We start from the raw sequence: 72,089 nt of genomic DNA, 5'->3' as shown, positions 1-72,089 counted from the left end.
AAGGACACACAATTGTTGCACTTGGCTGTGGTGTGCAAATGGCAAATGAATCTTCTACAAAGATTTTAATAGCTAACAGAGGACTACTAAATAAAATGGAGTTGGGAAGATATTTTAATGCATCCCCTGTGTAATTCTGTCCACATTGTTCTAGGGCTTCAGTTGACACAGGAACTGGAAGGTTGCCTATTCTTCTACTGGATTCCCTCGTCTGAAACATAGTCCTCCCTGCTTCCTCCATTCCCAGCTAAGGGTAGCTCCCTGCATAGTTACTTCAGTTCAAGTATCGTCTTGATCCCCCTTTCCTTATTACTCCTATTCAATTTATCAATAATTCTTGATAATCTGTCTGCCTGGTGGGTCTGTGTCCATCCCCTTCTCTTTACTGCATTGCTCTTTACCTCATCTTCATTCTCTCAGCTTTCTGGACACCCTGGACTCATGCAACAGTGTCAATGCCTCTGAGCCCCAGTCTCTGAGTGTAATACTCTTTGTGAAGTGTAAATTATTCATACTACTCTTTCCTTCCATTCTACACTCATGTTTCTAGAGACGGAAAAAGAAGGTTGCTAGCATCTGGCCTCTCCTTTATGCTCATTTCTGGGCCTTAAAGGGCACAACTCAAAGACAACCTCCCATGTCATTGTGAGCCCAGGGGAATTGGATTTCCGCTGGATTCTGAAGCAATGCAGTTTCCCTGATAGCTTTTGCCAGAAAGCAGTAGAATGAGGGGGCTGTGTTTCGATTAGTGAGGTAGTGGTAGAAGGGCTGGGGTGTGTGTGTGTGAGTCCAGGTTCTCCAACCTTTCCCCTCACTTATCTCTACATGATTCCATCTGGAGACACCTAGCCAAGCAGAACAATATGAGGAAATTTGCATGGAATGTTATCCTTAAACTGTGCCAAATAATGGGCAAATCCAGGGGACTGGTTCACTTCACTCTGGTCTAGGATGTTGTGGTGGTGATGTTGGGGCAGGATAGAAACACTCCTCAATGGTTTCGCATATCTAGTTTAGAAGCAGAGCCCAGAATTACACTGTCTGTGCTGGAGTAAGGGGACAGGTTCAGGGCTGCCCAGTGGCAAGCTTGAGTTTGAAAGGCACTACTGGGGTGTGTTTGTTCACGCAGGAATCATATGGTTTCCTTTAAAAGGCTCCATGAGAATGTCTTATCTATGTGTGCGATATGAAAATACAATTTTCAGAAGGTTAAAAAAGATTACTTGAAAAAACAAGCAAAAAATCAAAAGATTCCTGTGTCAAAGAGTTTATTCAATTCACTAATTAAAGAACTAGTAACTGTTTGGAAGCCTGACCACAGAGTATTTGAGAAATAAGGGATACGTACGTATGTATGTATGTATGTATGTATGTATGTACGTACGTACGATCTATTTATCTTTCATCTACTTATCTACCTATAATTATCTATCAACTGTTTATCTATGCATCATCTATCTTTTAAATATCTGTCTCTGTCATCTATCTTCTACCTATATCAATCAATTTATCATCTGTTGTTATCTATCATCTATCAACTACCCATCTGTCATCTATCTATCTATCTATCTATCTATCTATCTATCTATCTATCTATCTATCATCTATCTTCCATCCATCTGCCATCTATCTATCTATCTATCTATCTATCTATCTATCTATCTATCTATCTGTCCCGCGCCCGCTCTGTATTCCTCGCCAGCAAGAAATACACGCAGGACACTCGGATCCTTCTGCAGACAAGCTTTAATGCATTAGACTGAACAGAGACTGAGCAGAGAGTGAGCAGAGACATTGAACCAAGAAAACCATCCCTATATAAAAGGCTGACCAGCCGCCTGGGACGTATTACCCTATGAATGGCTTCAGCTCCTCAGGCAAAAATGAGCCACGGGATAGGCAGAGATCAAAGGAATGGAGATTACCCAGCGCCTGTGAAGTAATTCACACCTTGGTGTCTTCAGGCAGCATTATAATGCAGGAACCGGCTTCCTACATATCACCCTTTTTTTATTAATTAATGAAAAGGCTTTATATTATTACAAGCAAATAGGTCACCCATATGTTGAGGGATAGAGGCAGGGGTTGACCTTCCCAAAATCAAACATTAAGACTGTGTACGGGAGTCACCATCAGGCTGTCAGCTTGACCCGAAGTACTCCCGACCTGTCCTCTGCCGTTTTTCTGGGAAAGGGAAATTCTCAAGGCAGGTAACCCTTATGCAGGTCAACGTACCTCCCAGAGAAGCCTGTATAATAGGCAACTCTGTGCGATGCCTATGCTCAGCATCCCTCTTTGGGGCTGCACAAACCAGACACTCTACCCTGTGCAGTGAGCCTAGGCTCCGGGTGTGCAAGAGCTGTCTGGCCGGCGGCCTATTGCTAGTAGCCAAAAATATAAGCGCTTGGATGATCTCTTGGTTTGAGCCCTGGAGCTTACATGCCAGCCAAAGAAGTAACAGCATTTCGCAGGCGGCTGCATCAAACAATTATACCCACCCCTTTTCTCATAGACCAGCCAAAAATAACAGCAATCTGTAAACGGCTGCATCGAACAAACACCTCCACCCCTTTTCCGCCAAGGGCAGGAGTTAATCTGGATAACAATAGCGGCTCTCAACTCCCGGGGGTAGAGGGTGGAGTTTCGACTTTTGAAGGTCTGTAGAGGCTCTTTAGGTTGAATCTTTCTGGGATCCATAGGGGATTCTCTTCATCCTGTGAGAAAACACAATATCGCTCCCCTGGATCTTATGAGAATAGGATCCGGGCCTTTCCAAAAATCAGTTAAGATATCTTTCCATTTTACCATTTCCTTTTGGCCTTTTAGTTTTTGAGGTGAGACGCTTGGCCTCGGTATGGCCCCCAGCGTTAATGTAAATGAGGCTTTAAAGCCCCAGGCATTCCAGGCCTTTAAGAAGTGTTGAATAGCAGGCATGGCCTTTTCCCCTATCAAAGACTGGGAAAGCCATCTGTAATTTTCTTCGCTCCTCTGATGGTAAGAAGGAGTCGGTTCCAAATAGTGGGGGTGCTGATGGAAGCACACCCGCTGGCATTTTTGGCCGTGCTGCTTCTTTCTCTAGCTCTGCTTCCTTGTTAGAGTCTAAAATCTCAGAGTCTGAGCTGCTCAGCTCCAAGGCTTCCAGTTTCGTTGCAGGGCAGAGGCTAGGTTCCTCATCTCTCCTAAATTTACCGGGGTGTGACCGGTTATTCCCCATTCTTTCTCTCTCCTTTTCTGTCTCTCTCTCATCCAGCTGAGCTGTTCCTTTTAAAACTTTATCTCTTGAGCTTTTAGAGTTATCAGAGCTATTAAGATTTAAAGCTTTATACACTCCCTTGTCAGTAGACATTCCAGGAGGTCTTTTTTTCTTATTTGTTGTTGTATACACTCCCTTGTCATTAGACACCCCGGGAGGTCCTTTTTTCTTATACGTTGTAGTTTCTCTTCTTACATACACTCCCATGTCACTAGACATCCCGGGAGGTCCTTTTTTCTTATATTGTATTGTTAGGCGCGCCCCATCTCTCATCACATTCGGTTTTTGATATGTAATTCTGGACTTCTTTAAGATTGTTTTAACAGTGAGAAAAGTCAAAATAGCTCCTAGTAAAAGCATAGAAGCCTCTATATTAACCTCCCAAAATAGCAACATTCCCAAGCCAAAGTCCAGAAAAATCATACCTCTCCGAATTTCTCTCATTACATTCGGTTTCTGATATGTAATTTTGGACTTCTTTAAGATCGTCCCAAGCCAAAGTCCAGAAAAATCATACCTCTCCGAATTTACCATCCTGCAGTTCTGAATCCGCCTTGTAGCCAAGGGGTCTCCGTGGTGCTGGAGATGTTAAGCGTCCCGGGTTTCGGCACCATATGTCCCGCGCCCGCTCTGTATTCCTCGCCAGCAAGAAATACACGCAGGACACTCGGATCCTTCTGCAGACAAGCTTTAATGCATTAGACTGAACAGAGACTGAGCAGAGAGTGAGCAGAGACATTGAACCAAGAAAACCATCCCTATATAAAAGGCTGACCAGCCGCCTGGGACGTATTACCCTATGAATGGCTTCAGCTCCTCAGGCAAAAATGAGCCACGGGATAGGCAGAGATCAAAGGAATGGAGATTACCCAGCGCCTGTGAAGTAATTCACACCTTGGTGTCTTCAGGCAGCATTATAATGCAGGAACCGGCTTCCTACATCTATCTATCTATCTATCTATCTATCTATCTATCTATCTATCTATCTATCTATCTATCTATCTATCTGGGGTAAGCCAGATAGAAACTCACAGACAGTCTGTAAGTTCTTTAGACTGAGGTTACCTGCATCTCAGGTGAATAATGTTTGGAGTTTATTTTTGCCCCTTGAGAGTTATCGTAGAACAGCCTAGGAACTTGAAAGCCAGGCCCAGCAGCATAGGGGAAGAGCATCCAGTAACCTCATTCACCCCCAAACACACATACAATGGCCCCATCTTTTCAGTCTGGACCCTTCCAGATGCATATCTACAAGGAGCCTTCTCCTCAGCCCATACCTAGGAGAAGTCATGTCCTCACTTCATTTCATCTTTTCACTTAGCACCTGGGGCAGGGTTAGTGACATTAGGAGGATGGCTAAAACAACAGTTGGCACTTTGCTTTCTGCCTGTAAGGAGAGAGTGGACATTTGGAAGGCCCTTGGCAGTTCCTCCAAGCTTTCTACCCCAGGTGCTCTACTTAGCATCTTCATGGGCTATTACAAAGTCCCAGCATGTTCTTTAGTTCAGTCTAAGCCACACCCCTTAGACTGACTCCCATGATATAAATCCTTTGCTCAGACACATGCCTGTGGCCTGTGCTGTTTTTGTAATGCTAAAAACAGCCTTTGAAACTTGACCTGCATGTGACAGATAGCAGAGGCAGGGTGGCTTTTGATACATTTGCAAAGGGCCTAGTTGTGAACCAGGCGACCTCTGACTGTGAATATCCTCATAGCCACAGGAAGATTTTGCTCTTTGGTGACTTCATTCATTTATAGTCCAGCCCATAATACTTTTGGCAAATGTGAAGAAACAGTTGATGCTGCTCCTGACACATCCCATGTGAGAGGAAGGGCCATCTGCAGGAACTACAGACCTTTCTGAGACTGTGTGTGATTCTTCAGTCTGGATAGCCACTTGGGCCTTAGATTCCTTTCTGTTGTCTGTAGCCTCCATGCTGCTCTGGTTCTCAGGACTTTGCATGGGTTCTGTGCTCTTGTGCTGTGCCTGCACTATTGTTGGTCCCTCCATGGGCCAGCCTACAGTCCGTTTGCTTGAGCCCAGGCACCACACTGCAGCTGCAGGTAGCAGTCTGTGTAGCCTGTCCCACCAGCAGCTCCCAAATAACCATACAGAGACTGAATGTTAATTTTAAATGTTTGGTTGATAGTTCAGGCTTGTTACTAGCTAACTCTTATATTTTAAATTAACCCATATTTCCTATCTACCCTCTGCCACGTGGTGATATCTTCTTTCAACACAACACATTTATCTTGCTTCTCTCTGTGTCTGCTCGTGATTTCTTGGACTCCACCCTTCTTCCCAGTGGCCTCTGTGTCTGGCTGAATCACCTATACCTCCTGCCTAGCTACTGGCCAGTCAGCTCTTTATTAAAACAATCAGAAGGAGCCTTGGCAAAGACACAGCTTCACTCTGTACAGAAAAATTATTCCATAACAGGATTCTCTGTTGTTGGGATTTGGTCTCAGGTCACCTCAGCTTGTCATTGAACCTCAGAGAGCAAGCACAGATTAAATATTAAAAAGAGGAAGAAATGCACAACCATGAGAGGATATATGTCTACACAGGTCTTCAGTGAATGGCAAAACTCTGTGACTTTATGTATAAACTCAACTGGAAGCAATGTCAGAAATCTAAATCCAAGGCTTTTCACAACAATGAGACTTGGGTCAAAGGACTATCCTGTTTGTCCCATGAGATGTCCTTTGTTTGCTTTGATCTGGATCCTGTGAGAGGGTCTTTCTGAGTAGACTCATTTAGTGTGGTGATTTTGGCAACAGATCAAGCCTCCTAGCTTGAGCCTCTGACCAGCCATTTCCCCTACTGGCCAATCAAGACTTCCTGTCTGGCCATCCTGTATCATTCCCATAAATTCCCATCTTTTAGAAACTAATTACAGAGTGACATTTCTTGAGGATGTTTTATGTGCAGAACTTTCCCAATTCATCACCTCATTTAATCTTTTCACCTATGCTTGGGAGTAGATGGGATTGATTCCAATTCACACTTGAGGAAAATAGACTCAGGAATGTAAATAAACTCATTCCAGGCTCTTACTGCACCTTAGGATACATGGGTCATGGGTCCATGTTTGTAGGAGACAAACCTAGTGTCCAGAGGCTATTTCTCCATTCACAACTCCATCACCATATCCTCTCTGGCATCTTTTCTTTGGCTACCTCAGCTGGAAGCTCATTCCTCTCTTTATTCACAGCTCTGAGTACTTTGTCTCAAGCCCTCTTCTACCACTCCATGTCTGTCTGTTTCCTAGCTATTCGCACGTATTTCTGCCAATAGGAAGGACCCTTGTCTAAAGCTCTCTGTTCCTGCTTCAAAAAGAACAATGCCTCCATTATAGAAAAGATTCCATGTTATTTATTTCTGTCGAACAAAGGGAATTTGCTTCCAGTCCTTGGGGGCTGAGCCTTCACCTCTTCTGTGTGTGTCTCACTCAGTGTGGTGCAATCAAGGTCAAGAAACTGATTGGCTGATCAGAGACTCCAGCTACCTCCTGAGAATGCCTTCCTGGATTTTATGCTTCTGACATGTACAAACCTTTCTTTCTTGGGGGCTGGGGAGTTGGTTATGATGATAGTTATTCCATGTATAAACACAGAGGGTGAGAATTTTCCCTTTCATAGGGTTGGAACTACCCAGTGGAAAGAAAACCAAGTGCTGTCAGCATCTATAAGTTCTCAGCAATGGCCCCAACTAAGCTCCCATGTATCTGAGTTCCATTGTTCCACATGGAAACTCCTATGACCCAAAAGGTCTTTCTATAGGCTCTTGCTGTGCCTTGTAAGTTCCCCCAGGGTGTGTATTTGTATGAGTCCCCCAGGGTATGTATATGTATATGTGAGTCCCTTGTGCATGTATATGTATGTGTGAGTCCCCAGGGTGTGTATACATATGTGTTAGTTCCCCAGGGTGTATATGTGCATGTGTGAGTTCCCCAGGGTATGTATATGCATGTGTGAGTTCCCCAGGATGTATATATGTATATGTATGTGTGAGTCCCCGAATGTATATACATATGTGTGAGTTTCCCAGGGTGTGTATATGTATATGTATATGTATATGTATATGTATATGTATATGTATATGTATATGCATATGTGAGTCCCCTGGGTGTGTATATGTATGTGTGATTTCTCCAGGGTGTGTATATGCATGTGTGAGTTCCCCAGGATGTATATATGTATATGTATGTGTGAGTTTCCCAGGGTGTATATACATATATGTATGTGTATATGTATATGTATATGTGAGTCCCCAGGATGTGTATACATATGTGTGAGTTCCCCAGGATGTGTATACATATGTGTGAGTTCCCCAGGGTGTGTATACATATGTGTGAGTTTCCCAGGGTGTGTATATGTATATGTATGTGTGAGTCCCCAGGGTGTATATATACATATGTGAGTCCATATATATATATATATATATATATATATATATATATTTTTTTTTTTTTTTTAAATAGAGAAGACAGCTATAATATCCAGGAAGAAACAGGTTAAAATCTTCCTAATGGGGCCCCCGAAGAGTGATCAGCAGAGTCCTTAAGGACATGCAGGGAGAAGAGAGGGAGTGGTGTGCTGGTTCTTGGTAACACAGACAGGGCTTTTCACCCCCAATGCCTGGCCTTCTCCTCCCAGGTCTCTTGGCCAAGTTGGGCCCTTTCTTCACCACATCAACCCAGAGGACCCCACCTGGCCCCTGATTTCAAGCATGCCAAGGTGTCTGTCTTTCTTTCCTCTCACTCTAGGCCTTTCTGACCCTTGTACCCCCCAGAAATGTGGAGTTCCTCAGGGCGGGCTCTTGGAGACCAGCTAATCTGCTAATGTGATAATGTGGATGAATGTGCTTTTCCCAACCCAGAATAACACAGTTGTTAGTTTCTTTTTTACTCAGATACAGACAAGCAGGGAGGTTGTAGAAACAGGGCCAAACCTAGCAGATAGCATCGGGCCCCGTGGTTTAAGCTTCTTGTTATTGTTTTTGTGTAGCAAGAAGCACAGAGTCAGCCAACAAAATAAAACAGACCCTGCTTTGAAAGTTCAGGTCCAATTCATAATTCATTGTAGGTCTGAGGGAATTTTTCCTCCTGGTTGGATTGTTACATAATGAGGCCTTGAACACTGTGTGACATGGTTTTGTTTGAGAGATGATTTGTGCAAATAAGAAAAAAAGTAAAAAATACTGCTTTTTCCCCAGCCCCCAGCTGTGTAGACAAGAGGCCCATTTCTCCGACTGACAGCATATAAGCAAGGGCAAGGCTCTCAGATCCCCCAATTCTCATGTATCCCCTCATCATCACACTGCTACAGTCTAGGTCTGTATGTAGGTCTTTATGGATGGTAAGCTCGCTCATGTACAGTGAGCTGTCTTAGCTGTGGTTTCTCTCTTGTCCCAGAGCTTCTCAGATGGGAGACATTCTGGAAGCTCTCTTGGCTCCTTTCCTAGTCACCTAAGCCTTTTCTGCTTCCTTCTCTCCTCACTCTCTTCTGAGATCCAGAAGGCCCCTGACTAAGAGGATTATCTCACTTCCTCAGTGACAGGGGAGGCAGAAGAGCCCAGCCTTGGGAGAAACCCATCTCTGGTCAGCCCTGCTTCCAGCAGCCTTGGTATTGACTGCCATTCTCTGTATGAAAACAGGGAAATTCCTTCTTTGCTTAATGGGGAGGCTTGACAAAAAAGATGAACACCTTGTAAGTCTCCGTTTTAGATCCGTGATGGACATCATTGATTATAATATTCCTCCTTGTCCCCAAGTTGGGCTGCATGGCAGCAGACATGATCAGACTTTTTGGAGTTTGCATGGAGAGCAAGACACCCCTGTCATTCTGCTTCAGAGACACCTGTTTCCCCACACAGGGATGGAATGATGGGTGGGGGGCAGATGTTTGTAGCAGCCCACAGCTAATGAGGCACAGAATTGGGGATACAGTAGAAACAAAATTCTGTTTTCTTAACAGTCAAGTGCTCTGAGCTTTAAGGGAAAGAAACCCGGCTTGTCTCTTTTGAACAAGGGTATGATGTGTCTGTTTTCTCTGTGGAGCAGGATAGAGTGTAAGAAACCAACTGCCCTTACGGTGGCCACTGGCATACTTCTTGTAGGTAAAGTCATGCACTGTGGTGACTCTGGCTGCCAGTGGGTCTTGGTGGAGGAGGTCTTGGAGCCAGAGGCAGGGGACTGGCAGATTTAACTGGGGGTATCCAGTTCCTCAACAGCCTTAGCAGCACAGAGTTGATACTCAGAAGAGTTCTGATTCTCCGTGTCTGCCGCTGGTATTTAGACACTGCTGGAATGTCCTGGCAGAACTGTCTGTCCAAATCCATTCAAAATTGATTTTTTTTTGTTTGTGTCTTTGATGGGGGAATTTTATCTGGGGTCCCGGTAGCTCCCCAAGTCAGCCAAACATTTTCATATCCCTTACTTAACCTGCTAACTCTCTTTCTGTGAGTCTGGACCTCTGTGCTTCTTCTTAAGCCAGTTCAAAAGATCCAGACCTGTAGAGATCCTGCACTGCAGCCTGGAGAGCCCAGATGCTGTGGTTTTATGTGACAGTCTCTCCCCAGGGTCAACACAGCCTAGTGTAGAAACACTGGATTCACAGCCAGCATCTCCAGTTCTAATACAGTGTCAGGAAATTGGTAAGAATGTCTGACCAGTACAGAGAGAAAGGGGTACCTGGGAAAGGGAAAGGGAAAGCGGAGATCAGAACAAACATACCTTTGTTTGTTGGATTTATTTTTATTTCTTGTGACAGAGTCTCTTCATAGCTCAGTCTGGTCTGAAATTGGTTATGTTCCCAGGTTGGTCTGACAATATTCCTGTGAGCACTCCATGTGCAGGTTCTCTTGCAGCATTTCCTGTGAGCCCACATCCTCCATTCCAAGTACTTTCCACTTTCCTGCAGGGCTGCTCCATGAGGGCAGGGTGCATGCCACTTACACATGCCACTTGTTCTGTTAGTTTTGGTGCTGGGGGTGAGGAGAAGACTGCATCCTAGAGGCAGGCAGCAGAGATAAGTGATAAGCTAACAAAAATGAAGACATGGACAATACAGTGGGTGGGTGCAACATGCAGGGGTTGTTCCAAGAAGTGAGATACACTGATCTCTGGGCTCCACAGGTTCGAGTTAGGGTGCTTAGGGTGCTCTCTCTCTCTCTCTCTCTCTCTCTCTCTCTCTCTCTCTCTCTCTCTGTACTGCGTACACATGCCACAGTATGCATATGGAGGTCAAAAGACAGCCGATCTTGGGTCTTCAGATTGGCTGCACATATCTCTATCCATTGGGCTTTCTTGCCAGATCGCCACCTTAATTTTTGAGACACCATCTCTCTCTTGGACCCAGATCACTGATTTGGAGGGACTAGTTGTCCACAAGCTTCAGTGAGCTTTTTTGTCACTGCCTTTCCAGCACTGAGATTGGATACACACTGCTACACCTGGCTTTTTAAGTGAGTCCTAGGGATTGGAACTCATGCTTTTGTGCTAAGTATTTTACTGACTGAGCCCTTTAATCAAGCAAACTCTCAAATGAAGCAAGTTCATTTCTCTTGCCTTGACACACCTGCCCTCATAAGGACCGAATAAAAATACATTATCCTGGTTTTCTTTAACAATGCAACAACGGAGACCCTCAGCAAGTCCTTCTGCCTCCAGCGTGGCTTTGAACTTCTTCAGATCTAATGCTGTATCACAGATTCTGCCCCTTCCTGTATATGGTGTGTGGACTACTGGGTGTCCCCTGAGGTCTGAGAAGGACCCAAGGTCACTTTCTTGGGATTCAGGAATGAGGAGTCTCCCCTGGGAAGTGCCTTGAGCTCCCTGCAGTGAAGCAGGTCTGATCTGTCTGCATGAACTGTGAGATCTACCTTTTTTTTTTTGGTATGATTTATATACCATAGAATGCATCTGTTTACAAGGTAAGTTTCAGTGATTTATTATTTTTTTAGTGTGTTTGAGGCATTTTATATCTGTCATCACTATGATTTTAGAACAGATTTATCACTCCCAAAGAAAAGCCATCTCTCCTCTGGTCTCTCTTCATCCCCTGTTTCTATTGTTGTGAAGAGACACCATGACCACAGAAACTCTTATAAAGAGAAACATTTAGTTGTGGTGGCTCCCTTACAGTTCAGAGGTTCAGTCCATTACCATTATGGTGGGGAACATGGCAACTCGTAGGCACACAGGGTGCTGGCTACATCTTGATCAGGAGGTGGTAAGAAATGGATTGTGACACTAAGTGAAGCTTAAGCAAAAGAGACCTCAAAACCTGCCCCACAGTGACACACTTTCTTCAACAAGGCCACACCTCCCAGTAGTGTCACTCCCTATGAGTTTATGGATGTAGGCAGATTTTTCTGTCCCGCCAGCCACTCCCCAAACAACTACACAGAGACTTAATATTAACTATAAATGCTCGGCTGACAGCTTAAGCTTGTTTTAACCAGTTCTTATAACTTAAATTCACCCATTTCTGTTTATCTATGTGCTGCCTGGGGGCTCATTTACTTCATGCACATACTTCCTATCTTTCTTGCTCTGCATTTCATGGTGTCTCCTGGCAATTCCTTAGGCTCCACCCTTCTGACCATCATCCTCCCACCCAATCTCTTCCTGCCCAACTCTAGGTCAGTCAGCTCTTTATTAACCAATGAGAGTTATACATTTTGACAGTATACAAAGATTGTTCCAGAGCATATGGGGGCCAATTACATTCAAACTACCACATCCCCCTCCTCCATCTGCAGCCAATGTCTCATTTTGTAGGTATTCCACTGAGTGGAATCACGCAGTAGAGGGTTTTTGATGATATGGGTCTGCTAACTTGGTCAATGCTTTGAGAGCTATCCATGTTATAACATGGTTTTGGAAAATATGAATATGTAATGTGGATATGTGCCTGTGAGAGCAGGTGCCCAGGGAGACTAGAAGAGAGTGTATCAGATCCCCTGGAGTAGTAATTACAGGCTCTTGCAAGCCTTTTGAGATAGGTGCTGGGGACTGAACTTGGGTCCTTTGTGAGAGCAGCATGCACTCTTAACCCTTGAGCTGCTTCTCTAGTCCAGGACTTCTTTTCTTCATGACACAAACTAGACATATCTGGGAAGAGGGAATGTCACTTGGGGAATTGCCTCCATCAGTTTGGCCTGTGGACATTTATGTGGGACATTTCTTGATAAACGGGAAGAACTTAGCCCACTATGGGTGGTGCCACCCCTGGGCAGGTGGTCCCGGATTATATCAGAAAGGTATCTGAACAAGCCATGAAGAGCAAGTTAGTAAGCAGTGTCTTCCACAGCCTCTGCTTCAGTTCTTGCTTCCAGGTTCCTGCCTTGACTTCCCTGGATGGTAGAGTGTCACTTGTAAGTCAAATAAACTCTTTCCTCTCCTGTTGCTTTTGGTCATTGTTTTACCACAGCCACAGAGAAGCAAACCAGACACTTGTTATGGCAGAATGATATATTTTTTGAATGATTGGTACATTTTATTTATTCTTTATTCGTGGAGGGACATTTGAGTTATTTCTGCATTTTGGGTTCTTAAGCACAATGCTGCTCTGATCACTTGCCAGCTTGTTTTTGAGAATGTGGTTTCATTTTTCTTGGTTGTACACAGAGGGCTGCAGCTGCCAGGTCATTCTGAGGAGTTGCCAATCTGTTTTCACAGCTGCTACAGCACTTTGCACACTACGAGCTGCAGGTGATGGCTCCAGTTTCTCCAAGGCCTTACTGCCTCTTGCTGTCATCTTTTGGATTAAAGCTATTGCAGAGGTTGTAACATATATTTTATGGTTTTGATTTGTGTTTCTCTAATAAGCGGTGACATTGAGTATCTTTTTGTGTGTTGATCGACAGACCACTTGTATGTCTTCTTGTGGTGCTGTGGATCAAAGCCAGGGCTTTCTAGGTTATTGCAACCTAGGTTTAAGATCATGGTGACTTAACCTGTCATCTTGGCTGGTTCAGAGCAGTGACAGAAGAGCCTACCTGGGATTCATATCCCAAGTAATACAACCAGTGCATGCAAAGGTACTTAGTGCCATTGTTGCTTAAGGAAATACAAGTAAAACATGTCATTCCAAGTCCCTTTCCCCTGACCTCCCCCTAGCCAGCACTCAGGAGGCAGGCAGATCTTTGTGAGTTCAAGGCCAACCTTGTCTACAAAGCAAGTTCCAGGATATCCAGGGCTACATAGTAAGACCCTGACTCAAATAAACAAAACCCAGAAAAGTGTTCTGTTTTCTTATCATTTATTTGCTAATATTTTCTCCCATTCTGTGAGCTATTTTTTTTTTTTTAGCCTCTTGAGAGTTGACTCTGCTTTGCTATTGGCATTTCTGGGCTTTAGCTTGTCATCTAGTCCCTGGTACTTCTGAAACTCAACATTAGAAAAGGGAGCCAGTGTTTATCAGGTAACATTCACATATCACCCTTGTTGATCTCCACGGTAGGCCAGTGGTATATATTATTGGTCCTATTTTCAGGTGTGAAACTGAAGCTCCAAATTATAAAGATGTCTTAGCCACTCTCCCCTCCATGGAATAAGACAGGAGATTTAAACCACATCTTATGATCTAAAATCTACATTCTGTTTCCTATAGCTGGTAGAACTCTTTCCGGCACAATGAGTTGACAGCAAATCTATCACATTTATAAAAACAAAATACTTTATAAAAGGGACAATTAAGGGCCTGGCCATTCACCTAACATCACCTCCATTGAAAGGCGTGGGAACTGTGTGGATCTGGGAGCCCAGCTTGGGAATGAGAAAAGTCCTGTGAGCACTCTGGGTAAGCCATTGTGTTACCGCTTCCTTTCTGTGGCTGTCAGGGCAGCCCCACACTGGTCATTATTCCTCTTGGCATTGCAGGATGGAAGCTGGCAGGATCAGGCCCTGAGGCATGCTGGGATATATATTAGTGAAGCAGATAAAGGAGCTTACAATTACCAGTGGGCCTGGGTTTCCTAGTGAGATTAGGAGGGTGGAGGCTATGGGGAGGGGAAGAGGGTCATACGTAATGTTCTGAGAGAATGGCTGCCTGGGGAAGGCCCTGGGGGCAAGTTTAACAATTTTTCTTTCTTGGAATCTGAAATAGAGGATGTATGATACAATGGAAAGGGAGGATGAAATTGTGTAGTTGCATGGAGAGGGATGCTGGGCACCAGGGCCCACTGCTTTTCATTCTCCCTCTTCTTTTGGGTGCAAAGAAACAGATATTCTAGACTTTCTGGAATCTCCCTGCTTGGTTGCACATGCCTGAGCCTTCAGAGAGGACACATCTTTCATTCCTTCTGGAGAAACTTTCCCTGGGTACAGCCACCTTTACAGTCAGGATGGTATGGATGGAGCAGTGATATGCTCCTGGTTAGAGGGATGCCTTTCAAGAGGGTGAAGGAGCTTTCTGATGCTCTCTGGACATGCCCAGGATGGTTATGTGCTAAACGCTAGGGCAAGTCTGAGGTAAAGGTCACCTTAGGCTTGGCGAGTCTGAGTCAGTTAAAAGTCTCTCATCCCTAATTCTGTCTACAGACAGTTGCTGTACACATGGTTTGGCTCAGGTAGACTTCAGACAGTGTACTCAGAGACATGCCCCCTCCATCCTACCACTGTGAAGGCATGAGAGGTTCTGTGAAGGGTAAGCAGATGGATTGTTTCAGTTCCCTGGCTGAAATCCAGAATGGAAGCAGGATGTTCTAGTCTTCAAGAAGGCCTCTGAATAGGTCCAAGTCAAACCAGAAGGGTCAGGGTTATCTCTAGGGGACCTAGGCTTTGCATGGAAAGAGCTTCCTTGAATGCATGTTCTGAACCCCATGGCATTAGTATTTGGATTTGTTGCATGTCTTGTTTACTAGGTGTATCAAGAATATAATGCTTTTGGTCTCTGTGAGACATGCCCCATCTCAGAGCTATGTCTGCAGTGCATACTGTTGTAGGGAGCTGGCTGACTTAGAGTTTTTTTGTAAACCCACCAAGCCATGCTCCTCAGCTGAGTTGCAGTTTCTCTGTGGAGCACCCATCTGGGTCTTAGGTCTAGGAGTCTCTTGGGTCTTCTGGACCCTGGATGGACACACTGTATGATTGCTCTTTCTGTTTGTTAGCTGGCAGTCATCAAGTTCTCTGCTCTGATCTGGGAGCCCCACATCTCTTATTACTATCCATGAAACAGGAACACGCTAGCTTATTAGCTTGTAAAGCTCCCACCCACGCCGCCTCATTTCACCACACGAGGATGCTCTTTTTGTGATGTGCTTGGTTAAGGAGGAAAAAAGTGGCCCCAAGGTAAGGATGCTTAGACCCTATTGAGCTGTATTATAAGGTGAATGTCACTGTCACCTAATAATACAGTTCTATCTAGCCTGGCACTATCATGGAGTAGGGAGATGATGTGACCTTCAATGGGATGGAATCCTCTAGACTATAGAGGCTTCCCAAGTGTTTTTTAGTTGGTAACTAAAACTTTTATTCTCAAATAATCTATAAAGAAGAACAATGTATGCAAAGACTATAGGGAGCTACTGTTTTAAGAGTCACTTTCAGATTAGAGAGACGATTTTTGTAGCTCAGATGTAAAGGCGCATTTGTAATTATGTTTTGTGGGCTTCCACTTGTCAGGCAACCCATGCATCCTTATTCTGGTTTAAATATAATGTATTAGACAGTTGTGCGGGGGACTGTCCTCAGGGAGCGTGGATAACCCATCGACAGACACTTCAGGAAGGCTTTACCTTAGTGAGTTTGCTCTATTTATCCCCACCTCAGGAGTTCACAGACTTGATCTGTCAGTGCAGAAGGGCCAATTCTAAGAATGCTTCATGTATTTACATATGATTGAAAAGGATAAAGAGAAGAAAGTTCGTGTGTGTGTGTGTGTGTGAGTGTGTGTGTGTGTGTGAGTGTGGTGTACATGGGTGTGCTTACCAACATGTGTAGACATTGAGTTTCTTCTTTCCCTTCTCATCATATGTTTTTGAGACAGTCTCTCATTGAACCTGGAGCTCACTGTTGGCTAGGCTGTCAGGCCAGCAGCCCTTGGGATCCATTCATCTCTACCCCCAGTTTGGGAGTTATAGACACATACCTCTGTGCCCAATTTTTTTTAACCTGGGTGCTGGGGGTCCACATGCTTGCACAGTGAGATCCTATACACTGAGCTATCTCATCTTTTCAGTCTTGAAAACTATTTTATGATATGCACACAGGTCTTCTGGGTTCTTAAAGATTCTGACATAGTGTGTCTGGCAAAGGTATTATTTCTAAATGCTCTTCTCAGAGTGGTGCTTGTGTGGCTTTGCAAACTTCTCTTGAACTTCTTCCTTCTTTTACCTTGAGATGGGGAATGATTTGGCCCAGACTGGCCTGGAACTCACCATGTAGCTGAGGATGACCTTGGACTTTGGATTCTCCTGCCTCTACCTCCTGAGTGCTAGGTTACATGCATACACTGCTACACTTGGTTTCTGTAGTACTGGGAATTAAACCCAGGCCTTTGTGCATGTTAGGCTACACCTCTCGCACCATTATGTGCATCTTATTCTACTGAGATTTATTTAAATATGATCTTCCCATCTTTCTCTGGATGGGGTATTACACTGCTGAGTATATTTCCACAAAATGTTCCCCTGTTCCCTCTCTTCCCCATGGTTATGTCTAACTTGCCTGTGGGCAAGTGTCCTCCTGGCTCAATCCCAGCCTCAACACCTATTGTGTACACCACTTCTGTAATATGAATAAACCCAGAGACAGATATTGGGGTTCTAGTGGGTGGTCAGATAAGAAAAGCAGCCAGCCACTAGCTCTTACCTCTACCTCAGACTGCAAGGGTGATCCTGGCTCCACAAGTCCTCAGAGTGCAATACTCTATCCACGAATCCTCAGAGACAGTCGCTTTCCCTATCTGAAACTAAATCTTTTTTTTTATTTAATCATTTTTTATTTGAATTCTGAAACTAAATCTTGACATGAGATCCTTTGCTTCTTCCTTTTATATCCCCCTATTGCTGGGATTAAAGGTGTGTGACCCGAATGATGAGATACTTTTGTGTGAGTTGTTTGTCTTTAGGACTGGATCAATGTTATGTAGTTTAGCATGGCCTTGAACTAACAGAGATCCATCTGACTGTCTCCTGAGTCCTGGGATTAAAGATGTGTGCCACCACTGCCTGACCTCTATGGCTTGTGGCTAATTTTGCATTCTGAACCCTCAGGCAAGCTTTATTGAATCCTAAATAATGTATCATCACAACTTCCACTGGTCAAGGTTGCAGAGCAAAATCCTGTGTTCATACTGTTTAGGGAGCCTCAGTGTTAGTCCTGTGCTGGGTGGAAGGAATCTTACTTTCCTCCTGAGTCATCTCTCAGCAATTCTTTTTAAATTCTGTAGGGTATCTCACCCATTCCTGGAAGTCATTGGATGCTTAGAGCTAAGTGAAATGACTAAACAGGTATGAACTCCCACCATCCAGCTCTGTTCCGTATTCCTGAGTTTCCACCAGAAGAACCCATTGGTCCTGTCTCAGACTGGCCTAATGCTCAGAGGCAGGTGTATCCCTGGGGCTCGCTGGACGGTCAGCCTAGCCTATTGGACAATTTCCAGGTTGGGGGAGACCCTGTCGCCAAATAAAAACTAGGTGGATGGTGCCTGACATGTGAGGTTGCTCTCTGTCCTGTACCCCCCAACCCTGAGTTCTTTAGCCAGATGTTTCTTGCAGATACTACCTCCTGGCCCTAGCCATGCCTGAAACTGGGAGAGGATGTTTTGAAGGCGTCATTGGAGTCTGCTGCTGGCTGCATGCAGTACAGGGGCAATGAGTTTCTGGCAGCAGGGGGCCCTATCTTGTGGAATGGATACTGCCTTCCCCCACATCAGGCCTACTCCCTGACAGCTTCCTCCCATTATACTGCCCCGCGTGGGGAGCTCACCCCCACCCAAAACACAACCCTCTCAGGAGTTCTGGGCGTTTCAGACCTTGGGAATCAGCTGGTTAGCTGTGTTTATTAGAGGGCCTTTGTTTTCTTCTTTGAAGACAGGAAGCTCATTAGCAACAAGCTAGAACAATCAACCTTTAACCCAGGCTTTAAAATGTCCCCTGAGGAGTGAGGGGGAGGGCTTGGTTGGGCATAGCCAAATCAGTTGCCAAGATGCCCAATCAGGACCTAGGCAGGCCACATTCCTGAGATTTTGAGGTTCCCCTGGGGTGTCTGCTTTCCGTCTGTGATCTATCTCACAGTTAGAAATATCAGGAAAAGCTGGGACAAAGTATAATGTGGTAATTAGTGACAATAGCCCTAGAGTCCAGTGATTGGTTCTATGTTATAGTCCAGTCACTTACTAAATGTGGCCTTGGGTAAGTTATTTAACCCTAGATTCCTTATCTTTAAAACAGGGATACATAGTAAAAATACCCTTCAAGACATGATGGTGAGGTGTAAGTGATCTCTATCTGTGTTATTTATAGAAGAATTCATTAATTCTCTGACTCACCCCCTTGCTGTGTGAGATGTGTGAATGAACAAGTCAATGACTTGATTTTGAGGAGGTAACTACTCAGTGAGACAGGCGAAATGTGTGTGTCATTATAAGATTTATAAATGTATGTGTCATTATAAGATTTATAAAATGTATGTGGCATTAAAAGATTTATAAATATATGTGTCATCATAAGATTTGTAAAATGCACACCCCAAGCTTTGGGAGCATGCTGAGGAGAAAGGGTGTGGGTCCAGTGCTAGTGGTGGTTCTGGTATGACAGTAGAGTGTATTAGGATTCAGTCACAGCATAAGGTCATAAGGTGGTAGTAATGGTGCTGCTGAGCATGTGATGGTGTGATGTCATAGTTGCAGTAACAGTCACTATAGTGAGGACATGGTGATGGTGTGATGTCATAGTTACAGTGACAGTCACTACAGTAAGGACATGGTGATGGTGTGGTGTCATAGTTGCAGTGACAGTCGCTATAGTGAGGACATGGTGGTGTGTGATGTCATAGTTGCAGTAACAGTCGCTATAGTAAGGACATAGTGATGGTGTGATGTCATAGTTACAGTGACAGTCACTACAGTAAGGACATGGTGATGGTGTGGTGTCATAGTTGCAGTGACAGTTGTTAGAGTGAGGACATGGTGGTGTGTGATGTCATAGTTGCAGTGACAGTCGCTATAGTGAGGACATGGTGCTGGTTTGATGTCATAGTTGCAGTAACAGTCGCTAGAGTAAGGACATGGTGCTGGTGTGATGTCATAGTTGCAGTGACAGTCGCTATAGTGAGGACATGGTGCTGGTTTGATGTCATAGTTGCAGTAACAGTCGCTATAGTAAGGACATAGTGATGGTGTGATGTGGTGGTGGTGGCTTGTGTAAAGATGGAAATAATGATGTCGCTGATAGTGGTTGGGATTTCAAACAAGGTGTCAGTCATTAGAATAGTGGTCAAGGTGGTGGTGACAGAAGTGTTAATGCTTTGGGTAGTAGAGCTAGGAGGGTGACAGTGGGTGGTGGAGTGACACCAATGACTTGAAATGAGGATAATGGTGGGTAGAGGTGATGTTGACTTGCCATGAGAACGGTGGTGACAATGGTGCTATTGTGATGACTATGTGGTGGGGGTGATGGTGCAGGGGCTCTGTGATGGTTACTGCTGATCATCAGCTTGACTGGACTTGGAATTGCCTAAGAGATACACCTTCCAGCGTGTCTCTTCAGGGTGTTTCCAGGGAAGTTCCACCTAGGTGGGGAGAACCACCCTACATGTGGAAAGCACCATTCCATTTGGTCCTAGACTGGATTAAAACGGAAAGTGACCTGAGCACCAACATTCAGCCCTCATTGCTTCTGATTGCAGAAACTGTGACCAGCCGCCTCATGCCCCCAGGGCTGTTCCTTGCCCACCACACAGTGGGCATTCTTCACTGTCAACCTGACTGCATTTAGAATGACCTGGGAGACTGGGGTCCACCAATGGTTGTGTCTGTGAAAGTGTCACAGAGAATAAATTGAGGGGGAAAGAGCCACCGAGAGAGAGAGAGAAAGAGAGAGAGAGAGAGAGAGAGAGAGAGAGAGAGAGAGAGAGTTAGCCTTCTGTCTTTTTTCAGCTCTTTTGAGGTGTGAGCAGACAGCTTCATGCTCCTTCAACCCACCCTGGCCTAAGCTGACTTATCTCCGTGTCTTCCCTGCCACAAATCGTGAGCCCAAATAACTTTTCTCCCTTTACTTGCTTCCTGTCAGATATTTGTTCATGGAAATGAGAAAAATAACCAGCGCACCACGCTACCCGCATCTCACTTTTCCTTCTTTGAAATGGCGTGTGCATAGCACTCACCCAGAATATGCTGCTTGTGCTGGGCCCATGACAACGCTGGTAGCTCCAAACACGCTGGCTCTAGGGAAACAGATGATGTCTTTAAACAGAGTGCCAAGAGACCCTCAGGAAGAGATTTTGTCTGTCAAAGTCAAGGACTGTACTGTGCAGAAGCAGAAAAGAGACTTTCTAAGTGGTGCTGATACAGTAATGAGAGGACTTGTCCTGGAGGCACAGAAATGACAACACAAAGCATAAAGGCCCAGGTAAGAGCTTGTTCTATCATTCATTCATTCATTCCTGAGACTTTAACTTGGAGCCTTTTTCATGCCACACACACTCTGACCACTGAGCTCTATTCCCAGTATTGTTTTGTTTGTTTGTTTTACCAGGTCTCATGTAGCTTTGGCTGGCCTTAAACATACTATGTCACCGAGGATGACCTTGAATTCCTGATCCTTTTGCTTCTACCTCTTAAGTACGGAGATTACAGGCCTGCACCACCATGCTTGGAGGGGAGCAGGGTCTCAGACAAAAGTTTTCATCAGAAAGAACAGACATTAATGAAACAGGAGCAGAAAGCTACTTTGGAAAACACAGTCAGCCCTCTGCAGAAATTGCAGCAGGTATTTTACTGGGGTGCTAATCCTAAGGGTGTCAGTACTGGGGTGCTAATCCTAAGGGTAACAGTTTCTTTCTCTTTTCTGGTGGGTCAATGGGATTTCCCCATGTCAATGGATAGATAGCTTATCCCTAGCAACATCCTGGGCATTATCTTATCTTGTGCCTGGTGGGGTTTCTCCTATGAGGAGGCAAGGAAATGAGGGACACAATTGACATACTGATAACAAATGGACTCTTGAAACTTCTGTGGGTTAAGGGCATGGCAGCCTATGGCAGCCTGTGACAGCCTGTGCCCTTTGTCCCCAGAAGTATCCCTATTGACTGTTTTAGCATCATGTAAGTAGATAGCAATTTTCAAATGTCCTGCTCACTGGGATGCGACATCCATTTGTTTATTGGTTTATTACATTTTATGCCTATGGTACTTTGAAGGAGCACTGTTAGGGAAGGTGGAGAAAGAGAGAAGGGGATACATGAACAGGGTAGCCAACATGATGGTTTTATTCAACTTATTATACTGTATTACCAGAGGGGAAGGGGCGTTCTTATCATAACTCTACAGGGAGTGGCGGGAAACAGAACTGAGAGCTGAAAACCTAGCTTGCCTGCTGCCATACTTTCTCTGTCTTTCTTCACACCTAGGAAAGCCTCCTTGTTATCTGGGAGCAGCTGGTTATCAGCTGATACTTTGGTAGGATTGACTGTGATAGTACCATGAAGTCAGCCGAGTTCCCAGCTAGGAGGGAAGCAGGCATGGGTCAGCTGCTTTCTCCATATGCTGCCGCCTGCTGGGCTTGGCCAGCAAACAAATCTTGGTAATGAATGTGGAGGTCCAAGCTGTAATCACAACACTTGGAAGACAAAGGGAAGAAGGAGTTTGAGCCTAGCCTTGGCTACACACTACCCTGGGCTTAATGAAACCCTGAAATGAGCAAGCAAGCAATCAGGCAGGCAGGCAGGCAGGTGGGTAGGTGGGTGGACTGGCAGGCAGGCAGGCAAGCAAACTCATTTCAAGAGCTTTGAGTCTGAAATGAGAATCCATGAGGATCAGAGCAGAGAACCCCCACTTTTGAACAGATACACAATTGAGTCTATCAGAGAGCAGAAGCCTCTCTTTCCCCATAGCATCCTGCTTGTCCCCCCACTCCTCCCAAGGCACTCCTGATCCTGGAAGAATGGTTGCATTTCCTAATGTAGGGACTGGTGTGTGCTAGAGTTGCTAAGATGCTTCCTAATCCACAGTTAAAGACCACTCCCAGGGCTGCAGGGATGTCTCATAAGGTCAAAGTTCAGCTTCCAGCCTATACGTTGTCATCTTAGCTCTCACAGTACACTTCCTTCAGGTCTAGTATCCTTCATCTGGTTTTGCTGGTATCTCTCTTAGAGAAGCAGGCTTTTAAAGAGGTTTTTACTTGCTAGCTTTATTTCTCATTGATTTCTAAAACATTTGTATGTGTGTCATGCTGTATATAGTACACAAAATAAAATATGACTAAGTAAGTTGTTTCTTAGTGTTTATTCATTGCATCAGTGTCTTAGTAAGGGTTTCTATTGCAGTGAAGAGACACCATGACAATGGCAACTCATATAGGAAAACATTTAACTGAGGTGGTGGCTTACAGTTCAGAGGTTCAGTCCATTATCATCATGACGGAGAGCATGGCGGCATGCAGGCAGATATGGTGCTGGCTACATCTTGATCAGAAGGCAACAAGAAGTGAATTGACACTGGGCAGTATCTTGAGCATAGGAAACCCCAAATCCTGCCCACACAGTGACACACTTCCTCCAACAAGACCATGTCTACTCAAACAAAGCCATACCTCCTAATAGTGCCACTCCCTATGACCTTATGGGGACCAATGACATTCAAACTACCACAATCAGGTTAAGATACTACGATGGTTAATGCTAATTGTCAACTTGACAGAATCTAGAGTTGCCTGGAAGCTAGGTCCCTGAGCATGCCTATGGGAGAATGTCTTGATTACTTTAATTGTAGGAAGATTCATCTTAATTTTGGGCAGACTATTCCCCCAGAAAAGCAAGATGAACATTGGCATACATTTCTCTCTCTGTGTTTCCTCATTGTGTATGCAATGTGATCAACTCATGGGGGATGTCCTTCTGTACATATGTTTCTCTTATTGATTGATGAGTAAAACATGGATTGGCCAGTAGCCAGGCAGGAAATATAGGCAGGGCTACCAGACAAGGAGAATTCTGAGGTGAAGAGGCAAAGAGGAGCCACCAGAGAGGTGCCATGTAGTTGCCGAGGAAAAAGGGGCCTCACCAGTAATCCCAAGACCATGTGGAAATACTTAGATTACTAGAAATTGGTTAATAATTAAGTGAGAGCTAGCCATTAAGAAGCCCAAGCCATCAGCCAAACATCTTATAATTAATACAAGTATCTCTATGTTTATTTGGGGCTAAATGGCTGAGGGACCAGGTGGGACAGAATCTCCGTCTATAATCAACTGCTTTAGACTCCTGCTACCTTGATTTCTCCCACGATGATGGATAGTATCCTTGGGCTGTGAGTCAGAGGAAACCCCTTCCCTCTTAAGTTGTTTTTAATCAAAGTAAAAATAAAAGAAACCAAAGATGATGATGCTACAGTGCTATATGAACCCTAAAATTTGGAAGTTTATGAGGCTAAATACACAATTCTCATATCCAGAGCCAAGATGATTGGTCAAGAGCTGTCTTGGGCAGGAGCTCTACCCCAGGCAGTGAGTCAGTGTTCTAGTTTCCTTTTATCTTTTGTGACAATTGTTTTATTATGTTCTCTTTAAGATGGCTACAGAAGAGGAGGAGGAAAATGGAGGGTCATCTATCATCTCAATTGGCTGGGGACTGTCATTCAGGTGTGTATCCTGGGGGAACAATGAAACAGGTTGGTGAATTTTAGGCTTGTGTCTGCCACTGTTATGACACTGAACCATAGACTGCCCCACTTGAGCCCACAACTCAACCCCAGACATAACTAGGAAAGCTACATGTGTGCTTGTCCCTGACTTCAGCCCAAATTTCTTTCTTTCTTTTTTTTTTTTTAGATCTCCAGTTTATTTTATTTATTTTTTTTCAGATTTTTAAAATTTTGAATTAGGAACAGGATTGTTATACATGACAATCCCAGTTCCCTTCTCCCTCCTGTCCTCCCCTACCACCACCCCCAAATAAGACCCTACCTATCACATATCTTTTCTGCACCCCCTGGATGGTGAGGCCTTCCATAGGGTGTCATCAGAGTCTATTGTATCCTTTGGGGTAGGGCCTAGGCCCACCACCTTGTGTCTTGGCTCAGGGAGTATTCCTCTGTGTGGAATGGGCTCCCAAAGTCCACACCTATGCTAGGGATAAGTACTGAACTACTGCAGGAGGTCCCATAGATTTCTGAGGTTTCCTCACTGAAACCCATGTTCCTGGGGTCTGGATCAATCCCATGCTGGTATTCCAGCTATGAGTCTGGGGAGCAAGAGTTCCCTGATGTTCAGGTCAGCTGTTTCTGTGGGTTTCACCAGCTTGGTCTGGACCCCTTTGCTCTTCAATCATCCTTCTCTGCATCTGGATTTCAGTTCAGTGATAAGTTGTGTGTGTCGGCTTCTACTACCACCAGCTGCTGGATGAGGGCTATCAGGTGGCATATAAGTCAGTCATCAATCTCATTATCAGGAGAGGGCATTTAAGGTAGCCTCTCCTCTGTTGCTTAGATTGTTAGCTGGTGTCATCTTTGTAGATCTCCAGACATTTCCCTAGTGCCTGATATCTCTGTAAACCTAAAATGTCTCCCTCTATTACGGCATCTCCATTCTTGTTATCTTCAATTCTTCCCCTGACTCAACCTTTCTGCTCACTCATGTCCTCTGCATCCCTCCTCTTCCCCCTTCTCATTCTTCTAGCTCCCTCCCCCCTCTTCCCGTGCTCCCAATTTGCTCAGGAGATCTTGACCCTTTTCCCTTCTCCAGGGGAGCATGTATGTCTCTCTTAGGGTCCTCCTTGTTTACTAGCTTCTCTGGCAGTGTGGATTGTAGGCTGGTAATCCTTCACTCTATGTCTAAAATCCACATATGAGTGAGTACATACCATGTTTGTCTTTTTGTGATTGGGTTACCAAATTTGTTATTGAAGGTAAGCACAAGCAATTGGAGCTGTAACTGATTGATAGCATCTGTGTTTGGCATGTGTGAAACCCTGGGTACAATCCTAAGTATCAATCAACCAACTAACCCACAACAAAAATGGAATCCTGAAATTATTTGTTTTTTTATAATCACACTTATAGCTATACTTTATTATATGCATATGTAACCCTAAGAGATGTATTATTTAGTTTTACTTATTTTTGAACTATATATAGTGGTATCATAGATAGGCTTCCATTTGATTTCTCTTTACTTAGTGTTGTGTCTAAGATTATACAGGGCTATGGAGAAAGCTCCAGTTTGGCTTAGACATCGTTTGTGCTACTAAGATGAGGAAGGGATTTCAGACATCTGACTTCACACATCCTATTTTCTGGGACACAATGCCCAGGTATGTGGTGGAAGTTTGCTCTGGGTATTTCTGGGAGCATGATTGTTTTAAATGGATTCACATGTTAATCAGTCAGCTTTGAGAAAGTACAGTATGTGTCTGGTTCTCATCTGCTCAGCTGAAGGTCCAAATGGAATAAAGGGTGATTCTGCCAGCAGATAGTCTTTGGACTTGGACTGGAGCATCTCCTGCCTGCTGTTCTTCAGCCTACTGGTTCACTCTGCATTCTGGACTTGCTAGATTCCATGGTCATGTAAGCCAGTTCCTTAAAATAAAGCTTTCTATTTTTATACACATTCCATTGATCCCATTTCTCCAGGGAGCCCTGAATAATACAGTTGTGTTTGGATGGTTTCCTGACTTTTTTCTTCTGTTGTGAACTGATGTATACTTTCTTGTCTGTGTTTTGGATGCTTGTATAATGAGGCTTTTCTCTAGGAGAGCTTTTCAAAGGTCTGATGGGTGAAGAAGAAAACTCTTTGTTTGATTTACATTTCTGTGAATACTACTGTGTGGTCATCTTTCTTCTCTATAGCTTTCTTCTTCTTAGGGAAATGCTTGTTCCAAGTTTGATAAAGATTTTCTTCTACGGTTTCCACCCTTTGGCTTGTCCATGTCAGATACTTTTAGTTATAGATTTTTATTTATTTCCTTCATGAGCTATTCAACTCTTAAGTTTGTTGACAAGTTTTGTTCACTGAACTTTTGATGCTGAGGGTTTTGTTTTGTTTTTAAACTGATTTATTTTCATGTATGTGTAGGTGTGGGTGTGTGTACCTACTGGTCCCTGTATGTGCAGCATGTTCATACAGTGCTCCAAAGGCCAGAAGAGGGACTGGAACCCCTGGAGCTGAAGTGCAGGCAATTGTGAGCTGCCAAGTGTGACCTGGAAACCCAACCTTGGTCTTCTGCAAGAGCAGTACTGCAGAGTCGTCTATACTGAAATTCTTAATTCTAAAGTTGAATCCATCTTTGTAACTTGTATTTCATTTGTGAAACAGTTGATCTTAGAGATAATCTTCCATATTGACTTTAAAAATCTTAGCCTTCTCCTTCACATTTAAATTCTTTAAAAATTATGTATTTACTTATTTATGTGTGTGAGACATATATATATATATATATATGTATTCTAGATAGAGAAAGATATATCTATATCTATCTATCTATCTATCTATCTATCTATATATATATATATATAGAGAGAGAGAGAGAGAGCACTGTGTGTACATGCACCTAGAGACTGCTGGTTGACATCAGGTATCTTCCTCAGTTTCTCTCCATCTTATTTTTTGAGGCAGCATCTTCCACCAAATCTGGAGCTCATTGATTGAGGTAGACCAGCTGTGCTGCAAGCCTCAAGGATCCTCTTGTCTATTACTGTTTTTCCGGTGCTTAGATTACAGGCACATGCCTGGCTTTTAAAAAAGGTGGATGGGACACTGGATATCTAGATCTAGGTTCTCATGATTGCATATGAAGCACTTACTAACTGAACCATCTTCCTAGACTCTAGGTTGAGTTGTGATGGCTAATCTCAGTTGTCAACCTGACAAAATCTAGAACCTCCTGGGAGATATACCTTTGGGCATAACCTCCTGTGAGGGATTATCTTGATTTGGTCAATTGAGGTTGACAGATCTGCCCCTGAAGGGGGCACTATTCCCTGGACTGGGATTCTAGACTGCATAAAAAAGAGAAGTGAGCTGAGTACAAGCTTTCATTGCTCTGCTTCCTGACTCATATGTGGTTATGACCAGCCATTTCCATTTCCTGCCACACTAACTTCCCTGTCATAATGGACAGGTACTAGTATGTGATGGACTGTATTTGGGACTGTAAGCAGTGATAAGCCCATCTCTCCTAGGCTACTTTAGTCAGGATGTTTATGGCAACCACAGAAAAGTGGCAAACATAGGTGTCACTACAGCTTGACTCACAAATTAACCAAGGGACTTCATTTAATTCTAACAGAATGAAGCCAGAGAGCAATTTTGTTACCAAGATAACTGAATAAAGGAGAGCTCCTTCCTCTTGCAGGCCTAGTTGTAGACTTAGAGGGAGGAGACGATTGTTTCAAAAATCCATTGACAAGTTAAATGGCCATCATAGCATGGATCTAACCCCAGCTCTTGTGAAACTAAGGTGAGAGGACTGTGGGTTGAAGGCCAGCCTGGGAAAAAGGGGAAGATAGTCTCAACAGATTTTAAAAAATTGTCTTAACACAACTCACTTTTATTGAGTACCTACTTATTTCAGGTACTGTACCAAGTGTGATGTTGCAAAGAGACCTGGGACTCTTCCAGGAACTGTAGGTCTTGGGGCAGAAGATGTCCTAGTGATTGTTATCAGTGAACCCCTTAAACCTTTCTTATGGCTGGCTGGCATCTGAGGGCTTCTGAGCTGCTAGGGCCCAAGTAGATACAACAGGTTGGTGTTTTTTTTTTTTTTTTTTTTTTTTTTTTTTTTTTTTTTTGTGTGTGTGTGTGTGACATAACTTGTTGTAAACAATTGGGCATTCATCCTAAGTTTTATTTGGAGTCCTGGGCACAAGCATGCTCCATCCCTGGCTCACCAATCACCTGAAGGCTGCTGTGAATGGGGTCCAAAGCAGAACTGAGAATTTACTGAAGACATTATGAGATTTTTGTTGGTTTTTTGTTGGTTTTGTTTGGGACTTTCATTGCAGTTCTTGGATGCAGACTTCCTAGATGATGATGTCATAACACAATCTTCAAAGCATTGGGGGTTAATTTAAAAACATTAGTTTCACTTGATAATTGCATATCTGTGAGGTACGTGGGATGTCCGCTATATGTTACATGGTTGGATGATTAAATCAAGATAATTCACAAATCCATCAGCTTATATGCTTATTATCATTTTTCTATAGTGAAAACATTCATGGTTCATGGTTGTTTGTGCAGGTCATGAAAGCCTACTTCTGTCTGACTGAATTTTGAATTCTGGCCAACATAGCTCATTCTGGCTCATTCATTCTGCTTTCTTAGCTTCTGATAACCACTTCTGTGAATTCAACTGTTTTCTTTTTTATTGTCTCCCCTTCCCCCCACCCCCGGACATCATCTCACTGTGTATTCCTGGCTGGCCTGGAACTCATTATGTAGCTTAGGTTAGCCTTGAACTTACAGAGCTCTACTTGCCTCTGTCTTTCGAGTACTGGGATTAAAGGTGTAAGCCACCATTGCCAGACTTCTACTTTTTTGTTGCTGCAAATGAGTGAAGCCATGTGCTCTTTGTCTCTCTGTGCCTGCTTATTTCATTTAGCACAATGCCCTCCAGGTCCACCCAGGTTGCGCAATAACAGAATTTTCTTTCTGTAAAGCCCAAAGTAGTGTTCTGTTGTATATACATCCTATACTTTGTTTTTTTTTTAAATCCATCCATTGATGGAGACAGTCTGGTTTCATATCTTGGCTCCTATAAATAATGCTTCAGTGGCACATACATGTCTCTTCTGCATGCTGATTTCAATTCTGTGAGCTCGAACACTCAAAGGTGGGTGACTAGATCCTCAGGTAATTCAAGATTTACTTTTTTGAACAATTTAAGGGTTAACTTATTAATCTCATTTTAGAGAAGCAACTTTGAGAGCATGATAAGTAATAAGCCAATTACAGCCAATAAGTAATAAGAAGTTACATTAAGTCCTTTCTAGAAACAGGTCCAAGTCAAATAGTTTGAATGCATTGTCTACAGTCTCACAAGTGGCATTGCCAGGGGTTCCCTTTGGATAGATGACAAAAGGATGAAGGATACCTGAAGAGATTAACACAAGTGAGCAGAGACAACAGGTGCCAGATGGAGTTTGAACCCCATGAGTCATGTTTTATGGGGTGTGTGTGTATGTGTGTATGGTATGTACATGGTTGTATATGTGTCAAATGTATATGACTTTGTGTGTGTGGTGTGTATGTACTTGTGTGATGTGTATGTAGTTGTGTATGTGGTGTGTATATGATTGTGTGGTGTGTGTGGTGTGTATGTGGTTGTGTGCATGTGGTGTGTATAAATGATTGCCTGTTTGGTGGGTATATGTTTGTAGGGTGTGTGTGTGTGTGTGTGTGTGTGTGTGTGTGTGTGTGTGTGTGTATTTGTGGAGGGAAGAGTCTCTTACTGAACCTGGAGCCCACTGATTAAGGAGTCTAGGCCGGCCAGCTAGCTCATTGATCTACCTGTTTGCCTCCCAGCACTGATATTACAAGTAGGCTCCATGCTTAGGTCCTGGGAATCTGAGACTATGTCCTTATTCTTGCCCGGCAGATGCCTTCCTGACTGATCCACCTCCTTAGCCCAGGCCTTTCTATACCCATTACCTAAGCAGCATGACTTAGCACAAAGAGACTTGGACTTAGAAATGCATGGTTTCCCTTTGTGTCCCAACTGCCTCTGGTCACCTTGCTGTGTAAACTGTTAGCACCCTCTGGGAGACCTTAGAAACACTGGGGCAGTTTGTGGACTATCCCTTCCTTTGAATCTGCCAGTGATTTGCCTGCTGATTGAAGCTTTGCTCTTTCTCAGCCTCGGTTTCCCCCACTGTTTGGACAGCATCATTTATCCCCTTCTTCTCTGGCCTACTGTAGAGATCAAAAGACAGGCTGTCAGTGGAAAGGAATCATAAATTTAAGAGTGTACCCCAAAGGCCAAAACCAAACAGTGAACAGAGCATCAAAACTTGAGAGACAATTTGACAAACAGATAATGTGTCTTATCCCGAGGCCCGGCTGTTCGGGAACTCATGGTGCTTTGTGCTGTGTCAAAGAACCAGACAGCAGAACTGCCTTTTACAAGCAGTTCCTGGAAATCTCCAGCTTTATCAAGGAATTTGGTTGCTCCAGTTCACTGCTCAGTGAAAATAGCTGGGCCTTAATGGGGCCCAGATGCTGATACAGTCTCCCACCTTCCCCCATTGCATAGATGTGTTTCATACCGAATTTCACCTAAGGAATTTTAGACTTTAAAGATAATAATCAAAACCACTGCTTGCTTCCCTTTGGGATTCTTGCTGATTGGAGAGATCAAAGATGTTCCTCTCACACAGTGAACACAGACAGAGAGTTCGGTTTCTTGCCTACTAAGGGATGAATGAAGGTAACAATGGCCACATGAGTTGCCCCAGGTAGATCAGCTCACAGCCTGTTCATTGATCAAGTTCTGACAGCCCTTCCTTGCCTCATGCTATCAGTGAAGGTGGCAGCCTGCTAATACTATTAGCTTCTGTTTCACATACAATTAAATGGACGTCTTTGCTGGGTAATTCTTGGCATACCTAAAAAATAGTTCTCTGTTTCTAGGTGAAGTTGAGATGTTTAAATTCCAAACAATGAGCCATTCCCAAGGGCCTCTCACACGGAGGTTCATAGGATGGGAATCTGGCCCAAAGGAAGAGCACCCGCCATGGTGGCCCCTCATTTTGTCTGGGGGAGGTGGCCTGACTTGACTCTCTGTGAAGAGCTGAGAAATAACACAACTCTTGACTTTTGAGTGAGCCAGGCACTCTCTTCCAGTCACTTGGGGAGACCAGGCTGTTTTCATTACAGACTCCTGGAATGCATGGGATCTGCTACAGGTCACCAGGGATTTCACAAACCCCCAAAGCAGGAATGGCAGAAATTTGACTTTTGGAGCCCCAGCCACTCTGCTATTTGCTCTGTGCTTGTTCTGCCTTCCTTAAAGAAATGTCTGACACAAGACTGAAAATTCTTTGAGAGGGCCAGGGAGGACATTGTCCCACAGATACACTCCCTGACTGCTTTGCCAAGGGTATCTTATTGGCAAAGGCATGCCTGTGGTGGGGAGGGGGTTGAGCTTGGCAACTTGGCTTTGCCATTTACTAGCAGACAGACTTGAAAAGTGGCTGGATTCCTTGGGAGTTCTATTTTCTGGCTCTAAAAAAAGGGCAAGTAACATCTATGAGGGTGCTGGTGGTGAACTCTCAGGCTGTGGCCAATCTGAATTTCTCTAGAAAGATGTTTGCTCCACATAGGAAGCCGACACTGTCAAATTTTATCTGGGATGCCCTGGTGCTGGAATTACAGGTGGTTGTAAGCTGCCTGATGTGGGTGCTGGGACCTGAATAAGGATTCTCTGTGCACTTGTAAGCAATGAGTCATTTCTCCAACTCTGCAGCTGCAGTTGAGATCTTTATGAGGGAAAATGTTAGTTAATCTATGTGAGGGGCAGGCTAGACCATGTCAGAAGGCTAGACCCACATCAGAGGCTGCTTTAGGTGGGTTGTTCAGATCTTCTATCTAAATCAGCTCAGCAGTATGTAGGGATGTGCATGCCAAGGGCTTTGGTGACAAGGAGGACCAGGAAGACTCAGCCCTGAAGTCAAGGTCCAGAAGATTAGGGGGGGAAAACAGTTAAATGGACAATTCCCAAACAGTGAAATGAAAGTCACAAGGAGGTCGACTGATGGGAACCTGTATGGTAAGAGAAGATGGGGGCTAAGTGACAAAGAGACAACAGGGGGTGCTGTGCAAAACCCTGCAAATGATACTCAGTGTGATTGGAAGGTGAGGAAAGACTTTGAGGGACAGCAGGGATGAGAAAAAGAGGATCTGCAGTTCATGACCCCCAGGAAGTTACAGCAGGTTTAGGGGTTTGGATAAAACTGGGTGTGAATGGGAGCAGCTGAGTAATATGGAGGTAAGGTACCAAAGTCTGATTGGAATTTCAAGTGAATGATAGCATTGGTGGGTTTAGAGTGTAAGCAGTTTCTTTTTGTGTCCCCAAGGGCTCTGAACCCCCAGCTCCACTCTGACTCCTTCCTGGCCCAAGAGCCTTCTGAGGGCAGGAAGAACCCCAACCCAATCCCCCAGTCCCAACAGAGTGTCTCTATGTAGTAGGAGCTCAATAAACAAATTTAAAAACAAGTTATAGACAGGTCCTTATTATGTAGTCCAGGTTGGCCTTGAACTTTCAGGTTTGGGAGCTTGAGTTATCTTATCCTGAAATAAACATGTTTTGAATGACAATGATAATGATGACAACAACAACTACTATTACTACTAAAAACAGAGCATTAAATAATTCAGAAAGGAGTAGGCTTGAGTCTGGACTCTTACCTACCATGAGTTCCCTGTCTTTACATTAATCCCGTGAAGTAGCTAACTTTATTACACCCATTTACAGAGGAGGAAACCAAGGCCTAGAGAAGTTAACTCCCTAGCCTGAGACTCTATAGCTAGAAGAGCTAAGCTTAAAATAGACCTCAGGGTCTCTTCCCCTGAGAAAAGAACTCACCAGGTAGCTAATTGCTTAAACAGCCGATCTCCATGAGAAAGTCCAACCCCAAATTCATTTGTTGAAGTCTTGATCCTCATATATGGAAGAAGGGTCTTTGTGTGAGTGGGCCATGAGGATGGAGCCTTCAGGAATGAGATTATTGCCCTTGTAAAAGGCACCTAAGGATGCTTCTGAGAGCTGTAGGTCATGACAGTGTGGTGAGCTATGTGGGGTATTCTCCATTGCCCTCTTAGAAACTAGAATACAAAAAGGTACTCTTTGGTAGTGAGAGAAGACAAGACAAGGCCCACCTTGGCAAGATGAAAAAAATCTGCTTTTTTGGAAAACACTTTAAAATTAAATGAACTTGTTTTTCCTAGACATACTCATGCCACACATGTAACTCTAGTTCCACAGCTCTATAGACTAGGACAAGTTTATTACTAAACTCTCCTCAATGGCCAGCCAACACACTCAGAGAACACAGTATAGTGTAACTAGAGATCTTCATTTCAACTGTAAGTCCTATGGCCCAAAACCTAGAGTCAGTGGAGAACTGGGAAGCAGCTCTTCTGTTTAGCCCATTCCCGAGCTTCCCGTGGTCACAGATCCCTTTCTATCACCTGCCCAGGTGGAATGTCTTCTGGTGGTGACAATGATAATGTCTTTTCCTGACACTCTCTTTTCTTTAGCTCCTCTCTCCTCTTTCAGATAGAGCATTTTCAGGACATTTATATCATTTGTACTGATGACATGCAACAGAGAGTTCCTGACTCTTCTGCTCTACCAAATGTCTCCTTTTATTTTATTTGTACTTAAAGTCATAGCTGATCTTCAATATTAGGGACTGGGTGATGATAATGGTGGTGACAGTAGTGAGGATAGCAATGGTAGTGATAGCAATGGTAGAGGTGATATTCAGGTTATATTGGTGATGGTGATGATGGTGGTAGTGGTGATTTTCAATGTTGAGGTGGTAAATGGTGACAGTAAGGGTGATGGCAATGGTAGTTTATAGTGGTGGTGGTAATAGGGGTGGTGGGTGTGATGGGTCTGAGAGTGGTGGGAAGGGGTAGTAGTGACTGTGATGGTGTTGATGGTGGTGGTAACAGTGATGGTGATGGTAGTTGTCATCATGTTGACAATTGTGATAGAGGCTGGTGGTGAAATGGTAGCAGTAGTCCTGGTGATGTGGTTACATCACTTTAAAATAGTAATCTCAGAAATTGTTAGTTGTTAGTAGTTGTGTTTTAAATCACAGCTGTGTCACCAGGTACTTGAAAAACCATTGGAACATGACTCCTTTGAGATGATCAGTTTTCTTGTTTAGCATCTTGAAGTCTGTGTTTCTTCATGTGTAATCTGGCCTCAGACACAGCAGAGTGACTGCACAGAATCACCAAATTCTGTCTGTGAAAAGTCATGGGAATAATAACTGCTAGTTGTTGGCCATCTACTCAGGGAGAGTTGGAATGTTCATATACATTATTATTAACTCTTAAAACAGTCTTGCAAGCATTATTTTGCATGATTTATTCTTTATCATAATTTGAAAAGAGCTGACAAAATTATAAGTATTCGTGACTTTATAAAATTGCATTGGATGTAAAAAGAAACAATGGTATAGACTGAAGTGGATCCAGCAAACAGGCTGAAAGGCCAGTGTAATGACCTCTTCATATTCCCAGGACAATGAATTGGGCACCTGACTTCCTATCAACTGTCTCTTCTTTCAGACAAGGTCTATGTAGTTCAAGCTAGCCTTGAAGTTGGCTATGTAGTAGAGGATGACCTTGAACTTCTGATTTTCCTTTCTCTACCTCTCTAGTGCTGGAGTTACAGGTATATGTCACCATTGCAGTGCTGGGGATTGAACCCAGGGCTCAGTGCATGCTAGGCACTGAGCTACATTCTCCAGCTACTGGCAGCCATTTTGAAATTTCCACTTAGTGCTTGGCCCTTCCTCACCACCTCATTCTGTCTTTTGCATTTACGGATAGGGGCCAAATGGGATGGGCTATAGCTTCCTTTTAAAAAGAGAATTTACTGGCCCACAAGCGTCTTGAGATTTGTAAGAGGTGACAGTGCTTAAACATTTGTCTCAAGGTTGTATGAGAGACATATGACCATCTCTTCTTGTCGCTTTGGGTTTCTACTGCCATGAACTGACTCTCTTTTCCTTCAGAATTCCCTTTTTATAGACTGGCTGATGGAGATGTCCCGAGCAATGTAAGACTACAAGGCCTGATCCTTTGAGAGGGAAAAAAGAGTCTAGGGGGGAACGGAAGGTTTTTCACATCTCCCCACCTGTGGGGATTCTGAGACTTTATTAACACACTAACTGTTCTCCAAAATGGTTGCCATCCTGATACTCACATAATGGGGAATTGCTCGCCTAGAGAATGTAAATGTAAATCTTAGTCTCCTGGCTCATTTGTGTGCATGCAGAAGGGTGCTGTACTGGTAGATATGGGTGGGGGTAGGGCAGTGAGAGAAGCCAGGGCTCTGTACCGTATCTCCTTGTTTAGAATTCTTTCTCTGAGATGTGATATGATCTCCAGGTTCTATTCATCTCTGTCATCCTGGGATAGGGAGTAATGCCTTCCTAAGCTTGTTTAATTGTGTGGCTCCTCTTCTGTACCCTGGTTTCGTTGATTGAGGATGCATTGGTGGAGAGGAGAGTTGCTGTACTGGGGTGATAACAGTGAACTGATCACAAGTAATGAGTGTCAGGTACCACCCTGGTCACTTCATGTATCCCCTCCTCTCCAACTCCTAACAGGTACTATGATTACATCTAAGTATGCACAAGGAAAAACAAGGTGGAGGAGGTGAAAAAAAACTTGTGATGTCTCAGCACATACTTGTGGCACAGGTAAGGATTAAAGCCAAGACCAAGACTCCAGGATTCATGAACTGAACAGTGGTTTATGCAGTGATCTCTCAAAACAATCCTAGCAGGTTGTCATATAGTTCAGCAGCCAGAGCCATGGCTTTGATGGAAGCTCTGCTAGAGACAGCAGAAGGACTGTGTCACCTCTTTGGGATTTGGAGTCTTGAACTGTCAGGTGACACTGTTGGTTCAGGAACTCCAGCTATTCTCTAAGACATCACCTAGGAACAAGTGGCAGTGATTCTAGAACAGTGTCTATGATCAGAGCTGGGAGACACTGCTATTTTTTCTTTATGGGTCCCATGCCTTAGAAGAGGCCATTGGCTTTGAGACTATAAAGACCCTACTTTGTTTGGAGGCTAAGGTTGAATGTGTTGCTGTGTGAGCTCTGGAGCCTGTGGGCTAGGGTCTGACCCTGGCTCCAGCCCTGTGTTCTTCAAATCCTTTTGTTTCTGAGTCTTATCCCTGGTCTGAGGCATGAGGATGATAAGAAATTCTGTCCAGTGTACCCCAGAGTTCCTCAGCTGCAGTGCTGAGTACATGAAATCTCTCCTACTAGAGAGGGTGCCATGCTTTACTGCTCTCTGCCTGGCAGGGACTCTGTTACCTAAAACAATACCCAGGACTCCAGGAAAAGCCCCAGAAGAGAGCACCTGAGGCCAGAATTAATCAGGAGAGGGTGTGGGCATGATTGTCTCTGAGGGGTGGTAAGGACACTTGAGAGAGAAGTGGTTTATAGAGAGAAAGATGGAGGGAGGGAGAGAGAGACAGAAATAGAGAGGAGTGTATTATTGGCACGTGCATGTGAACTGAAGACTTGAAGGTACAAGGTGTGGCAATTCCTGCTACGGCTTAATCTCACAGCTCAGGCCTCATCAACTGATGAGGTGTGGGGAGATGAGGGCCAGTGGGATTCCTGCTCCTCCCTTTAACCTGGGAAAGGTCCTACACTATCCGCTCCCCACCCTATCTCCATCTTTTTGGAATCTTGAAGCCTTTTGGGAAATAAGAGTTGTCTTGTCAATGTTGTTGGTGCGCTTTGGTCTGGAAGCCTAGAGGCCTCTGCTGGCCATGTGTTTTCAGCATGTATCTACCCAAGAATGCACCTGTCAACCTCAGCAGGGAGAACAAAAGCTTGAATCTGACAGGAGAAGGACAGCTAAGGAGCAGCCCTGGCCCATCTGCCAAGTGGCATTCCTGAGCGAGCAGAGATGCAGCCTGGAAGACACGCACACTACTTGAAAAAAGTCTTTCATCCAGGCAAGAGGGGATCAACACATCTGTATGGCATTGATCCCCCACTTTCTGCATGGGATTTGGCTCTGAGCTGGGGGTGGGTATCACACAAAGAAAGCATCTGAAACATCTGACATGGGCTGGGCTGTGGACAGGCAGCGTTGTGGGAGAGAGGAATGCAAGGTGAAATGTTTAATTTAGTTTGGCTTTTCTTTCATTTTTTTCAAACATTTATTTTTGATGATGTATTTATATATTTATTATTTGGGTGTTATAGGTGCACACATGTGCGTGTGTGTGTGTGTGTGTGTGTGTGTGTGTGTGTGTGTTCAAATAGGTGGAGGCCAAATGTTGATGTGGATGTCTTCCTCAGTTGTTACCCACCTTATTTTTTGAGACAGTCTCTCATTGAACCTGAAGTTCACAGTTTCAGCTAGACTGGCAGCCAGTGAACTCCATGAGTCCTCCTACTGCCACTCTCCAAACGCTAGGTTAGAGGCATAGGCCAATGTGCCTGTTTTTTCACAGGGTGCTGGGGATCCAAATTCAGACCCATACGCTTATGTGGCAAGGCCTCTACTGACTGAACCATCTCCCCCAGCCCCTGCTTCTTCTCTCTTTCCAGAATCATGTTTTTTTTTTTGTTTTGTTTTTTGTTTTTTGTTTTTTTAATCTTATGTTTTAACACTGGTCGGGGTGGATCATGTAACATTCCTACTTTGCACATACATAGCTTGCTTTGTCTTGAAAGGGAAAATACACCCTGTCACAGATAGCTCATGACCTCCTGTGTGAGAGACAACTTCAGGGTTCTGGCTCCTGGTACGATTATTTTGGTTACTGTTTAGTGTACTGAACATGGACTGAGGTCCCTTGACTCATAGCTGAAAATGTATCAAAATCTTAAGGCATGGTGCTTTCCATGGAACACAAAGGTTGTAGCTATGCAAGAGAGAAAATACTTTATGAAAGAAGAAACAAGACCTTTGCACATGGGCAGAGCCAAGTATATCCATGTCCTTAGAAGATGGTTTGGTCAATACTTTCTGGAATGAGTTGGGCTGTTTTAGCATAAGGCCACCACATAGCTCATGGATAGAGTCGGGAGGCCTGTGATGGTCTACCAAATGTCCTTACTAAAGGCCCAGTGTGACAGTTTAGTTCTTAGGTGAAGGCCAAAATCAGATGAGACAAAACATGAACTTCCTCACCCAAGACCTAAGGAGACATGACCATGGTGACTCAGTGACTTGACAATTGAGTTTAGGGGCCTTCATCAATCCCTTGAAGTATTTTCTCTAATAACAATGACTGAGATATAATTCATTCACTATGAAATTCAACCCTTTAAATGTACATTCCAATGGTTTTCAGTGTATGGTTACAGCCATGCATTCATTACCACTAATTACAGGTAAGTTTTCTTAATCCAAATAAAACCTCTGTGCCTGTTAACACCCACTCTCCACTTCTTTTAGAGGTGAAAAAGCCGCTAGTGTGTTTTATGTCTCCATCAATTGTATTATTGTAGACTTCTCCTATAGATGACAACATTTCATCTTTTGTTGCTTATCTCAGCATGGTGTTTTCAAGGTTTACCCATATTACATCATACTATAGCTAGTATCCTAGATTTTTCCTAAATGCTTGTGTGTTGCTTCCAGTGTCCTCTTGAGAGATGCTTAAATATTCAGAAGACTTATGGTAAGTCTTCTGGCCATTGAGGCTATGCCCTTAAAGCAGGTTTTAGGGCCTTAGTCCCTTGCCTTTCTTGTCTCATTCATCTCAGACCTATGTTTTATTTAGGAATGAGCATAAATCCCCCAATTTCACTTCAGCTACTCTTTCCAGATTTCCCATAAACTAGATATTGTCTCCTTGAGTATGCTGGCTGTCTCTTATTATGCCCCTCATATTAGGTCCTTCCTTAATGTTTGATGAGTGAATAGTCAAGTTTAAAGATTAAAAATTCAATTAAATGTTATAATTTTTCTGTAAGAACATGACTCAGAGGAAAGATGGAGATTATTTCGGATAGGATATTCATTGACTCTCTTTTCTATGGAAATTGTCTAGCACCCATGCCTGATCACGCCATTGCCCTCCTCATGAACTCATGAGAGTGAAGGGAACTTCACTCTCCTTTGCCATGACTATTCTGCTGGGGATTAAACTCAGGTCCTCATTTACTATCCACTAAACCTTCTCCCTAGGCCCATTTCTGCGCCCCCCTTTTAAGCTTAGTCTTTTAGACAGGGATCAGCTTTGAGTAAAAACAGATTGTTTTCTCCATTGAAGGCACAGGGAGGGTTGAGAGACACCAGCTTTGACAGGCTCACAGGAAAAAGAGAAAGACAGGTCAGCTGGTCAGCCTGAGAAACTAGTTATTTGGTTCCTTTTGCTGCTAGGGGACCTTTTAGGGAGGAGGCTCTGGTGCCTATTATGAAGTTCTGTGTGCTTTGCTGATGTCATCTCTTTTTTCTGATTGCCTTGGCACTTAAGGAAAGTTTAACTCTCTCACCAGAGCTTGAGCAAGCAAGTTGGGATGGAAGTGAATAGAGATCTGGGTTTTGTAGCTGGGTTGAGGTAGTGGCTATTGAAAGCTGGACTTGCAACTACACTAAATCCTTGTAGAAATCTCTGGGAAGGCTTTTGGGTAGTTTGGGATAGTTGTAGCTACACATCAGGGGCCCCTAGTGTGGCTAATCTGGGTACATCTCTCTGTAGCAAACCATGGAAAATGCTACTGGATCTCTTGTCCAGAGGTCTCTTGTACCCATTTCCCCCACTCATTCTTTCTCTTTTCCTTGCTCCCCTATTCTACTTTATTTAAAGTAATTTGGCTTCTCATTCCTGCCTACTCTCTATTAATATAATAAAGACCTAGTAATGGACTAGATGGCCAAATGGTCATTCATTTTTGGACATTGAGAGGCAGGATGCAGAGGTGGTAGACAATATATCTTTATAGTTTAACATTCCTTGTATTCATCACATATTCATTAGTGTAAGTAAGTATGTGCCCTTTAACTCTAATTTTTTAAATAGTGTAGGAGGAGAGGATGCCTCTATTTTTAGGTGCGCACCATTTGTGGAACACTGAGCCAGACATGTAGTTCTTACCCACTAGTACACAGATTGCCTTTGGTAAGCATGATCGTCAGTTGACAGGATTTAAAACCAACATGGAAACAGATCTTTGTGTATATCTACCAGGGAGCTGCTAGGATAGGTCAACTGAGGTGGGAAGTCCCACCCTAAAGGTGGGTGGCACTATCCTATAGTTCAGGTCCTAGACCAGATACAAATGAGAAAACAAGCTGTGTACCATCATCCACTCTGCTTCCTGACTGCAGGCTCAATGTCACCAGCTGCATTAGGAGACAGACAAGTAATACTGTGAGTTAGTTGACAGCTTTGGCAGAGAGGGGGTCAAAGACATGGATACTATAAAGACTGTCGAATGGCAAGCAGAGTACAAGACATTTTTCATGTACTGTCTACAGGATGTTTAGCACCTACTGTGCCTATAGTACTCTGTAAAAGGCCTTTTATTCTCACCCCTCTGTCACATTTGTCAATATCACAAATTGGGGAATATGGCAGCCATTCTAGCTATTAGGAACATCACTATGTAGATGGAAGTGTGGGGTTCTGAGAAACACCAACTGCTTAAGTTTCCATAGCTAACAGGGGTGAAATGGAACATTTCCCCTGGCCTTTCTCTGTCACAACCAAAACGTTCTATTTTAAGTATTTAAAGATGAGATATGTAGAGGCCAAGGATGAGGAAGTCTACTTTCACAAACAACATAAAAAACCCAACAAACTAACTCCTATGCCATAGAATAGGAGTCCGAAGAGGATGGGAGAGTAGAAGACACCACACTCCATTAGCTTATCAAGGGAGACATACTGACAGTTTTGGACTGGGTCATTCCTTCTCCTGAGAGAGCATTTTGTGCATTGCAGGACACGCTGTATTCTTGTTATCACCAAAGCCCCTTCTGTTTGTGACGCAAACAGTCAATGTTGTCAGATGTACCTGAGTGTCTCAGGGGAGTGGCACCACCTCTCCTTCTGCAGACTCGGGGTGCTTCTTTAAGACCTTCTAGGTCGCCTCTAGCTCCAGGGTTATAGTCAGTAATTCTCTGCAGACATGAATGAGTGAGGGGATGAATGAGAGAACAGCAGAAGTCAAGACAATTGCAGGAGAGTCCATCTGCATACTCTATCCCTGTGGCCTTGAACTACTTATGCCCCTGGGGTGCTCCAGATGATATTCAGATGGAACTGTGATGGATGACTCAGGCGTGAGATGAAAGGGCCCAAACTCAATCTCCTCTACAGTTTACCTCTAGCTAGACTTCTTCCTGGTGCTTTCAAGACTATTAGATGAAGACTGCACGCTCAATGGCAGTCTCAAATGGGAGCAGAGGAAGGGAGGGAGGGGCATCAGGCTCACTGTAGTAAAGTGGGATCCCATCGCTCTCCACGCTAATGCAAACCAGCTGCCGGCTGGCCCCAGCTTTCGAAAGGATAGAGCAGGCAGAATTCTTGGACACTGAGTTATTCTTAGAAGCATGTGCACAGTCCCCTGGCAGGGCTTCCTGTGAACTGGCTGTTGCCAGCCTCCTGTCAGGATGCTGTGCCAGCAGACCCAGAGTGATTGTTTTCACGTATGAGAAATAACTTTGGGGTTTTAATTTCAAATTACCTACAGAGATGGAGCCTGAATATGGTGAAGGGTGGGAAAGGCAGAGAAATCGGGATGAAGTAAGGAGGGAGGGCAAAGGAACAGTGCCTATTCAGTTCTTCATCTCCTCATGTGTATAGAGGTTCTTCTCCTGGGGTGGGTGTTTACTGCTAGGTTCTCATCATATCAGACTTCCACGGGACCTTAAAGGGCCCAGGTAACCACAGGTTGATCTCAGCGTGTGCATTCCCATGTGTTTCTAGCTTCCCTTTAGGGAGCACTTTTGTGCACTGGGCTCAGTGTTCACAGGGGCACTGTGTGGTGGATGTTACTGTGAGTCCTGGAAGAGGAATCTGCCAGGACTCCATACTATCAAATGGCACAGGCAAAATTTGAACTCAGGTGAGCTAAACCCTACCTTCCTATCTGTGTTGAGTACCACGTCAAGGCTGAGCCAGACGTGAGGCTATGAAGCTAAATAAAACAGCTGGATCCCAGCTCCTGAGCCTTGCTGTTGTGCTGCCTGAAGGAGAGGCAAGTGGATAACAAGGGATGGCAGTCAAGCAGGAGGTCAGAACTACTATAAACTCTGACATGATATGACAAGTACAGCTTTGATTGTGAGGAAATGCTTGGGTCTTACATGGGCACCTATGTGGAAGGCCATTGAAAAGGAGTACCTAGGCAGAGGCCAGTGCCTGCAGTGATGTGCTCAGTTTGAACTGAGGACACAGAGGATGAAATCACTGAAGGACAAGCAGGTGGCTCTGAGTAGAACAGGCCTCACAGGACAAAATGAAGTAGCTTGAACTTTGCTTGTGGGAACCAAAAAACTCCATGCATCCACTAGGCATTTGCTTGCTGGCCTTGAATTTATTGAGCACATATTCTGCCAAGTAGTTAAGGAGTCTTAAGCAAAAACAAATACCTAAATCTCCCTTCAAAAGAAACCCAAACCAAACAGCATTGCCCTCAACAAAAAAACCAAAACAAAACAGAAAAAAACAAAGCAAGAGCTTGTTTGTGTTGTAGTGGAACAAAGGGTACATGTGTGGAAAAATCATTAAAGGACTAGCCACAGTGGATGAGCTGATAGATGATACATGAATAACCAAGGGCTAACAGCTAGGAGATCAGGGGCACAGATAATCTCAGGAGTGACCTCTCCTCTTGGCAAACACGGAAATGTCTAATGATAATTTTCTCGGCAAATTCATAGATGAATACGCATTCATGCCAAGGGAAGTGCTTTTGTGCAGCTTTGCCTCTAAGACATCCAGGTCGTTGCTCCATCAATGGAGTGCATGTCTATTACTGGCCATTTGCATATGGTTACAGACCTATTTAGGTCAATGTCAGTTACTAGTTATTTAGTAAAATAACTTGAAATAAGACAAGGGGAATGAGAGAATGAGAGTGGGGGGGAGAGAAGGGAAAGAAGCAGATGGGGGCTGGGGTGAGGCACAGTTTTTGTGAGTGCCGGGTTGAAAACTTTGAAAAGACCAAAGAGAACTGAGGCAGAACTTGCTTTGGAATTAGGTATGGATGAGACAATGAAAGGACTTGGGAAAATCATAAAATTCTAACAAAATTCTGCACTCAGATAACTTTATGGGGCTTTTTAAGGTCTCAACTTCCAAGAAAGTCCTGCTGGAAACTGTAGATGAGGTATTTTAGGTGTGGTTTATATAAAACGATGACAAGCACCCATTCTCAGAGGAAACCCTTGGCTCCACATCAAACAAGTGTGGGGATGAACGGACATTAAATGCTTTAGGTCAAAATTAAACAGGTTTGAAGTGTGTGTGTGTGTGTGTGTGTGTGTGTGTGTGTGTGTGTGTATGTGTGTGTGTGTGATTTCCTAGCTTCCAGAAATGATTTTGCTGATGTAGAACATGTATCAGGGACTGTGTTTGATGGTAGAATGGGTTGTTTTTGGTGACATGAATATCTAGTGTCACCAGGAATCTGATCAAGAAACAGGACTGCCAGCACCTTCCTCCATGCCTCATCCTAACCACACTTTCCTGTCATGGGCAGCTGCTATTGCCCAATACTGTAGGTGATATTGGTTGCTTTTGCTCTTTATATGAGTTAATGCAATTACACACACACACACACACACACACACACACACACACACACACACACACACACACACTTCAGATTTGACTAGTCTCTTGACTTACTTTTTTGCTTGTTATCATGCTTGTAGAATCCATCCACACTTTTCTGAGCAGCAATAATTTGAATCTCATTGTTCAGTATTCTATGAGCTGTGTGGTAATACACAATACACACTCAACAGACAGTTTTTAAAAAAGTGACTAGTTGTTTGAGGCAGGGTTCTCTAGAGGAATAGAGCCCAAAGCATGAGTGTGTCTTACAAAGGGGAATATGTTAGATTGGCTTACACGATACAGCTGGGTAGTTCCACAGTGGCCAACTTCATGCTGGGGAGGCGGAGAACACAGTCTCCGTTCTGTCCACAAGGCTGGACAACTCAGCAGTCCTGTCTTGTCACTGAAGGTCTGGAGGATTCCTGGAGTGACTGGCCTTCAGTTCACATTGGATGACCAAAGAAGTTGGGTTCTAGTGACAGCAAAGGATGGCAGTGGTAACAACAACCATAGCCTAGATGCTCTCACCAGCAGGAAGTGACTTCAGGGAAGCATGTGATGGTATTGCTCTTTCTTTAGACTGATTTCTGTCTATGCTGCCATTGGAAGAAGCTGTGGCCAGAAAATTCTGCATGTTCTGGTAAAGGGTCTTTGTCCACTGGTTAATTCTTTTGGGAAATGTCCCAAGACCCATCCAGAGGCATTTCTCTTATGGAAGCCAGAGCCAATCAAGATAATCCAGACTAACTGAAACCAGTGCTACACTGCATATGTATTAATGTTTACTGGACACCTTGTAGCATTCCTGCAGTCTGAAGCTATCTGGTATTTTTCTCATGAGTAGAAGGTTTGGGGAAAGAGTATCACAGAGGTGAAATATTTATCTTACCACACTTCACTTAAGGAATCTGTGGTAGTTTGAATGTAATTGGCCCCCACAATCTTATAGGGAGTTGTATTATTAAGCGGTGTGGCATTGTTGGAGGAAATGTCACTGTGAGGGCAGGCTTTGAGGAAAACACCTGGTGTGTCAGTCAACTTCCTGTTGCCTGCAAGATGTAGGACTCTCAGCTACCTCTAGAGCACCATGTCTGCCTGCAGGTCACCATGCTCCCAATATGATGATAATGGACTGAACTTCTGAAACTCTTTTCCTTATAAGAGTTGCCTTGGTCATGATGTCTCTTTCCAGCAATAAAAACCCAAACTAAGACAGAAGTCACAATGACATTACTGGATTTTCACAATCAACCATTCACCTGGCTTCCTCCTCCTCCTCCTCCTCCTCCTCCTCCTCCTCCTCTTCCTCCTCTTTCCTCTTCCTTTTCTTCTTCTTCTTCTCCTTTTTCTGGAGCTGAGTATTGAATCAAGGGCCTTGCAATTGCTAGGCAAGCATTGTACCACTGAGATAAGTCCCCAGCCCGCTTCTTCACTTCTTAAGTTCACATTTCCCTGTTTCTTCACTGTAAAGTTGTGATTTTTTTGTGCTGCTCTGTAGTAGATATAGATCATGAAGTCTAGCTCGTTCTTAAATGGGGAGGAGGAGGAGGAGGAGGAGGAGGAGGAGGAGGAGGAGGAGGAGATTTTGATCCTACTTTCTGGAGCTGGAGTATATAATTATTATTTACAGTTATTCTGAGGGAAGATGAGTTTAGTACAATTCATTCATTCATTCATTCACACATTCATCTCAGCATTTTGTAGTTTGGATGATAACCCAACACACATTATTTATTAGTTATTTTCCCACCTTTGACCACTGGTGCTCCTCTAGGGTGGCTCTCGTCTACCCCTGAAGGTGTCATGCCCCATCCTCTTGTTTTTTAAAGCACACTCTCATTTTGTGACGTTAAATAATAGCCCAGGCCAATGCTGTCTTGCTCCTACATCAATCTTAGAATCAGCTTTTCCTCTAAGAAGTCCCGATACCATTTATTGGAGAACAGTGTTCTAAACACAGGACCTCAGCTCTGGGCATTTCATGGTGGCTTCAATCTGCATTGCCCATGAAGACGATTGCCTTTCTTCATGATTGCTGGCCATCTGGACACTCTTTTTAATAAAATCTTTCGGGAAGTCATTTGCATGTTATTTGTTTATTTATGTATGGTGATGTGGTGTGTATGCAAATCACTGGACACCAATGGAGGTTGATGGAGAGCTTGCATGAGTGGGCTCCCTCCTTATGCCACCTGTGTTTGGAGGATTGGACTTAGTCAGGCTTGGTGGCAAGCCCTACTAGCAGGGCCATTTCTCCGTCCATGTCCATTTGCCTGTTTCCTACTGGGATATCTACATTTCTGCCACTGTGGGTTTCCTCTTGCTATATATTCCGGATTTGAGTCTTGCATTAGGTCTCCTTCCACTCTGTAGCTCACACCTCCCTACTGTCAATGTCTTTGACAAACAGGCCTTCTTCCTGTTTGTCATTTCCTCCTTCTGGCTGCTTTCAGGCTCTTATGTTACTTGTGAAAAGTTTCTTAGTTTTGCCTTTCATATATAAGGTACAATGCACCCATAATTGATTTATGATATAGTGCAAACTGAAGCTTAACGATTTTTTTGGTGTTATTATATAAGTCACCTTTGGGTTTTCATTTGTAATTGCTTATTAAGAAGATTGGAATTTGAGTTGAACTGTTAGTTGAACAGATGTTGCATCTGGTCACCTTGCTAGTGTCCTTATTTCAGTGAAGAATCTTTTTTATTTTTGTATGTATACAGCCATATTGCTTGACAACAAGGCCAATACTTTTACTTCCTTTTAAATCCTGTATAACATTCATAATATTTTTCTTTCTTTATTATGCTGTAAAAGCTTTTAGAACAATGCCAGGTGAAATGTTAATAGTAGACCTTGTCTCATTTTTCAATATTCCTTTAAGAGTCTCTCTCTCTCTCTCTCTCTCTCTCTCTCTCTCTCTCTCTCTCTCTCTCTCTGTGTGTGTGTGTGTGTGTGTAGACTTAAAATATTTCATTGTAGGCTGACTTTTTAAAGATTTTTTAAATGTTGTGAATGAATGTTGCTGTTATAAATAAATGCTTTTTCTTGGCTGGTGAGATGGCTCAGTGGGTGAAAGCACTTGCTGCCAAGCCTGACAACTGAGTTCAATCCCTGGAACCCACATGGTGGAGGGAGAGACCTGGCTCCTGAAAATTGTCCCCTGTCTCCCATGAACACATTCATGGAGTAAAATAAAAGTCATAAATCCCTCTCATCACCTGTTGGCCTTATAATTTTTCTCTTTTATTGTATTATTGAGGTGAATTTAATTGACTAATTTTAAAAGTAAAATAAAGTTTGTTTCTATAATAAACCCCACCTACTCATCATATGTTATTGTATTTGTGTATGATTAGGTGATTCTTAAAATTTTTCAAGTATGTTTAGAAAGACCTAGCTGTAACTCTGCTGTTAGTTCGAATTCCAAGGTCCCTGCTGGCTGTACAAGATAAATGTGGACCATTTTTAAAGTTCTTCTTTCCTTTCCTTCCCCTTCCCTCCCTCCTTTAAAAAATACTTTTTCAAATTTCTCCATTTACTCTGTCAAGATAAACACCAGGATTCCTGAATGTGCTGAGGAGGTCAGGGTCACAGCTCAGTCACCAAGCTCATGATCACCTGGTGTACGAACACGTGGACCCCAACTCTCATCTGCTTTTTGCTACTTTCAGAATTTCAAATGGAAACAACTCAAAATTCCTTGGTTATTGTGTCATTTAATTAATTAATTAATTATTGATTAACCGTGCCAGTTTAATTATTTAACTAATTAACTGATTAATTAATTAACTAATTAGGTCAGCTTGACTCAAGCTTAGGTTATCTGGGAAGAAGAAACCTCAGTTGTGACAATGCCCCCATCACCTTGGCCCCCAGCCAACCTGTGGGCATTTTTTTGATTGATAACTATTGAGGGAGGGCCCAGCTCTCTGGTGGACAGTGTATTCCCTGAGCAGGTGGTCCTTGGGTAAATATAAAAGCAAGCTGGGGAAGTCACAAGGAACAAGTTACTAAGCAGTGTTCCTTGGTTGCCTCTGCTTCATTTCCTGACTTTAGGTCCCCGCCTTGGCTTCTCTTGATGATGGGCTGTAACCTGTAAGCCAATAAACCCTTTCATCCCTAAGTTGGGTTTGGTCAGCGTTTTATCACAGTGTTTTATTCCCCATCCATGCTGACATCCTAAACAGTTCATTGGCAGGAAATCCAAGGTCAAAGTTTATCTTCCTATGTGTCTCAGTTTTGTTTTCAGCCTTCTGTATGGTGTGGCTGCTTCAAGGGCAAGGGTGCCGGATCTCTTCCTTCAGGGACTGTGGTCCCTCCAGACCTGACTGACTGCACCGAACTCAGAGCATCATTTTCTGTTCCCAGATCTGGGAGAGAGTGTGCTGACTTAGAATCGACTGGGGAGGGGCAGAGACCCTCTACTCAAGAATCTTCCCTTTGGTTGCAAGAATGATGAGCTCTGCCTCTCCATTTCTTCCCTTTGGTTTTCAAGGTCCTTTCTAGAAATAGGCCATACCATACCCAACCCAGCATGCAAAGGCATTGCTGGAGTTGGGAATGTGGGGACCCTTGCTTGAGACACACTGAAGCCATCAGGGGCTCTAGATAGTTGCCCTGGTCACATGGCTCTACTTCAGTTTTCTCTGTCTCTCTTTTCCACACACTTCTTGGGGTCCTGCTTCATATCTGAGAACAGCAGCCATGTAAGGAGACTCTGACCTCTAAAGGTCAGGCTGCTGCACACGTCCCTAAAATACCCCTCCCTATCAAGAGTGGGGTTACTTGGTGAGGGCCGAAGAGGCAAAGATTACCATCAGATACCACCAGAGACTGAGTTTTAAAATATTTACTGAGGTTAGAGTGATTTATTGAAGCCTACTTTATACACAGTGAATGCACTCTCTTTGGGACCTAGACAACAAGAGTTGACAGATGTATATAGTCATGTAGACATGGCCACAATGGAGATACAGACCACTGCCATTTTTGTAAAAAGTGTCACGGACCCTGCTCAGTTTGTCTCTCTCAGTCCTCTTTTCAACAAAGGGTATGTTGTTTGGAATGGACTGTCTCCTCAGAAGGCAACACTCACCTGCCCTCTCTTTCTTTAGATGGGAGCCTCAGAAACATCTTTCTAAGTTCAAGACTGGTGGGTGGTGTTGAATAAAACTTAGCCCATTTGTGAGATTCTGGTTGGAGGGGAAGCTGGCAGAAACTTACATCCAGGGGCAGGGGGAACTGGAGCTGAGAATGGGTGAGAGGCTGGACAGAGGGGCAACATCAGAAAGTAAGATGAAAAATCAGTCTGCAGGCCTCAATAGTATTGTGTCAAAAACAGCACCTGGCTGAAGAAGTTCTGATGGAACTGAGAAAAAGTGGGTCCAAAGTCTTGCTGATTCAGTGTGTGCACCTGTACTTGTATATGTACTTGAGTGAGTGTGCTAACATGAATGTTTGTGTGTATGTGTATGCATGTGTGATAGTACATATGTAAGCACTTGAACATGTCTGCACAAGGGTGTTGGGAGCTGCAAAGTACCTCGCCCAAAAGATGGCGCCGGTTTCCGCCTTCCGCCAGCCCGACGGCGAATGCTCTCTGTGGTAAACAACTCCTAATTTGGTAAAGGCCATGTATCATCTTAATTCTGCTTGGAGACAACCTATCCTGGTGCACCACTTAGGGTTAGGTGATTGGTAGATGTAGACTATATCAGGCCCCGTCTTCCTCTACCCGGGGCCGCCATTCACTGTAAAGCAAGGTTCCCGAATAAAACTGTGTGAAGAAGATTCCTCGGTGTTGCATCGTTCTTGCTGGTCAAGGGTGGACGCGACACATGGGTTTATGTGTGCATGAAGGTATGTGTGGATTCATAATCTGTGTCAAGATACTGGAATATCTGGAGACATGTTGGCTCACATTTTTAGTGAGGTGGGAAAACTTGGAGTCTCTCTCTTCATGCCTTCAACCTCCCTGGACTGACTCACCAACAAACCCAGGCTGGAGTTGACTACAGGAGTATGCAGTGGGCTGCAGCAGCATGCAGTGGGCTGACTTCCAGCTGCAGGTTCATGAGCTGCTAACCTCTGGGTGCAAAGTATGTCCCAATTCTTGATAGTGAAGGAAGTGTGAACCTCTTTGTCTGCTCTCTTCTGCTCTCCCAAGATGTTACCACTGCATGGAAGGGTGGCCTGCCATCCCCAATGCATGGAAGAGTGGCTTTTCCTCATCAGTGCATGGAAGGGTGGCCTTATCTTCAGACTCTTTCTTCTCCTAGGGGTCAGGAGATGTTTGCAGGTCCTGGAAATTCATGGTGCTCTTGAGTTTGAGGAAATCTTACAATCACTCCCACACAGAAACATCTTTCTATGTTCTTCTACAGGTGCTGTCTGTGGATGCTGGCCTGAGGAAGGGACTCAGCACACTGTGTTTTTATGGATTGGTAGCCACATGCCAAATTATAGAAAGAGAGCATAAAATGAGCCCAATGTCTCCCTCATGGCCTGATGGTATTGCAGGTGTGGGCACTTGCCCAGAGCAAGATCTTTGTTTGTTTTTTTTTTTTTTTTTTTTTTTTTTTTTTTTTTTTTTTTTTTTTTTTTTTTTGAGACAGCGTGTCTCTACATAGCCTTGGTTGTCCTGGAACTTACTCGTAGACCAGGCTGGCCTCAAACTCACAGAGATCTGTCTGTCTCTAAGTTCTGGGATTAAAGGTATGTGCCACCACCGTCCATCTCAGAGCAAGATCTTGTAGGAGGCTCTTGGCACCAAGGTATCTGGGACTGATTGCTTCCAACATGTTTAGCCTGAGGCTTATGGCCACATGCACCAAGGATAGCTGTGAATACAGCTGATACAACACTGCAAATTTACTGTAAAGATTGAGATAATGATGGTGGTGGTGATGGTGGTGATGATGACTGCTACTCAGTTGCATGATTCTCAGGTGTGAACTGGGCAGATGGCATTGTCATGATGCACACCCTCTGCAACACCCAAATGGGCGGCTTATCTGAGCCTGAGTGCTTTACCAAAAGACTTTTGAGCTCTTCCATTAAGAGGTGCAGCTGGTTGGCCACCTTGAATCTGGACTCACCTCTGGCCTTTGTAGTCCAGTAGCAAGTGAGGAAGTCAGGTTGCACTCATGACCCTGGCTCTTAGCAACCTGGTGTATATATCTTCTCTAAAGTATCTGTCTGTGTGACCAGTTGGCCTAGTCTGCAGAGCAGGCAGGTCCACATGCAGAAGAGCTTATTGCTCTCAGCCAACACCACGCTAGACAAGTCGATTGTCCATTTGCTCCCAACCATGAGAGACAGTCCAGCTTGGATACAGACACGTACCTATGCCCAGGGAAGAACTTCAGACTGCTTGGTATGACTCTGGGTTTCTCTCTGGGCAGGCCTTCTCTGTGCACAAGTGCCAGATAGGTGCAAGACTTGGACTTTTTGGAGGCCCAGGGACCAACTAGCCCTTCAAAGAGTCCCTGGTGATAGTTTCTCCCCCACTCTTTCCCAGCCTCCCAGCTTAAACCATCTCTTGTTAGAGGCTGCAAGAACTGTTGAAATGATGTCTATGACTTTCATAACATTACACAGGGTGTGTGGGAAGAACGCAGAGAGGTCCTGCACTGTGACTTATTTTCTTCACACCATTTGCTTGGGTTGGTTGTAGGAAGACCTGCTGAGCTGAACTCCTCTGAAGCTGGGGAAAGAATGGGCATGCCAAGTGGAAACAGCAGAAGCAAGATGCCCATAGAGAGGAGTGGGGAATGAAGAGGAGAAAACTCCATTCAGACGGAGAGAGTGCTTCCGAATTAGTTTGAGAATTCGTTTTTGTTGTTCTTTCATTTATCTGCTTAACCTGAGTCACACTGTGTAAAAATAAAATCCATGTGTGTTTAAGGTATACAACACAGAGTTTTTCAAACGAAATTTATTATTTTGCTAGTTATTATTATTATTAACTATTAGTGTGTGTGTATGTGTGGTCTTGGGATTGAAAACTCAGGTCATCAGGCTTGGTAAAAAGCTCCTTCATCCACTGAAGATGTTGCCAGCCTCAACATGATGTTTTGAGATGAATACTCATATGTACATACACATGTACATGTATGTGACAGACATACATATGCATAGTGAAATGAGTACTGGCCAAGCCAGTGAGCACACTACTCACTATGTAGTTACTTGTCTTGGGTGCAAGCACCTGGAGCCTACACTTTCAGGAAACTTCCAGTATACACTACAGTGTCATTTAGTATTGAGCTCATGCAGGAGATTAGAGCTGTACACGGACTCATCCCATGGTACTATAATTCTGTACAGTTTGATTGACACCCTCCCATGATGTCAGCTCCTGGGAACCAGCATCCCACTGTCCACTTTTGCAAGACTCATATTATTAGATTCATAGGCAAATGACATCATGGAGTATTTGTCTCTTTGTGTCCAGCTTATTCACTTAACAAGGTGTCTCCAGATTCATCTATGCTGTAGCAATACCCTTCCTTTCTAAGGTCTAGTGACACTTTCTTATTTGTACCACAGTTGGATTATCACTTTATCTGTTAAAGGTTAACCCAATTTTCTCACTACATAGCCCAGGCCTAGGACTTGAACTACTCATTCCTTTGTGTTTCAAGTACTGCTCATACCCTGGCTACTGTGAAAGATGTAGCTATAGATAAAGAAGACCAGGCATTGTAGAAGACACAGATTTCCCCCTTTTTTATATACCCCCAGACGTAGCATTTCTGGGTCATAGTGTAGTTCCATCTCTCTCTCTCTCTCTCTCTCTCTCTCTCTCTCTCTCTCCCTCCCTCCCTCCCTTCTTCCCTCTCTCCCTCTCTTTCTTTCTTTCTTCCTTCCTTCCTTCCTTCCTTCCTTCCTTCCTTCCTTCCTTCATTCAAGTAGTTCCATTTTTAAAATTTCAATGAAACACTATGCCCTTTCTCCTCAATGGTTGCATTAATTTACATTTTCACCAACAGTTACCAAGTGTTCCCTTTCTTCCGTACACTCCAACACTTATGATCTTATCTTTTTTATAAAACCCATCCTACCAGACTTGATATGATGTCTCAGAGTATTTCAGAGTGATTTTGATTTGAATTTTTCTGATGAGTGATTTTGAGCATTTTTCTATACCGGTTGGCAGTTTTCTATGTCTTTTTTGGAAAAATATCGATTTGCTACTTTTGATCATTTGTTAATCAGATTTTATTTTCATTGAATTGTATGAATTTCTTGTGTGCTTGAGATATCAAATAGGTAGTTTGTAAATATTTTCTCCTAACCAATAGGCTGCCTTTTCACTGTGTTGATTATTTCCTTTGCTGTATAGAAGACTTATTTAATTGTTTTTGAGGCAGGGTCTGCTGAGTCAAAGGTATCATGTATCTCTAACTCTCCTCTTCCTCCTCTTTCTCTTCCTCTCTCTCCATTTCCCTTCCCTTCTCCCCCACATCTGCTAAGACAATCTTACATAAAGTGACTGTCAGTCTTCTCCCAGTGTGACAAAACATCTGAGAAAATCATTCAGAGAGAAGAGAATCAAGTCATGGCTTCAGAAGTTTCAGTTCATGATCACACAACCCTGTTACTATAGGCTTGTGACAGCTCAGTCCATTATAGTCCATTATGATGGCTGGGAGGGAGGGAAGAAAGGAAAGACAGAGAGAGAGAGAGAGAGAGAGAGAGAGAGAGAGAGAGAGAGAGAGACTTTAAGGTTCCAGTATCATCCTCAAAGACATATCTCCCAAAGCCCTAACTTCCTTCTGCTAAGACCTTCCTCTTAATGGGTCTATCACCCAATATAGGCTGTTGGTCAAGCCTTTTCCATGTGGGCCTTTGGTGTATATCCTATATCCAAATTATAGTAGCAATTATAAGGGAGTGGAATCCAGTCACCTTAGCCGTAGTCTGCCGCTCTGAAGCATACCACCTGCTCCTCTGTGTTTCAGTGGATGTCACTTAGGGTGTGTCTGCTGAATAAGGTCTGTTGCAACAATTCAGTTCTGCCCTAGCAGCACACAGACAGCCACAGACAATCCATAGAACAGACAAATGAGCATAGTTAAGTTTGAACTTTACTTGCAGTAATTGCCTAGGGGCCAGCTTTCACTAATGGACTCTAATTTGCCAACCCTGAAATTTTACAGCATAGCAACACTGTTGATCTGAACCCATGAGATTTTTGCAAGGGATTGGTCATGACCTTATAATATCCACTTTATGATAAACTTACAGATATTTTTCCCCCTGGAAGCTGTATTTTACTGAGCAACTGGTAGATTTTATCTCAGGAGCACTGCAATTCGAAGTTATTGAGGGGTGGGGAGATGGTTCAGTGTAAAGGCATATGCTTCTGAGCCTGATGACTTATGTTGGATCCCCGGGACCCACACAGTGGAAGGGGAGAACTGACTCTCTTAAGCTGTCCTCTGACCTCTACACATGCACTGTGGCACTCTCTCTCTCTCTCTCTCTCTCTCTCTCTCTCTCTCTCTCTCTCTCTCTCACACACACACACACACACACACACACACACACACACGAACACATGCACAAACACACACACACACACACACATACACACAAACACGTGTGCACATACACACACAGGCACACACACACACACACACACACACACACACACACACACACACACACACACAGGCACACACACATGCATGCTCACATGCTCCCTCCCACATAATTTATTTAAAAAGTTGTCAAGGTAAAACACACTGAGAAAAACAATATCGAGTGTATATTTTTCAATTTATTTGGGTTTCTTCTTCACCTTGGCCATAGGAAGCTCAGTATCGTTGAAGTAAAGCCATCCAATGTTGAAGACACGGTCTTCATTTTCTGTCTGTGTCTTAATTTTTCTTACTTAACCCACAACTCAATTCATGCTTCCCTGCCACATCATAGTGTTTGTCTTAAAACCTCTCTGAATAAGACTGGGAAAATGTTTTGTTTAAAAATTTTATTTTTATGTGTATGGGTATTTTGCCTGTATGTGTATCTGTGTACCACATGCATACCTGGTGCCCTTGAAGGTCAGAAAAGGCATTGGATTTCCTGGGACTGGACTTATAGACAGCTATGAGCTGCCATGTGGGTGCTGGGAATGGAACCCAGGTCCCCTGCAAGTTCAGACATTGCTTTTAAGTACTGATCCACCTCCCAACCTCAGGAAAATGTTTTATAAAATAATAAAGCATTGACTTTTGGTATGTGTGAGGTAATGGGGGCGGAGCTGCGATGGGCAGGGATCATGGCTCAGTGCTTCTGTATCCATGAAATCACAGGCTGTCTCACAAGGGTGCTATTGTGCCTTGTGTGTCTGTGGTGACTTCATTGCTGGGCTGTCTCCTTCCAAGCTTTCTTGCAGCCCAGGGAAGGCTTCTGTAGAATGGTTCTTTGGTGAACCCAGGTCCCTTTTCAGTCTCTCTGGAGCAGGTTACGGCAGTGCCTGAATGGCTAGTGTGTTGCCTTTGTCAGCAGGGCTGGTGGACCCTAGGTACCCGAGGCTTCACTAGAGAGACCTAGCTCTTTTCTTTGTCATGAAATGATCTCTCCAAGGTCAAAAGGTCTTTGGTAGCTCTTCTCTGATCTTAGCATGGATGCCCTGGAATGCTGAAATTTTCCTTGAGGTCTGTGTGAACTGTAGTAGATGTGTAAATGACTGGATGGTGCCTGAAGAATCTATCACAGTGTTTAGCCTCAAAAAATGGGTTAATGAGGAAAACTTAAGCTACACTTTTGCTGTTCGGAAGCCATAGTTTTGTTTGTCTTCAAATTGTTCCTGCTGTCTCACTGAGAAACAGCACAATATGTCAATGTTACTTTCTAGAGACAGACTGCATTGCTCAATGCCTCTTATACATGTCATACCATGTGTGAGCCTGTACACATGACCTGACTTCTCTGTTTTCTTATGTATGAAATGAGGGTAGTGAATGTCTGTCAAGTTCCTGCTTCCTCTCTTGGTTTGCCTTCCTTTTGGAGAAGCTGACACAAAAAGATACATGTGGAGGGAAACTGAAGTATCACCTGTGTGAGCATGAGCATGCCTTCTTCCAATGATCCCAGCTTTCTGGCAGCCACAGCCCTAGCTTGCCTCTGGCCTGCAGTCTCCTGAGAGACTCCGAGTTAGAATCACATGATTGATTCTGATCTCTAAATTTGTAGAAACTTATTGCAAATGGATCCTGCTCAAGGACACCAAGTGCTGGGGCAATTTGTTAGGCTGCAATATATAACTGATACAGGTGTCCGTGTGCAAAAGGGACTTATGCTCCTCCCAGCAGGGAGCACAGATCTTAACAGAGCTGGGAGATGAATAAGCCAAGCACTCCTGTGTGTGGGGAAGTGAGATGTGGAGTGTGTGTGTGTGTGTGTGTGTGTGTGTGTGTGTGTGTGTGTATGTGTTATGTGTATGTGTGTGTTTATGTGTATATATGTGTGTGGGGGTGTGTGGGTGTATGTGTGTATATGTGTGTATGTTTATGTGTATGTGTGTGTTTATGTGTATTTATGTATATATATATGTGTGTGTGTGTGTGTGTGGGTGTATGTGTGTATATGTGTGTATGTGTTATGTGTATGTGTGTGTTTATGTGTATTTATGTGTGTGTGTGTGTGTGTGTGTGTGTGTGTGTGTGTGTGTGTGTGTGTATGTATGTGAAGGGGATCCATTATAACACTGGTAAGAGGAGACTTCATGCAGTCAGAGACACTGAAGTTATGTCTTGAAGATGTGCAGAGGTAAAGCAGGCATGGGGTGGTGGGAAGGGCATTTTAGAAGGAGCAAATATATGCAGAGGCCTGGTTGAGGTGAGGGATTTTGGCAATGGGAAGTGGAGCACTTGACACTGGGTTTGGAGCTGGTAAAGGTGTTTGGATTTTAAAGAGTTTTAGGTAGAATTTTAGAACTATCAGCCTGCTTATCACATGGAGAATAGATAGAGGAGGATCAGAAAAAGAAAGAACACAACCATTAATTTGCATTTATCTGCTCTATGATGATACTGTATTATTACATTATTAAATATGTTACTTTATTTTTTAACATAGAACTCACTCTGAATACATGAAAAATGTGTTTTATTGAAATAATTTTGAGTTGTGATGATCTTCTCATGATATTGTTATCAAATGAGGCTGACTACCTTCATGATTGATGGCACAGCCATCCCTTTGTGTCTGAGGGTTCTGGGCTGGTGGATTCATACATCAGAACATGGTGTGTCTGTCTAAGCACATACACACTTTCTTTGTTCATGATCCCTAACAATGGAGGGTATTGACCATTTGCATAGCAGTTACATTGTGTTATTCCTCTAAGTCATCCTATCAAGAGGTGATTTGACGTATATGGGATGGTGTGTGTAGGTTACATGTAAGTATTAGGTCATTAGTACAAGGGACTTTGAGTATGCTCAGAGTTTGATTTACATGGGTATCCTAAAACCAGCCTCACATGGATACTGTGTTTAAATGTGCTTCAGGTGATTTAATCAGTTTCCAAATGATGCATATTTAGGCTAGTTTTTTTTCCCCTTCTGTTGTAAGAAGTATAGGGGTTGACATGAGGAAGGTCTTGCAGAACCTTGGCTGGTGAGTTTTATTTTCTGGTATGTTTTAGCAGCGAGTTGGAAGACAGATGGGGGGGAAGTGTGTGGAAAATGCGATGGACTGAGTCCCCACTCCTCAGTATGTTGTGACATCACCTCTGGTATTCTCCGAGACATTGTCGGTATGGAACATTCCACTTCCTTGGGGCCATATATCCTGAATTGTTGTTTGGGAAGTACTCTCCCAATCCGTGCTGTGAATACCCTACCTCAACAGCCCCTGCTTGCTTCACAGCCTACTCTTGCTCTGCCTCCATTCCGCATGAGTTCTTGTGCAGATTCTTGGCCTGTAGCACAATTCCTTTTCCCCGTGTTTACTTTCTTGTTATTGTTTTCTTTAGCTTCACCTGAGAAACATCATCTATGTAGGTATTCTGTAGTCTTCTTTTCTCCTTCCCCAGATAGGGTCTCCTGTAGCCCAGGCTGGTCTGGAACTCTATGCAGCTGGGGATGTCCTTGAACTTCTGATCGTCTTGCATCTATCTCCTGAGTGCGGGATGACAAGGATGTGCCAGGACACCCAGTTGTCCTCAGTCTTGTTCTACCCTTCAAGGGGTTGGGATACATTCTCACACATGTGTGGTGTTCTATGCTCACTTCTATCTCTGAATTTAGAACAATATATCAGAACAATTGTATGCTTCTTTTACTCATCTAACTTCTTTCTACTCATCTATGAACTTGTCAGGGGAAAATAATCATAATTTCCCCCTCTCTGTTTTACACTCACTATCACATCCCAGCTGTATTGCTATATATAATGATTGGAATACTTGGGCATCAGGCAAAGTTTCACTAGCAGGGCAAATGAGTCAACAAGCCCTAGTGAAAAACAAGCAGTGGCTGGGATTCTGCTGGGTAAAGATAGACTAGTGGTGGAAGAAAACTGAATTGCTAGGAGAACTGAAGTGGTGGAGCATGGGGTCTATCCTGGATAGGAAGGAAATGAAAACCCAAAGGGCTGGTAGAGAGGAAACAGAAGCATCAAGGACCCCAAAGCTCTATGGGTTTGAAGGACAGGTGTGGTGAGAATAGTACCAAAGTTGGGCTCCCACTTAACCAACATAAGTGGCACCTAGGGGAGGATTAAACATGCAGTTAAAAACATATACCTCTTACAGTTCCTAGGTCAGTATTCTCAGGTGGAGTCTGGGATTCTATACATTTGACTGACATGTCAGGATAGTCTCACTGAAGATATTTTCTTGAAATGGGGTCCTTTGTTAGGAAGTAAATTGTTTAAGATTTCAGAAGTGAGCCGGGTGTTGGTGGTGCATGCCTTTAATCCCAGCACTTGGGAGGCAGAGGCAGGCGGATCTTTGTGAGTTCGAGGCTAGCCTGGTCTCCAGAGCGAGTGCCAGGATAGGCTCCAAAGCTACACATAGAAACCCTATCTCGAAAAACCAAAACCAAAACAACAAAAAAAAAATTCAGAAGTGTGTTGGGGGGGTTGCTTCTCCAGAAGTCAAGGTCTAGATGTAACCCCAGCAATAGATACTTGGGGAAGATCATGAAGAAAGTTAGAGTAAAGGTCCCAGGGTGCACTGGGTCATCCCTGTGTATATGACAATCACTCACAAAGATGGCTTGCTTAGAGGTAGAGAGGCTCAATCTCATTCACCAAAGTCTTCCAGAAGGAAAGGAGTGGCTTAGGGGTGTTTCAGGTTATCTTCGTGCTAGGGTGGAGACTTTGAAACTAATAACTATGGTTCTTGGGTCTTATGGCTTGGGAATGTCACACAAAGGCTCAAGTGTTTACAAACTGGGTCCAAGGCTGGTGGGGGCTATTCTGGGAAATTGTGGAACCCTTAGAAGGTTCCCTAGCTGGAGGAAGTGGGGTTGCTGGTACCAGGTCTTGAGGTTTATAAACTGGCTCTTCTCTCTCCCTCTTCCTCTGCTTCCCGATCTTCCCAGATGAAAGCAAGCAGCCTCAGGCTCCTAGCTGCAACAAACTCACTCCCACCTGCTGTGATAAAATACTGTGGCCAAGGCAATTTACAGAAGGAAAGGTTTATTTGGGGCTATGGTTCCAGAGGGTTAAAGTCCATGATGGTGGGGAAAGCATGCTTGAGCAGCAGACATGGTGGCCAGCACAGAAACTGAGGGCTTGCATCTCAAACTGCAAACAGAAAGTAGAGTGAACTTGAAATGCTGAGTCTTCAAACTGTCAGTGGTGGTTTGAACAAGAATTGCCCTGATAGGTTCATACTTGGTCCCAGTTGGTAGTGCTGTTTGAATAGGTTTAAGAGCTGTGGCCTTGTTGGAGGAAGTATGTTATTGTGGAGGTAGGCTTTGAGGTCTTACATGCTCAAGCTAGGCCTAGTGTGGTAGTCTCTTTCCTCTTCCTATGGATCAAGATGTAGAACTCTCATCACCAGCTCCTTCTCCATCACCAGCTTGAACGATGCCAAGTTTCTACCATGATGATAATTGTAGGGGAAGCTGTAGCTATGCCTACTTAAGGGCTGGCTACAGGTGTGTCTGACCATGCCCTCGAATCTATGAACCATAAGCAAACCATCAAAATTAAATGTTTTCCTTTGTAAGAGTTGCTGTAGTCATGGGGTCTCTTCACAGCAATAGAAACCCCTAACTAAGACAAAAGCTAACTAAGCATGAGCCTGGGACTGAACCAGTGAGCAGTGTTCCTCCATTGTTTGTGCTTCAAGTTCCTGCTTCGTTTCCTGTCCTTGGTACCGTCAGTGGTAGACTGTGACCTGTAAATGGAAACAAACCCTTCCCTGTCAAGTTGCTTTTGGTCCGAGTGTTTCATTATAGCAACAGAAAGGAAACCAGTACTGCAACAGCATCATTTGAAAACCTGAAAGGTATTGGTTCAGGTCTGCATAGCCACTCTCAGATGTAGGAGCTGCCATGATCTTCCTTTCAAAGATGAGGAACTGGTAGCAGGTACGTGTTAGCTCTCTCACAGGGGCTCACTGTGTTAGGTGCTGAAGTCTTTGGGGAGAAGAAACTTAGTTATAGCTAGGGTCCAGTAGGCTGTAGGTATGTGATACAATTCTATTGTCAGATCAATTAATGATACAGATCAGAGGTTGTTGGTAAGCTGTGCTAGGTACTGCCATTAGCACTGAGCTCATGTATCTCATGAAAGAGTAGTGAGAAGCAGGTATGTGAGGTCTGTGAAGGCACAGAACCCTGTATAAAAAGACAACATTAAGGATCCTCTAGGTGAAATGAAAGTGAATTCTAGATCCTTGGGACTCAAAGTCTGGTTTCCGGAGGAGCAGCATCTGGCATTTGGGAATTTGGTAGAAATGTGGTTGATGGGCTGTCAAGATGGCTTGATTGGTAAGGAGATGGTTTGAGAACCCGAGTTTGATCCTCAGATCCATGTAAAAAGCTGGTTTGATGGAAGTGCTTGTAACCCCAGCACTGGAGAGAGGGGCAGACACGTGGATCCTTGGCATTTACTGGCCAGCCAGCTGAATTGGCATGCTGCAGGCCATGAGAGACCCACCCATCTCAAAATAAGGTGGATGGTGACAGAGGGACACACTGCAGCTTTTTAGAGTGTTAGAAATGGCCCCTCTTCAGAAACACTGAGCTAGAATCTACATTTCCACAGGTCCTGGTGAGCCCTGTGGGTTGACACCTGAGAAGCAAAATGGAAACTCCAAGTTACTCCTGTTCAAAAGCAAACACTGTGTAATACCCAGAGGTAGGTGGCGTTTGTGAATAGCATGGCTAAATGTTCCCTCCACTCAGCGGGTGTCAGCCTACTGCCACCAGCATGCTGCTGCTGACGAACAAGACAGGTAGGGAGGACAAGGAAGGAAAGTAGTATTCCTGCTCTCTGAAAGCTTTACTGTCTAACAACTCTGGGAGTCCATGGGGGGAAAAAAAAATACATAGCTACCAGTGGTTTACTTGCTCTTCAGCTTAAAGGCATTAAACTATGCAAAGTGAGTGTGCCCATCAATCTCACCTAATGAGTCCACATTGAGCTGTTTACAGAGGTAAATTCCCAGGTGGAATTCATAGACGCTCCAAATTGGACATCAGCATATTTATGACCCATTTGGCATCTTTCTTGGGACTGAGACAGACCTGGGAACCCCTCTATAGCTGGCTTGGCAATTGCTTAATCTAGTTGACAATCAGCTTAGCACACAAAGAAGACGGAGGAATCACTCTACTAGGGAGCTCCCTGCCCTCCTGTCTTGAGAAGAATGTGGGTTGACAGCCACACAATTAAAAGGGGATTGATTTATTGAGCTGGAATGCTCTGACCCTAATCTCAGCATCTCCCTGCTTCATGCAATCACCATTTCCAAACAAGAGCCAGCCTACACAATCATCAGGGAGCGAAAGGCATTCTTCATTTACTGAAGGTAGCTTCGCCCCAGGAGCCCATAAAGCAAAAACCATATAAAAGAAGTTTAGTCCTGCATGAGGGCCTGGATAAGGATCTGGAATTCAGCAGGGAGGGACAGCTAAAACCAGAAAGCAGGCAGCAGTTATGAAAACTGTTAACCTTGGCTTAGAGGGGGTAGGCGATGAAGGGGTTAAGAAGTTGTGGGCAGAGAGCCCCCCTTCTGTCTTCTATATGATGAAACTGTAAATTTTGGTTCGAAATCAAGGCTTTGGAATGTTGGTGGGAATGCTGGTAGGATTCGGGGGGCAAAGAAGTCCCTGGATTTGAAATCAGTTCTCTCTGATCTGTTTCATCAAACTCATGAGCAAAATCTTGCCCTGCGCACACACAGAATTGTTTCTGATTGTTGGGGTTTGAGGGGGCCACCTAATAAGTTGCCATCTCTCTTTTCCATCAGGGTTCTAACTCTGGCTGAGAAGTAAACAAAACAAAAGACATGGGCAACAGAGACCCAGGCACACTTTGGCCTTTGATGCTGGGATAAAGTGATCCTGGGAACCCTGACCACTCATTATTTGTGGCTTCTGGATTTCTTGGTTCATCGCTTCCAACCTACAAAGATGACTGACCCCATTCTGAACAGACCAGGAAAGGCCCAAGGAGATGTGCTGTGAGACCAAGTCCTTGTGGGCAAACTGGCTATACCCAAGAGAAAGAGAAAGACACTGGGGCATGGTACAATTTCCTCCCTGAACTTATCAGAATAAGGGAATCTTTTCCTATCCTGGAGCACACTGGAGTGAGTGAGGAGACAGAGAGAAAGCAGAAGGGAGGTGGGACCTCTCACGCGCAGAATGAATCATGGTTCAGAAAGGAGCATGCTCCATATCCTCACCGTTTTAAAAGTAGTGATAACAATAGTGGTAATTGAAAGGATTCAGGCACTATGTTGGCCTGCCCTTGTTACCTGGCAGAATGCACTCAGGCAGTTCTCTGGTCAGCCCAGGGTTCCATGAGTCTGCACACAGGTGTAAAGGATCCCTTTAAAAGACCCATCCACCTATGTCCTCTTCCTCTCTTGTTCCTCTCGCTCCCTCTCTCTCTCCCGTCGCTTTCCCCACCTGTAATAATCTCTAATTACAGGTTAATGTATCTCACGTTTCGTGTTCCATCACACCGGTTCCATCTAGCGCGCCTCTTTAACTTAAACAAAAGAACAACAGTAATGATATTGAATGAGAAAAAGAAATGGAAAAGGAAGATGTGGTTGCTCTGAGGTATGGTTGAGGAGAAGGTTTATTGTAGATATGAGGGGGAGCATTGCCAGAGGAGAGACATCTGGGAGAGTCCAGAGTGAACTTGACCCTGTGCTGGGCTATGTGGGGTTGGGGGAACAGGAGATGAAGAGACCAAGAGGCCAAAAAAAGGACCAGTGTAGCCAGATGACTGGATTATATAGAGAAGAGCCCAGGAGGAAGGGCAGCCCAGCCTCTGACTTGGTGAGTTCAGGATGGGGGGTGGGTATGCCAGCCATAGCCAGTAACAAACAGGGACTGAGAGATGCTGGGAGAACCTGGTGGCCAGGTCCAATTTGATGTGTTAAACAGGCACCTCAGCTAGCTGTTTGTCCCAGGTTTGAGCCCCAACAGATACTAATAATGAAGTCAAAGTTCACATTTTCCTATTCTGGGCAGATTTTCTGTTCTGATTCTGGACAGAATTCCATACTTTATCATTCTTCACAATTCACTAAGATCATTTTGTTATTATCTCTTTGCAGCAAATGAGAAAACGGAGACAGAGAGGTTGTATTCCTTGTCCAAAAAGAAACAGTAGGAAGCAGAGCTACTGTGCAAACTCAGTGTATCGATCCATCTTGAGGCCTGAATTCCACAGCAGACTGCTGAATGTATGAAGTAAGTAAATGAATGAATGAGGTAAGGGGGAGGTTAGTGACTAGCATGGAGAAACGTGTTTTTGGCAGTCACCTCATCTATCTTTTCCCTCAAGAGCTCACCCTGAAAAGTGTGTGTGTGTGTGTGTGTGTGTGTGTGTGTGTGTGTGTGTGTGTGTGTGTGTGTGTAAGAACAACTGTAGTTGCTCCTCAGGTACCATCCACCTTGCTTGGTTTGAGACGGGGTCTCTCACTGGCCTGGGATTTGTCAAGGGCACTGACTTGGCTGCACAGCCTGCTCTAGGGATTCACTTTCTCTACTTTTCTAGCACTATTGGATCTGACTTTTTGTTTTTTATTTTTGGAGTGGGTTCTTGGGATGCAAATCTGGTCCTTATACTTGCAAAGCAAGTGTTTACTGTTTGGGTCTCCACACCCAGGTCTCCACACCCAGATTCTTTTTATTTTCTTAAGTTCCTTTAAGGAAGCCTGGAGAGGCTGCTGAACCCCACACAGATCCCATACCTGAGCTGTGCTCCTCCACATAGATCTCATACTTGAGCTGTGCTCTGGCCGCCTGCTTAGGACTCACAGCTGCTACTTCTCTGGTTGTTTGTTTTCACCCTTATAGTCCTTTCCCTTTGAGGAATAAATGCCACATCAACCTCCTCAACGTCCTCTGCAATCTGAGTCCTTGATGAATTGATAAAGGGCACAAGGGACACTCTTATTTCAAAGTGGGATCACCTCCATGCACAATTCCTGGTACATGGCTCCCCATGGGGATCATGTTTCAGTGTGATACCTGCTGAACCCGCATCTTGGCTTAGTTTTTAATTCCTTCCCTTAGCTTTTGCCCTTGATTCTGTTGTAATTCACACATACTCAAGTCCTTGTCTCAGGCCCTCCTCCTGGGAAACCAGATCCAAAGTTAACTTCCACGTGGAAACCAGTCAAAGGATTTGCCCCAGCAGTGCCCCAGCCCAAATCTAGGCTCTTACCACTTCATGATGAGGAAAGATTGCACACACTGAGAAAATCAGGGGAGGCTGTTGTACCATCAACTGGATACAGTACTGTGATGGTCTGGATGGAGCTGTGACCGTTGAGAGTTGTGCGTTTGTGCCACTGGTTTTTTTTTTTTTTTTTTCAGATTGTTTTTTATTTGAATTAGAAACAAGATTGTTTTACATGACAATCCCCAGTTCTCTCTTCCTCCCGTCCTCCCCTACCACCCCCCCCAACTGAAACCCTACTTATCACATATCCTTTCTGATCCCCCTGGAGGGTGAGGCCTTCCATAGGGTGTCATCAGAGTCTGTCATATCCTTTGGGATAGGGCCTAAGCCCACCACCTTGTGTCTTGGCTCAGGGAGTATTCTGTGTGGAATGGTCTCCCGAAGTCCATAGCTATGCTAGGGATAAATACTGAACTACTATAGGAGGTCCCATAGATTTCCTAGGTTTCCTCACTGAAACCCATGTTCCTGGGGTCAGGATCAGTCCATGCTGGTATCCCAGCTATCAGTCTGGGGAGCAAGAGTTCCCCGACGTTCAGGTCAACTGTTTCTGTGGCTTTCACCAGCCTGGTCTGGACCCCTTTGCTCTTTATTCATCCTTCTCTGCATCTGGATTCCAGTTCAGTTCAGTGATTAGTTGTGGGTGTCTGCTTCTACTTCCACCAGCTGCTGGATGAGGGCTATCGGGTGGCATATAAGTCAGTCATCAATCTCATTATGAGGGGAGGGCATTTAAAGTAGTCTCTCCTTTGTTGCTTAGATTGTTAGCTGGTGTCATTTTTGTAGATCTCCAGACATTTCCCTAGTGCCTGATTTCTCTGTAAACCTAAAATGTCTCCCTCTATAAGATCAAGATGGAAAGAATACCAAAGTAGGATGGGTGAGTTTGGAAGGAAGGGCAACCTTGACTGAGTTGAATTGGGCCCAGAGTCCCAGAAAAGACACAGCAGCTGAGCAGTCAAGGGGCTGTTATGGGTCTAGTAAGTAAAGAGACAAGATGCATGCAGAGGAGACCCTGCTGCACCATCCTGACCAGTGGTTATGCTGCTATGACTTGACTGTGAAATGTCTCCCATGGACTCCTGTGTTTGGACACCTGGTCCCTAGCTGGTGGTGCTGTTTTCTGGGTTATAGAATCATTGTAAAATGAAGACAATAGCCTAACTCTGTTCTGGTCACAACTTCTTTGTTTTCTGATCCTTCCAGATAAACGTGGTACTCTGCAAACTCCACCTACTGTAGAGCCCTGCTAGCCACCATGCCTTCCCTGCTATGAGGTGCTGAATCCTTTGAGCTATGGACCAATCTAAATTCTTCCTCTCTACAGTAGCTTTTGTCAGATGTTTTGTCATTGTGATAAAAACAATTGGTCCACATACTTAGTGGAAAACCTATGGCGCCCACCGTGTGCATCTCTCCTGCTTGGGGATGGAGTCCAGTAGATGAGAGGGGAATCAGAGCAGGTGTCTAAGGGGATGGAGTCCAGTAGATGAGAGTGGAGTCAAAACAGGTGTCTAAGGGGGTGGGAGGAAAAGGGGACAAGAATGGATTCAGTTCTCCCAGAAGCTTATGCTTTCCCCATTTTCTTCTCTACTTCCTCTCGCTTCCTGGACATGGAATGCTTCATTTCCTTTCTCACTAGGAAGTCTTTACTTTTTTCTCAGTTTCTCTCTCACTTTCCTTCATGGCCCAATTTCTTGGTATTCATCCAACCAACAGTTAAGGGTCAAGCACCTTTCTAACCATTTCAAAATAGTTTCCCTAGTTGATTACTAGGTCAAGACATACAGTAAAACATGAAAACATTAAATGGGACAGATTCAGTATGTGGTTAGTAAGCAAGTATTTGTTTTTCTGTGAGTCCCATCTACCCTGACAAGTTGCAGAGGTTCAGGCGGCAGAGATCCAAGCCTATACTCTGTTTGCCCCAAGGATCCAGGCTCAGGAGCTTCCCCACCACAGATGTCAACACACACTTGTTGATTCCTTGACCGAGTGACCATATTGGGTCACAGATTTCAGGCCTTTTGCCTTTGGACTTTGCCCATTGCACATCCCACACACAGTGGACCAGGTGAGCTGCCTGTTGGCGTGTGACCAGTAAATCTTGACCTGATAGCCTTGCTTCCCTTCTGTGCAGTCAGGAAGATGGATGTGAGGACAGAATGACACACTCTGTCCTCCTCAACAGGATAGGGCTGGGTATATGTACTTGTATATATACATATATATTCCCAAATATAACCTGGTGAGTTCATATAATGTGTGGATATGTAACTTGGATGCACGTTTCCAAGGGCTGACCTTTTGACACTGGACAACCACTTGGTGTGCTCTTCCCTGGTGAGGGTTACCTCTCCCACTCCCAGCTCTGCCCAGTTGCCTGCGGTTCTTTGGGTGGAAGACTTCCTCATTCTGTTTGGAATGTTTCTTGGTGTCCTCCTTGACTATTACATCTGGGTTTGATTGAAGTCTTGTGTGTAAACCTTTAGGAGCCAGAAAAGGTAAGCAACAGCCTTCTTGCCTCCCTTACACCCAGACTCATCATTTTCCTTCTTAAACTGATACCCTCCTGGTCCCTATTCCTTGTCACACTTGGGCTTGGAATCTTCATTTCCCCTTTCTTCTTCCCCTAGTAATTTACTAAGAAGCTAAGCTGATGGTTAGTTTGAATTGTCAACTTGACACAATCTAGACTCACCTGGGAGAAGAGCCTCTGAGAATGTCTGTGGCCATTATTTCAATTATCTTCATTTTTGAGGGAAGACCTGCCCACTGTGGGTGGGACTGTTCCCTTGGCCTGAAGGAGTACTGGACTGTATACAAATGGAAAAGCCAACTAGTTGATAGCATGCATGTACTGATTTATTGCTGTTTGGTCTTGACTATGGATATGATGTGACCAGTTGGTTGCTACAAGGTCCTGCTGCCTTGACTTCCATAAAGTTGTGAGTCAAATAAACCCTTTCTCCCATAACTTGTTTCTATCAGAATATTTTATCACAGCAAAATGAAATGAAACTAAGACACCAGGTCTCCCATATTCTGGGTTTAATTTTCTCCAATCCCCATCATTTCCATCATTGGCCTTTGTTCTCCTTCCAGTACCAGATCCTCCCCCAGCGGTTCTGGTGGTGGGTGTTAACATGCACACTGTTGTCTCTGGCAGGGCTTTCTCCTCCTTTCAGATCATCAGGCACACACAGAGACCCAGATTCCTGAAAGAAAGTGCTCATGCTGTGTTTGGCAGCCTGTGCTCTGCAACCCCCTCTCCTTCCATACCCTTTTCCCTCATGGCTGCAGCCAGGTGTGGCCCTCATGGTTCCTGCACATGTCTCACCTCTGCCACCCTCCATGCTCTGCTCACACTGTCTCTCAAGCAGACCACATTTCCTTGTCCTTCAAGGCCTGGTTCAGAAGCAAATCCCAACAGCTCAACAGACCAGGAGCTTGCCCCTACCCCTGCGCTTGGCATTCTAATTACAAACCTTCAGTATAGCATTTATGTCCTGCTCTGTGCTCTAGAGACCTTATGCTTTTGAGGACTCTGATGTGAGGATTCTTAGGGGATGCAACTCTTTGTCTAGAAGATTCTTTCCTGAGTCCAGTGCTAGAGTGAGGAGGGCAGATTGGATAGGAAACTTGATATTACACAAAGGGATTACTGTGGTTTATTGGGGACACATGGAGGGGTAGCTGGTGAGGGTGGTGAATGCCATGTGTCCTGCACAATGTTGCCTCTTTCAATGATTCTCCAGACCTTTAGCAGTGTTGCCATTCTGGATGCAAGGAACATTTCTGTGCAACCAGGGAGAATCTGGGCCATAGATCTGGGCACTCAACTCAAGAGTGGATGGGCCATGGAATTATGAAGAGAGGAGTGGCTGGGTTCCCACAAAAGACAAGACTTTGTTTTGGACTAATTAAATATCATTTTTTCCCTCAATGGCTTGGTGGTTCTCAGGCGGCATCTGGGATAACTTTCTTGTCCCATTTGGTACAAGGACTAACCCCTCCCCCCCCTCCGTTTTTAATCTTTAGCTCAATATCTGGCAAATCAGTTTCTGGGTTTGTGTGTGTTTGTGTGTGTGTGTGTGTGTGTGTGTGTGTGTGTGTGTGTGTGTGTGTGTGTGTGTGTGTGTGTGTGTGTGTGTGTGTGTGTATGTGTATACATGTGTATGTGTGTACACACATGTATAAGTGTGTATGGAGGGCAGAGGGTGTCTTCCTCAGGCAACACCATTCATTTTTTGAGACAGTTTCTCTCTCTCTCTCTCTCTCTCTCTCTCTCTCTCTCTCTGTCTGTCTGTCTGTCTGTCTGTCTCTCTATTATCTGGGGGCTTGCCAATTAGAATAGACTGACTGTCCATCAAACCCCAGAGATTTGCCCATCTCCATCTCTTCAATGCTGGGATTACAAGGGTCCACCATCAGGCCAAGCTTCTCAGTGTGTGTTCTGGGAAGGCAAACTTGGGTTCTTGATTGTCAGGCAAGCACCCCAGTCCCTTTGAGATGTAGAAGATTCTCACTTGGGTCCCCTCACACAGAAAGACAGTTGGGGTTGCACTGGAGCACAATCTATTTAGTTGCCTTTATGACTGTGTTATGCTTCAGGGAGCCACACCAAGCTCCACACAGGGGTTTCAGCACTTCCTCCTTTGTTGCTGATGAAGGAATGAGGCTCAGCTAAAATTACTTGCCCAAGTTCACGTAGCTAGTCCTGGAGAGGTATGACATTCAAACCCATATTGTTTCTTAATGTAAACATTACAGTCGTAGCCACTATGGTACTATGTCTCCAAGTAGACATTTGGCAATTGAATAACAGTATGGTGGCAAGTATGGCCAGGGGTCAAGTGTCTAGGACAGATAGGAGAGCTTTTGGCATTGCAACAATTGTGGCTTATCCCTGAGGACGTATGGTGCTGCTTTGGAGCCATCAGGTGACCTCGCCATGGTGCCCCTGAAAGGATAAGACCCCATAGGAAAGCTGACTTCTGATGAAATTCCCCCAAAGCAGCCACTCTGTCACCAGCGCTGTCTTAGGTCATATTTTAACTGCTGGCTGGGACACAAAGCTATGGGATCATAGCTGAGCCATCTGACTTAAAAATATGTAAGGACCAACTTGGGAATTTTATCACATTTCTGCTGCCCAGGCATGAAGTCAGCTGGCCTGTGCTTTTCACTTGTAATTAGCTGAGTGTTTTGATTTTTTTTTTTACACTTTATGATTATTTTAAAAAAATGTTCTGCCTAGACTGTGGTGTGAGGCATGCTTAGAGCCACCCCACAGCAGCAGAGAGGTGAGTCATAGCCCTACAATCTGGAGGCTCAAGGGGATGGCGGGTGCTGGAGAAACATAAATTATTGTGATTGTCTTGAAGGCACACACTGAGTTAATTATTGTGTCCTTGCCAGCTGCCTTGTGCCTTCATCAGCACTGAGCAAATGATGGTTTTTGGAGGGAAAGGAGACCTGGAAGCCTATGGTCTTCTGATGGAGTTTGGAACAAAACTCCCAGCAGCAGCTGGAACCTGTGTGGGTCTACTCTAAGACACTTGGTGTGAGAAGCCTCACTTCATCTGTATTTTTCCAAGGCAAATAAATCTGGCTTTGTTCTTCACCTGCCATATCTGGCAGGAAACACATACAAGTGAGAGAGATCCTCTTAGGGAACAAAGGAGAAGGGGGCATTTCTCTCTTTCTTGGGAATATAAGGAATCCTTGGGAGTGAGATGTTTCTGTAAAATCTAGCAGGAAGTGTTTGGGCTTGAGCTAACAGTGGGAAGTTCTTGCTCCTGGTCAGCACACACCTGCTTGAAGGGGGCATCTCACTTCCCCAGCCCAGTCCAACCAGGGCCTCAGCAAAGGCACCCACAGGCTGTTGTGGCCTGTTCATTTTCCCAGCTGTTTCCAGCCCATGCTGAAAGTCTCCATGCTTGGCCACAGTTCCCAGTCTCAGGGAATCCATATAAAGTGATTTCAGTCTTGTCAATCTTAGAGTGAGTCTCCTCTCAGGCCATGCAGTTAACTCATCTCTTTAAGCCATTGGAGGCAGGCGGGGAGGGAAGGAGGGAGAGATGAAGGAGAGACAGAATGAAAATAAACCTAATAAAAGCTAGAACCAAACCACCACCACCCACACCCCCACCACAATCCACACTACCACCACCACAGCACCACCACCTCAAAACCAAACCAAAACAATCAGATGTTCTTGGCTGTTTACTCAGAAAAGGAATAAATGGCTCTTCTTAGTTTTTTGGGCCTCTTCTAAGTTCTTCTAGAACAAGGCAGAAGTTTCTCTCCCTAGGTCCTCAGCACCTCGGCTGTGTGGTCTTAAGAAAGCCACCTCAGTTTTCTGGGGCCGATCTCAGCAGGATGTGATGTCTTCCCTATAAGTGGAGCTATCAGAAAGAGTCAATGATTCGGCCACTTAGCACAAGACCCAGGCCTCAACTCTGCTCTGTGAAAGTCAGTGTGGGTAGAAGGCTGAGCCTCATGAAGGTGTCTGTAGCTTTCCCATGGTTGTGGATACAGGTATATTTTGTTTATACCAGAATCCTCAGCAACAGGGACCTTTGTATGTACTTGAAAGCACATGGTTATAGTTGGGAAGGTGGTGGGTAGGGAGGGGCTGGAAAGCCGAGTTTCCCTGCTTAGTCCAGGCTGAACGACCTTCATGGTGACTGTCCATAGCACACCCATGTGCAGAGTCTGGGACAATGATATCAAATTGGATGTTGAGGCAGGCATATTGGAAATTCTTTTCTAGCTTGGGCTACACAGTGAGTTCAGTGCTAGCCTGGGTTACATAGGTAGACCTTGTCTCAACCCTCCCCTCCGAAGAAACCCATTGTAGCCTGGAAAAAGATAGCTACCTAGTGTGTTGTGGGGTGGTTTGCTGGTGCTACAGCAAGATGCTATAGGATAGACCATTTATAAAGAAAATAAGTTATTTCTCAGAGGTCTGAAGGCTACAGAGCCAAGACAGAGGGACCAGCATCTGATGAAGTCCTTGATGCCATGCATGCTATAACACAGTATAGGGGCCATATGGTAAGAGAGAGTCCATGGAAGAGAGAGGGCATGGAAGGATCCAGAGAAAACTAAGGGAGTCAAACTGGCTTCTAAACACCTGTACCTATGAGAACCGACTTGGCTCTGTTGTAATGCCATTAACCCCCGGGGGTGCATACCTCTTTAAGCCACATCACTCAACATCATTGCAATGGGAATTCATTTCCAACATA

The 72,089-nt window shown here is 44.2% G+C and overlaps 1 long non-coding RNA gene across 2 annotated transcripts; it reads left to right on the top strand.

Annotated features, from left to right (window-relative positions):
- Positions 1 to 20,502: 20,502 nt before the first annotated feature.
- On the top strand, positions 20,503 to 51,795 carry LOC118239602. 2 transcript variants are annotated; one of them, XR_004772181.1, is made up of 3 exons: positions 20,503 to 20,835; positions 23,993 to 24,063; positions 51,608 to 51,795. It is a non-coding gene; the product is annotated as an uncharacterized LOC118239602 (long non-coding RNA). The 2 variants fall into 2 exon arrangements; XR_004772180.1 differs by lacking the exon at positions 20,503 to 20,835 and adding an exon at positions 20,968 to 21,195.
- Positions 51,796 to 72,089: the final 20,294 nt, after the last annotated feature.

Source organism: Cricetulus griseus, assembly GCF_003668045.3.
Source record: "Cricetulus griseus strain 17A/GY chromosome 1 unlocalized genomic scaffold, alternate assembly CriGri-PICRH-1.0 chr1_0, whole genome shotgun sequence".
Lineage (NCBI taxonomy): Eukaryota > Metazoa > Chordata > Mammalia > Rodentia > Cricetidae > Cricetulus > Cricetulus griseus.
Note: the sequence above shows the minus strand (reverse complement) of the source record. Positions and strands in the feature narration are given on the sequence as shown.